This window comes from Homo sapiens, chromosome 2 (assembly GCF_000001405.40).
Source record: "Homo sapiens chromosome 2, GRCh38.p14 Primary Assembly".
Classification (NCBI taxonomy): Eukaryota; Metazoa; Chordata; class Mammalia; order Primates; family Hominidae; genus Homo; species Homo sapiens.
The window spans coordinates 112,855,675-112,926,865 of NC_000002.12; the positions used below are offsets into that span (position 1 = coordinate 112,855,675).

Consider the following 71,191-nt stretch of genomic DNA (forward strand, 5'->3'; position numbering starts at 1 on the left):
GCTAGTATTTTAAACATCTGTCAGCTTATGTAGGTAAAAGTAGAAGCATGTTTGTACACTGTTGTAGTTATAGTGACAGCTTTCCATGTTGAGGTTCTCATATCACCTTGTATCTTGAAGTTTCATGTGAGTTTTTACCATTAGGATGATTAAGATGTATATAGGACAAAATATTAAGTCTTTCCTTTACCTAAGTTTGCTTTCTTGACTAGTAATAGTAGTAGATATTTCTGTAATAAATGTTCTCTCAAGATCCTTAAAATCTCTTGGAAATTATAAAAATATTGGAAAGAGAAGAACAGTTTTTAAAATATATATATATATATATATTTTTTTTGAGATGGAGTCTTGCTCTGTCGTCCAGGCTGGAGTGCAGTGGCGCAAACTTGGTTCACCACAACCTCTGCCTCCCGGGTTCAAGCGATTCTTCTGCCTCAGCCTCCTGAGTAGCTGGGACTACAGGCGCCCGCCACCACGCCCAGCTAATTTTTGTATTTTTAGTAGACACGAGGTTTTACTATGTTGGCTAGGCTGGTCTCAAACTCCTGACCTTGTGATCTGCCCGCCTTGGCCTCCCAAAGTGCTGGGATTACAGGTGTGAGCCACTGCACCTGGCCAGTTTTTTAAATATATTTTTAAAAACACTTGAATAAGAGTCAGTGTAAACTAGAAGTTTAAAAATGCTTCACAGAACACCCAGGGTTTACATTACAAGATTCTCACAACAAACCTATTGTAAAGGTGAGTAAGGCATGTTATTACAGAGAAAAGTTTGGGAGCAAAACTGTAAAAAATTATATTTTTGTTGTATTTTCTAAGAGAAAGAGTATTGTTATGTTCTCCTAACCTCTGTTGATTACTACTTTAAGTGATGTTCATTTAAAACATTGCAAATTTAAATAAGAGTTTTAAAAATTAAGTAATGACTGCCCTGAAACAAAATCATTCCCAGCATACATTTTTGTTTGGATTTATCAATCAAGCAATTTTATACTTATCCCTGTCAAATACTATAAGGTGTCAAAATTTGGCATAGGGGTTACAAAACTATAAACCCAGCCAAAACAGAATAATCTTTGCTTTTTCAATCTTTGATTAAAAAGACATTACTATTGGTTTAATGAAAATAGCTACATCTTGCATTATTTAGTAAAATTACCATAACTTCTAACTTTGTGGCTTTAGGCAGTCTAGTCCACAGGCAGGAAGGAGGTTTGTTTTGGAAAATGACTGTTATCATCTTTTGTTTCAAAGCTAAACTATAAACTAAGTTCCTCCCAAAGTTAATTCAGCCTATGCCCAGGAATGAACAAGGACAGCTTGGACGTTAGAAGCAAAATGGAGTCAGCTAGGTCAGATCTTTTTCACTGTCTCAGTGATGGCAGTTTCATAACTTTAAATGATGGCTATCACAGTTTTCATAAATAATCTAGATAAACAGTTAAAATAAAATAATTAGGTAAATGTAATGGGATAAATATTTGTAGACAAACTCACCATAATTTAGAATCTAAAGTTAAATTAAATAATAAGTATTTCATTATTTGGGTATTTTCCAAGAAAAACATATTGTAGGAAACCATTCTTTCTAAAAAAAAAAGTGTCCTTTTAAAAAGGTGAATAATTTTTGTCTAATTCAAAGCTTATTGAAAAGTTATGTATAAAACAAGGTAAAAGGAACAAGGAAATAAGGGAAATGTAAAGAAAATTATAGAAATAAAGTGGTATTTTTTGGTAAGAAAGCTTAAAGAGAAATAATTTTAGGTAAGAAAGAATCTTACCTAAAATTTTGTGCTAGAATAAAGTGACTGGCTAAGAAAGGGATGTTCAAAGCTATTTATGACAAACCCACAGCCAATATCATACTGAATGGGCAAAAGCTGGAAACATTCCCTTTGAGAACTGGCACAAGACAAGGATGTCCTCTCTCACCACTCCTATTCAACATAGTATCGGAAGTTCTGGCCAGGGCAATCAAGCAAGAGAAAGAAATAAAGGGTATTCAAATAGGAAGAGAGGAAGTCAAATTTTCTCCGTTTGCAGATGCATGATTGCATATTTAGAAAACCCCATCATTTCAGCCCCAAAACTCCTTAAGCTGATAAGCAACTTCAGCAAAGTCTCAGGATACAAAATCAATGTGCAAAAATCACAGGCATTCCTATACACCAATAATAGACTAACAGAGAGCCAAATCATGAGTGAACTCCCATTCACAATTGCTACAAAGAGAATAAAATACCTGGGAATACAACTTACAATGGACATGAAAGACCTTTTCAGGGTGAACTGCAAACCACTGCTCAAGGAAATAAGAGAGGAAACAAACAAATGGAAAAACATTCCATGCTTATGGATAGGAAGAATCAATATCGTGAAAATGGCCATACTGCCCAAGTAATTTATAGATTCAATGCTATCCCCATCAAGCTACCATTGACTTTCTTCACAGAATTAGAAAAAACTAATAGCCAAGACAATCCTAAGCAAAAAGAACAAAGCTGGAGGCATTGTGCTACCTGACTTCAAACTATACTACAAGGCTGCAGTAACCAAAACAGCATGGTACTGGTACCAAAACAGATATATAGACCAAAAGAACAGAACAGAGGCCTCAGATATAACACCACACATCTACAACCATCTGATCTTTGACAAACCTAACAAAAATAAGCAATGGGGAAAATAATTCCCTATTTAATAAATGATGTTGGGAAAACTGGTTAGCCATATGCTGAAAACTGAAACTGGACCCCTTCCTTACAACTTATACAAAAATCAACTCAAGATGGATTAAAGATTTAAACATGGCTGGGCATGGTGGCTCACGCCTGTAATCCCAGCACTTTGGGAGGCCGAGATGGGTGGATCATGAGGTCAGGAGATGGAGACCATCCTGACTAACACAGTGAAACCCTGTCTCTACTAAAAAATACAAAAAATTAGCTGGGCATGGTGGTGGGCGCCTGTAGTCCCAGCTACTTGGGAGGCTGAGGCAGGAGAATGATGTGAAACCAGGAGGTGGAGCTTGCAGGGAGTGGAGATCACGCCACTGCACTCCAGCCTGGGCAACAGAGTAAGACTCCATCTCAAAAAAAAAAAAAAAAAAAAAGAAGGATTTAAACATAAGACCTAAAACCATAAAAACCATAGAAGAAAACCTAGGCAATACCATTCAGGACATAGGCATGAGCAAAGACTTCATGATTAGAACACCAAAAGCAATTGCAACAAAAGCCAATTGACAAATGGGATCTAATTAAACTGAAGAGCTTCTGCACAGCAAAAGAAACTATTGTCAGAGTGAACAGGCAACCTACAGAATAGGAGAAAATTTTTTCAATCTATCCATCTGACAAAGGGCTAATATCCAGAATCTACAAGGAATTTAAACAAATTTGCAAGAAAAAAAAACCCATCAAAAAGTGGGCAAAAGATATGAACAGACACATCTCAGAAGAAGACATTTATGTGGCCAACAAACATGAAAAAAAGCTCATCATCACTGGTCATTAGAGAAATGCAAATTGAAACCACAATGAGATACCATCTCATGCCAGTTAGAATGGCGATTATTAAAAAGTCAGGAAACAACAGATGCTGGAGAGGATGTGGAGAAATAGGAATGCTTTTACACTGTTGGTGGGAGTGTCAGTTAGTTCAACCATTGTGGAAGACAGTGTGGCAATTCCTCAAGGATCTGGAACCAGAAATACCATTTGACCCAGCAATCCCATTACTGGGTATATACCTAAAGGATTAGAAATCATTCTATTGTAAAGACACATGCACATGTATGTTTATTGCAGCACTATTCACAATAGCAAAGACTTGGAACCAACCCTAATGCCCACCAATGATAGACTGGGTAAAAAAATGTGGCACGTATACACCATGGAATACTATGCAGCCATAAAAAAGAATGAGTTCATGTCTTTTGCAGGGACATGGATGAAGCTGGAAGCCATCATTCTCAGCAAACTAACACAGGAACAGAAAACCAAACACTGCATGTTCTCACTCATAAGTGGGAGTTGAACAATGAGAACACATGGACACAGGGAGGGGAATGTCACACACCAGGGCCTGTCAGGAGGTGGGGGGCAAGGGGAGGGATAACATTAGGAAAAATACCTAATATAGATGACGGGTTAATGGGTGCAGCAAACCACCATGGCACATGTACACCTACGTAATAAACCTCCATGTTCTTCACATGTATCCCAGAACGTAAAGTAAAATTTAAAAAAGAAAGAAAGAAAGAAAAGGATGTTCACGACAAACCAGAAAGTCCAAGCATGTCATGAATAGTCTGTGTAAGTCACAATAAGAGGATTTATTTAAAAAAACTTTTATATGATAAAGTTGTCTATAATTAAAGGGAAATTATAATGGTCTTTCTAGAGATTGGGTTGATGTTAAAAAACTACTTATATATTAAAAAATTGGTTAGAACAATGAAATTTTCTTACGGGGTTGATTCACTCTTAATAAATTATAAGAGACTTAAGAATTTTTTTTTAACCCAAAGTTCAGCTTTTATTGCATCTTGCTGTTTTAGGTTTTCTCTCCCCTTTAAAAGGGTGGGAAATAGTAATGCCCTCCTTCAACTCCCTTCAGCTCATATACGTTTTTTACCCTCAGATTCTGTTTGTTGTGTCCTGATGCTAACAATGTTTTCTTAAAGGTCTAAAGGAAATGTTTTCTTCCAACATAATATTCTGTGCATTGCAGAAGGTCTTTTCTTTTGCCTTTTGGTAACTGGCTTAACAGATTTTATGTTTTATTGAAATAATTTCTATGCCATTATTATTAAGTTTTGGTTTGCTTAGAAAACACTGAGATTAATACAATTTTTTAAAAATTATGATTATTACATCCATATATCTTTATGTATGTGCTTTTAAAGTCCTTGTGACATTGAGTTATAGGGCTTGACTCCTGGGTCTTAAAAGGACAAGTCCTGCTAAATCTTAAATACTGACAGCAATTAAAGGCTCATCTTCAGGACTGGTAGAAAATGCCAATCAAAATAAACTGCATTCTTGAAACACAGAGCCAGAAATTAAAGCTATTCAACTCAAGGCCCAGGAACTATAGTGGAAGAGGTGGGTGTGTGAGATTGTAAGGGCCAATTTTGAGAGATAAAATAAGTTCAATTTCTCTATAAATTAATCATAATCATTGATGTCCAAGCCACACTGATGCAAGATCAGCATATGGGTCCTGTGTCAGATTAACAAGGTTTTCTTGAAGCATTAACCTACTCCTTAATAAAGGTTATAGAGGTTATAAAAGGCTTCTGGAAGTTATAGCTATGGTCAAGATAAAAATTTCATAGATTGTTAATACAATTTTGGAAAACAAATTTAATTGGCTTCATGCTGTTTTTATTAGGGCTTATTGTTTGGAAAATTAAGTCTCGTCTCTCAAAGAATGAAGGCTTTCACCTTTTTTTTTTTTTTTTTTAATCCTTGAGTTATCACTTTGGTCAAATGAATGACTTATTTTACAATGACCTTTCATCAAGTGTTTTAAACCTTTCAAATTTGACAAACTTTCCAAAATCAAACTACAAATTATGTCTTTTTATGACCTAATGAATCCTTTAAGATACTAGGTTCCCTAAAGTCCAAAAAAAAAAAAAAGTAACATAATGTGGCTTATTTGGTATAAAAATTTTACAGGAAGCATTGTCAAATATGAAATAGTGTTTGGTTTTGTTTGGGCTGTATTTGTATAAATATGTTATTGGTATGTGTTCCAAAATTATAGGAAACTCCTATAATTCTGATATGACTTGGTGTACATTATCAGTAATAATTATAATTGTTATGGTAAATTATTGTGTGCCATGGAGGTAACAAATTTCCTCATCAAGTGTGTCTTTGACTATGGTTGCCCTAAAACTTTTTGCCATTCACAGACAATTGTCTTGCTTTGGTCCTCTTTAGAAGGTGGTTTTATAATCAGCTATAAAACTCTAACGGGTGCTCTTGAATGCAGGCTTAAGATAGCTTTGGAGACTGTGACATCAGAATAGAGGAAAAACTTTCAGTATTCATGGAGTGCTGAAATATTCATGAATATCAAGCAAAACAGGAATTAACTTCATAGATGGAACTAAAAGAATGCTGAAGTAATCTTTTTGACTTTTTTTCTTAAAATGTTGATCCTTCGTTTTGTTTTTCAGAGTCAAGGAAATTTTTCTGTTGAGATATTGACAGCTTTTAACAATTAAGTATACTCCAGTGAACACAATTTGGAGCATATTTGTTTCTCTCTATATATATTTGGAAACAATTTTTGAGTATTCTTAACTTATGGCAATATATTTACATAAGTACAATAAGAATCTATTTTCATTTGTAACAGAACACAGTTGGACAAACTGTTTATTTTACCAAGGCTTTGACTGCAATGCTGTCTTTACTTTAAGGAATCAAACTTGACTTATGGAGCCAATAAAAGCCCCTTAGGAAAACTGGCCTAATATCTTGTCTACCCAGTCCCCGTACAGGGTTCCTGACCTGTGGTAATTAAAGAATGTCACTCTGACAGGCCCAGGAGCCCAAAGTTTATCTTGGAATCTCAAGAGGAGAGGAATTCACCCAACTCATAGGTATTTTGATGGTACAAATCCATGGCTGGGCTCAGCTTTACAAAAGTCTTATTTGAGATTCCTTCTATGGAACAAAGTTACATCAAAGCCAATTTAAAAGTCCGTCAAAAACTAGTTATTCTTGCTGCACTGTATACAAATAAACAGCTCAAGTATAATAAAGAAAATCAGTCCTACCATGATTTGTCTAGTAAAAATGGGAAACTGGAGAGAGAAAAATTGTTTCATAAAACTATAGTACACTTGTTGGTAGATTCTAGTCTTGCTTAATGTTTTTCAATTTTTATTATTTTCTACAGTTTGGACTGAATTCTAATTTTTCTTGGCTATAGGTCTTTAAAATAATGTTTTCAATTTTTTTTCTTCTTTTCCACCCCAAGTTTTCCTAATTGAGAGTCACTGAAAACTAAGCTATGCTTTTGTAAAGCCCTCCAAACTGAAGCTAGACAACTTAAACTTCAGAAGAAAACAACAGCAACCTATTTACATACATAAGCCACTTTCGTATGTGCCTACTGATGTATAGACTTCAGAGGAATGTGGCCTATATCAATTTTACAGATTGTTCTTTTGTTTATTGTTGTTTTCCTCCCTTCCTCCCCCTATTTTCTCTTCACAGGACATGAAACTTCACAACCTGCTAAAAATGAACTTTCCTAATAACTCAGAACCTACCTGTCTAGGAATAAACCATCCTAGCCTTGAGCAATCAGATGAAACCTGGGACCAGAGACTCATTTTCTTCTAAAATGCTTTCTCTAAAAGATTTTTAAAAAGAAAAGGGGGGAAATGTGAAAGGAAAATAAATCTTGGGGCCTCCAAATCACAAAGCTAAAGGAAAAAGTCAAGCTGGGAACTTCTTAGGGCAAACCTGCCTGTCTTTCTATTCAAAGTCATCCCTCTGCTCACTGAGATAATTGCACATCTGATTGCCTCCTTTGGAAAGGATAATCAGAAACTCAAAGAATGCAACTGTTTGTCTCTCACCTACCTGTGACATGGAAGCCCCCTCCCTGCTTCAAGTTGTCCTGCCTTTCTAGGCAGAACCAGTGTACATCTTACATATATTGATTGATGACTTACGTCTCCCTAAAATATATAAAACCAAGCTGTGCTCTTACCACCTTGGGCACATGTGGTCAGGACCTCCTGATGCTCTTGTCGTGAGTGGGTGGGTGTTCTCAACCTTGGAAAAATAAACTTTCTAAATTAACTGAGACCTGGGTCAGATTTTTGGGGTTCACAGCAACAATTTAAAAAACTCACCATTGACCTGAAATTTTGACCTTATGCTGTTCCTCACACTCAGCCATGAAAATAGACACCATCCTATGAGCTCCCTCAGCCATGTCCTGCCACACTTCCAACATGTGTCCCCATCCACCATCTGTTTTCTTATTGCTGCATCCTACCCAGGCCCTGATCTCTGGACCCATTGTTGTATAATTAAGAATTTGGGGCTGGGCATGGTGGCTGTGGCTCACTCCTGTAATCTCAGCATTTTGGGAGGCTGTATTAGTCAGGATTCTCAAGAGGGATAGAACCAATAGGATATATATATATGATACATATATATATATATACCTGTATATAATAGGATATTATATATCTGTATATAATAGGATATTATATATCTGTATATAATATACAATAGGATATATATATATGTCTGATACATATATATATATCTGAGTTTATTAAGGAATATTGACTCACATGATCACAAGTTAAAGTCCCACAATTGGCCATCTGCAAGCTGAGGAGCAAGGAAGCCAGTCTGAGTCCCAAAACCTCAAAAACAGGGAAGCCAACACTGCAGTCTTCAATCTGTGGTTGAAGGTCCAAGAGTCCAAAAACTGAAGAACTTGGAGGCTGATGTTCGAGGGTAGGAAGCATTCAGCATGAGAGAAAGATGTAGGCTGGAAGACTAAGCCAGTCTAGTGTTTCCCTGTTCTTCTGCCTCCTTTTATTCTGACCACACTGGCAGCTGATTAGATTGTGTTTACCTGGATTGAGGGTGGGTCTCCCAGTCCACTGGGAAAGGGTGGACTTTCCCAGTCCACTGACTCAAATGTAATCTCCTTTGGCAACACCCTCACAGACACACCCAAAAATAATACTTTGTATCCTTCAATCCAATCAAGTTGACACTCAGTATTAACCATCACAGAGGCCAGGGCAGAATGATTGCTTGAACCCAGGAGTTTGAGACCAACCTTGGCAACACAGGGCGATCCCATCCCTACAAAAAAAAAAAGTTTAAAAATCAGCCAGGATAATTAGCCATTTTCTGTGGTCCCAGATACTTGGAAGGTTAAGGTGGAAAGGTCACTTAAGCCTGGGAAGTTGAAGCTGCATTGAGCTGTGATCTGTCGTTGCACTCTAGCCTGGGCAACACAGCAAGACCCTGTCTCCAAAAAAAAAAAAAAAAAAAAGAATTTGATCTATGTCCCAGGTTCCTGACATGGAGCTTCTAAAACTGTTGGAATTTTCTGAGTAATATAAGTGTCTTTGTTATGTTAATGAGCTAACTCATGGCAGGGCCTGTAGATAGCTTCAGGATGGGGTCTAGTCCCTGAAAAGACCAAAAAGGTAATTAGAGTTGGGGCTTTGAGCCACATGATATTAGCCAACCCTTCAGACCTCTAGGGAGAAGAGGGACACTGGAGATTGAGTTCAAGTACATGGCCAATGATTTAATCAATGATACCTATGTAATGAATCCTCCCTAAAATCTCTGGACATTGGAGCTCAGAGGAACTTCCTGGTTGATGAGCACTTGATGTGCTGGGAGGGTGGTGCATCCTGATTCCTTGAAGGTAGGACGCAGAAGCTCTGTTTTTTACTAGTCCTCTCTCTATGTGTCTCCTCATTTGGCTAGTCCTTCTGATTTGTATCCTTTATAATAAAATTGTAATAATAATGATAGCATTTTCTTGAGTTCTATGAGTTGTTATACCCAGTTATTGAATCTGAGAGAATTGTGGGAATTTTTGAACTTATGGCAGTCATTCAAAAAACATGAGTGGCTTGGGGACCCCTGAAGTGTGCCTGGCATCTGACGTAGAAGCAGTCTTGTTGGGGACCATGCTCTTTAACTTGTAGAGTCTACACAAACTCTGGGTGGTTAGTACTGGAATTGAATTGCAATACATCTGGCTGGGGTTTAAACAGAAGGCCCGTGTTCTCAGGGACCTTGCTCTTTTGTGCTCTGTCTCTGTCTCTCTCTCTGTCCCTATCTCTATCTCTGTCTGTCTCTCCTTTAACTTTGTACTCTACTTGTTTCTCCTCACCAGACCCACTCAAGTCTTGCTTATCTAAAGCAAAACAAAATAGTGAAGGCCGTAACTCCTTCATTAGTATTCTCCTCACCTTCTGCTTTGTTTCTCTTGAAAGAGTGCCTTCACTTACTTCTCCTCCCACTCATCAGCCCTCAACAATTTTGCTTCTTCCTACTACTTAAGCAAAACTTCTTTCATAAAAGTTATTCTTATTCACATAGTCAATGAATAATTCTAAGCTTAAAAAAAAAATCCGTGAGTTTCTCTGCAGCATTTCATACTATTTGACAATTTTCTTTCCTTCTTGAACTACAACCCCCTCCCACCCCAGTTTCTGTAATACTGCACCGGGATTCCTTTGTCTATTCCTCTCTCAGTCTCCTGTATAATCTTCTTTTGTCTACCCCTTCTAAACTGCACGTATTGTCCATTCCCCACCCTCCTCCTCGATTCCTAGTCCATGAATGTCTTACCATCCACCCAGATACCTGGGCGTGTCACCTTGAGTATGTCTTCTCACTCACCACTCTAACCCCACATCTGATCACTCATTGTATTTGATTCCTTCTGCCTCCCACATGCCTTGTGTCTCTGTGCATTTATATCCTCTGCCTCTGTGATTGCCACAGTCCACACAAAAACAGCTTACTTCCTCAACAGTCTCTCTGCTTCAAGTTTTGTGACCCTCCTACCTGTTCTTCATCTCACAGCCAGGGTGATATTTCCAAAACAGACGCAATCATGTAGAGCCCGAGTCCTGGCCCATGGCAGGTGCCAGTGACCTTTTACTGCATGCTTGAATGAATATTATATCCCTGCTTAAAACCCCCAATAGTCTCCCACGGCTCTTTGCATCCAAGCTCTTTGACACAATTTCAGGTTCTCCTGACTTGGCCGTTGCACGCTTCTTTCACTGGCCTTGAATAGGTCATGCTTATCCTTCCTCTATCTGAAACACCCTCCTTCCCTTCAGCTGGGTAACTGGAACTTATCCCTTTGATGTCAGCTTTCATAGGCTTTTTCCTGCCCTATCTGCTATATGGTTGCAGGTCACTTCCTGCTCCACCTATTGTATATTTATTACATTTTATTGCAATTGTTTGTAGTACAGATTTACACACCCACCATCAGTATCTCAGCAGCCACGTCAGTGCACACGTCTGGTAACACTTGGTGAGGTCAGACTTGCAAAGTGTTGACACTGTATTTGGTATAAAATCGTATCTTATTGTGGCTTAATTTTCACTTCTATAATTTTTAATGAGGTTGGGCATTTAAAAAAATGTTTCCTAGCCATTTGTATTTACTCTTAAAAAATATATGTTAGAAAACTGAGAGAATGTATTTATTCTTTTATGAAATGTATATACTTTTTCCTGCTGGGCTATTTTTTTCTTATTTATTTGTAGGAGTTTTTGTTTTTGTTTTCGTTTTTTTGACAGTCTTACTCTGTCACCGAGGCTTACAGTGATGTGAGCTCAGCTCACTGCAACTTCTGTTTTCTGGGCTCAAGTGATTCTCCTGCCTCAGTTTCCTGAGTAGCTGGGATTACAGGCACCCGCCACCATGCCTGGCTAATTTTTGTATTTTTAGTAGAGACGGAGTTTTGCCATGTTGGCCAGGCTGGTCTTGAACTCCTGACCTCATGTGATCCGCTGGCCTCCCAAAGTGCTGAGATTCCAGCGTGCGCGGCCATACCCGGCCGGGAGTTCTTTATATATTCTGAAAACTAATCCTTTGTGAGACATAAGTGTTGTAAATATTGTATCCCAGTTTGTGGCATGTATTTTTAATTTTTAATGGTGTCTCTCAATGAAAAAAGCTTAACACTTAAATGAGGTCAAATTGATCACCTTTTTATTTATGGTTGATTCCTTTGGTGTCATGTGTAAGGAATGTTGTTCCTTCCTGTCCCAAAGTTGCAAAGATTTCTTGTGTATTTTGTCCTAAAAGTTTTAAAGTTTTGCTTTTCCCATCTGTGCACATTTCACATTTGCTACATCTCACTGACTGCTTCCTCTGCTGCAGAGCAAGCTCCATGAGAGCAGGAGGCATGGGTCCTGCTTCTTGTTGGTCCCCAGAGCCCTATGTCATGACTAGGACCTGGCAGGGGACTAGTGAGTAGCTCCTGACTAACTGACTCAATGAATGAATGATTGGATGATTGAACAAAGTGGTATGGGAGTTCACAGCGAGTAAGAGATGCCTTAGAAGAGATGAAGAAGGAGATGGTATAGGGTAGTGGTTCTCAATTCTGGGTCCATGGTGGACTCACCTGGGGACCCTTAAAATGTACCGTGGAGGATCCCAGCCCAAGAGATTCTGTATGACTGGTCTAAGATGTGGTCTGGGCACCAGGTGATCCCAGTGTGCAGCCAGGCCTGAGGCCACTGGATTTGGTGGTAAATGAGGTAGCTATCAAGGGTACAGACGTTGGTTGCCAACAGGCTTGGGCTTGAATTTAAGCTTTGTCACTGACTTGCTGTGTCCTCCTGCACTCGTTGAGCCTGTTTTCTCACCTGAGAGATGGGTGTGATAACACCTACCTGCTGTAGTTGTTGTGAGAGTTAGAGGAGATAAGCATGTTCCTGGAATGAAGTGTGTTCTTAATCCATCATAGGTTTTTTGCTTGTTTGTTTGTTTGTTTGTTTGTTTTTTCCTTTTCAAGAATGAGGTTGAGCCAGACTTTGACAGCTGGGTGGGAAGTGAACATGTGGTGATTGGGAGAGAAGGGCAGTTTATGTGAAGGGAATGTAATAATTAGAGAGTGGGCGTGGGAAGACATGCTGGGGAGAGTGAGCAGGCCGGTTAGCCCTGGTAGAGGGTGCAAGAGAGCAGTGCGGAATCTGCCAGGGAGACAGGTGGGTGACCAGGGTGCCAAGGGTGTGGCTTTTCCCAGGTTCCCATGGACACAGCCATCCTCCCAGATGCCCAGCCTAGCTGTGAGTGAGCAAGAGTTCTGGATTGTCTCTCTCACTCTGTCTTTTTCTCTCATTCCAGAAACAAAGCAGTGACTGGTACTTAGGAGGAGAATCAGGTCAAGTTGGGAGAAACTTGCTTCTGCTCAGGGGAGCAGAAGCAAGAATGGAGGCCCCACCCATGCTGGAAGATGATGAGGGTTTTGGTTCAGGGAGGAGGAATATTGGGGATCTAAAGGGGCCTGGGAGTGGGGCAGGACCCTGCCTTAGGACAGGTAGAAACATTTTCTATAAAAAATGGGGTGGAGGTTGATGGTAGGACCAGGCATCTTTAGTTGGCTCCCTGGAGTGTCAAGCCCTTGAGATGGTCTTTAAAAGCCATGCAGTGGGGTTTGAATCTGGTGTTCAAGCTCATAGGTTATTAACATAATGACACTTGGAAACTATTTGGGAGAGCTCAAGTGAGTGGCCTGGAAGTTCTGTGTTGGTGCAGGAGGTGACTTAGGATGTGCTGCTCCAGACTCATATCTTTGACTGCACACCTGATGCTTCATCTGGCTATCCTGTAAGCACCTTCAACTTAACATGTCCTACACAGAACTCTTGATATTCCTGTTCCTCCCCCAGTTCCTCAGTTCTTACCAAATGTTCTTCCAGTTACCCAATTGCTCAAGTAAAAAATCTAAGTCCTTCTCTTGGATTTCTGCCTGTTCCCTCAACATCCCACCTATCCATGAGTGTTCTGTGGGCCCTGCCTCTGAAATAAATCCTGCCTTTGTCTCCCAGTTCACTCCAGCCACCCATCCTGGGGCTGCACCCTCCTCCTTCCAAGCCCTCTCCCTTTCCTTCCTGGTGCTGCCTGTCATGTCAAGCATATGCATCAGTGCGACCAGGACATTTGAAATGCAACCAGTACAATTGGGCGCGGTTATGCCTACCAGTTTTTCTTCCTTAAACATTTTATATTTATGTTTGAAAGCATGCCACCTTTCTTCACTTGCCAACTTGACAGATTTATTAGTTGACAACATCCGCTGATAGCATCAGTAATAAGTTAATTGTTTTTGCACATGTAGCTTTAATTATTCTCATTATCATTTATAGGAGTTATTCTTTGTAAAGGGTAACTGAGTTTTCCAAAACAAACAGAAATTTGGGGTGTGCCCATGGAGCGTGACTCATGAAATCAGATTCTTAGAAGGACCTCGGCAAGTCTCTGGGTTGCTGTTAATGAGCCTGGCTGGCTGCCAGGGGTGTGTCTGCCCTTTATGAGGCCACGACTGTTCAAATGCTTGCCTGCAGCATTACTTGCCTAGGTAGTGCTTGTTTCTACTGAACTGTCAGGGATCCAATTCTTTGTGGTCTAAGTAACAATACTCAGATTCACAAGGAATTGATTAATAAGCCAGAATGCCAATGTATTACATTTTTGATGAAGACCATATTTACAGTGATTGTATCTGCTCAAGCTCAAATTAGGATTAGAGTTCTGACAAATACATATGTGAGAAGTATGAGGTTAAATACTTGAAATTTGGACTTTTCTAGAAAATCTGAATGTGATTGCCATTCACATACCTTTCTGGGGATGATGATTCTTGTACTTTTATTTTAAAAGACATAGAAAACTAACTTAAGAATCAGATTGCTTGGCTGGGCACAGTGGCTCATGCCTGTAATGCCAGCACTTTGGGAGGCCAAGGTGAGTGGATTGCTCGAGCTCAGGAGTTTGAGATCAGCCTGGGCAACATGGTGAAATCCCATCTCTACCAAAAATACAAAAAAAAAAAAAAAAACAACCAAAAAGAATAAATTAGCTAGGTGTGATGGTGCGTGCTTGTAGTTCCAGCTACTTGGGAGGATGAGGTGGAAGAATTGCTTGAGCCCAGGAGGCGGAGGTTTCAGTGAGCTGGGGTTGCAACAGTGTACTCCAGCCTGGGCGATAGAGTGAGACTCCGTCTCAAAAAAAAAAAAATCAGATTGCTTTATTGCTGGTTTTCTTTCTAAAACTGAGATTGGGTCCCATCATCCCCTGGCCCCCATTGGTTAATGGTTCCTCCTTTGTCTATTGAATAAAATACAGATGTCTGCTTTTGGCAACATGGTTGAATGTAGACACTGCAGGGTCTTCCTTACTCAAAATGAGTAAGGCTTAGATAAAACACATTTTGAAATGCATTTCTGGATGAACAGCAAGGAAAGGAGATCTCTTAAAATCCTCTTTCTGTCCCCCTCTCCCTACCCCCTCCAAGTGGGCTTAAGTAGGAAGGGTGGTGAGCGGCAGGTAAACACACGTCAAAGGCAGTCTTCCTCTCTGAGGGAAAACACTTGTATAAGCATTGCAATCAATGGGCCTCTTTAATTATGTGCCAGTGGCAAGAGCGGGTGCTGAACCCAGGGGCCTGCCTCAATCCGGGGCCTTTGAGGCAGAATAAAGTGGTCTCAGGTTGTTGGCATTTCCTTGCCCTTCCACCCGAAGCAGACACAAATCCTCTCTGGAGGCAAGTTCCCCAATTCAGCCAGTACAACTCCCACAGACTAAGATCAATCATGTACAAGCTCACAGACAAAGGTCACCAAACACACAGAGCAATAAACAAATTCATGAGTGACGTGAATGAGAATAAACAGAAACAATAACCACCAGCTGGGATGCTCTAAGTCTTCAGCTGTTAGAATTCCTGAATATAGAATAAAACTGCCACAATGGCAAACATGCATCTAGTACTTACTGTGTGCTGGGTTCTAAGAATTTTGCACATTGTGCCAGATACCGACTCAGCTTCACACTCACCCTCCTACTGTGCCCTCTTAATTTGCACTAGATTAAAAGGTAGAAAGGAAGAGGCAGCTATTCTGTTCTTGGCTGTGCCTCTGGCAGCACATGCAAAATGGGCAGTAACAGTGGCAGTCACAGGTAAGTAGCCTTCTCACAGTGTGGAGTTAAAGGCATGGGACTGAGACGAGCAAGGTTCCTAAAGGGACAGTGGCCAGTAGATGACCAGGGGCTACTGGAGTGGCTGCATGGCTCTGTGGAAGCTCAGAGGAGCCTTGGGTCCTGCAGGTGCAGTAGCAGCTTTCTGTAGTTCCTGATCTCTGGGTCCCACAATCTTCCCCGTTTTTGCTCCTCCACTTCTAATTTTGTAACTGACTTCCCTGTGTGTACTTCTCTCTCTGATTGAAATAGCCAGACTGGTTTCTGTTTCCTGATAAGACATTGTCTGGTACGAACACAGTAACTCATTTAATCCGATATCTCTATGAAGGAGGTACAATAATTATTCCTATTTTACAGATGAGGAAACACAGCAGAGAAATAAAGTCAATTGTCTAAGGTTGCACATTTAGTCAAGGGAAGGGTTGATATAACATATAATTATTTAGAAAACATCTAAGGAAATAAAAGGCATAATTTAAAAATAAAACTAGGCAGGTTTAAAAAAATGAAGTAATCTATAAGTAAAAAAGTATAATTGTTGAAATACATATCTTAGTGGATGGGTTAAATAGCTGAAGAAATGATTAATGAACTGGAAGGTAGTTCTGAGGAAATCAGAATTCAGCATAGATAGAAAAAATGGGAATTTACAAAAGTACACAGGAATTATAAAAGAGGTTAAATTATAGGGAGGGTAGAATGAGAATTAACATTGGTCTAACTGGAATTTTGGAAGAAGAGAATAGAGAGAATGAACAAGGCAATATTTAAAGAGGTGGCTGAGAATTTTTCAGAACCAACACAAACTATGACTTTACCAGTAGAGAAAACAATGTACACTGAGGAGGATAAATAAATATACTATGAACAAATTGTAATAATAATACTCAACAAAGACAAAGAGAAGATCTTAAAATCAGCAAAAAAAGAAAGTCAGACTTAGAAAGAAATGACAATGGCAGACTACTCAACAACAACAATGGAAACCAAATTCAGTGAAACAGTATTTTCAAAATGCGTATTTAATCTATCTTTGAAGAATAAGGGTGAAAAGGGTGAAAATTGCTGCCTTATACAAAATATCAACATTAACAAAAAGTAATGAAGGTAATATAAAAATGTTTTCAAATAAACAAAACTGAGAGAGTTTACCACCAACAAGCATTCATTAAATGGACTTTTAAATGCAGTTTTTAGGAAGAAGGAAAACAATTCCTAAGGAAGGTCTGAGATGCAAAAAGGAATTATGAACAAAGAAATTGTTAAAATTATAGGTGAATTAAAAAAACTGCCTGCATAAATGATAATAATGACAATGATGCTATTAATAATGAGTTGATAAGGATAAAGAAAAGGACAGAATTAAAATACTAGAAAACAAGCATGCTGGAAAGGATTCAGGAATTACTTGAAGGTTAAAGTTCTAGGGTCCTTCTATCCTTCTAGAGGGGAGTCAATATATTAATTTTTGACCGTCACTTACACAGTGAAAAACTTTAAGGATAACCATAAAAAAATAGAAATAGAGAGTATAACTTCTGAAACAGTCAAGGGAAAAATATGGAATAAGAAAACTGACCAAAAAACATCTCAGTCAATCAAAAAAAAAAAAAAAGAAAGAAAAGGTTCGGAAGGAGAAAATCAAAGCATAGAAAAAGCGGGACAAATAGAAGTGGAAAAGAAAAAGGTAGAAGAAACAGGTCCAGAAATATCACTGATGCACTAAATCACCATTAAAAGATGAAAACAAATGAACAACATCAAAAAATTCTAGTGACTGTAGTAGTGCTGATCAGAATAGGCTCTAAGATAAGATGCATTATTGTGAGTCAACTTGTGATGATGAAAGGTTTAATTCACCAGAAAGACACAATTATAAACTTGTAATCAAATAGTTTTATTTTATTTACTTTATTTATTTATTTTTTTTGAGACAGGATCTTGTTCTGTTGCTCAGGCTGGAGTGCAGTGGCTTGATCTCAGCTCACTGCAGCCTCCACCTCTTGAGGCTCAAGCTTTCTTCCTGCCTTAGCCTCATGAGTAGCTGGGTCCACAGGCACACACCACCAAGCCCTGCTAATTTTTGTATTTTTTGTAGAGATGGGGTTTCACCATGTTACCAGGCTGGTCTCAAACTCCTGGGCTCAAGCGATCTGCCCCCCTCGGCTTCCCAAAGTGTTGGGATTATAGGCGTGAGCCACGGTGCCTGGCCTCAAATAACTATTTAAGTGAAACAAAACTAGTATGGCACTAATGAAAAATGTATAAATCCATAATCGCAGAGGGATTTCAACTTACTTCTTTCGATTATGTAAAGGTCAAACAGACAAAAGACAATGACAAAACTTAATGCAATGAACACTTTTGATTTAATGAACATATATTGGATATGTACCCAAGAATTAGAGAATACATACTAGTTTTGAGTTTATGCAGAACATTTACAAAAATTTAGTGGAAGCCTAAATTATAAAAAGTTGCTGTCACGTAGAATAACACACAAACCCCTGAGTCCGGAATTCAAAGCCCTCCACACTCTCCTCTACCTTTGCATCTTTATCCTCCACCACACTGCAGTGCATACTCTGGGCTACTACTCACTGTTCTTGATTCAAATTCCATGTTCTGTCAGCTCAAATCATTCTCTCTGCCTGGAATAACTACTTCATACATATTCTGCTATTGAATTCTTGTCTTAGCACCCCATCTACTCCAAGACGATGTCCAGTTGGGGTTACTCCCTGTCCCATTTTCTTTGATTACACTTTTTTTTTCTACTTCCATTATATTATTGATCACATCTGTGCCACAGTTTTTGACTTTGTGTCTGCTTTTACTCTTTTCTAGACCCTGAGAGCTCCTGAAGGGTTGGGTCATTTCTTTTTTATTTGCTCATTCCTCATGGCACAGTGAGTGCTTAATAAATGGCTATTGACTGAAATTAAACTGTATCTAAATGGACATATTCCACTTCTGGGCCATTCATTCTTTCTTTCTATTGGAACCAGGAGATGGGGAACCATAACAAAGGTAAGGTTGTGCCATGTGAAAGAACATGGAACCTTCCCCTGAGGGCCAAAAAAGAGCAGGGAAAGGTGCAAAGACAAAATCTTCCATTTTTAAACAATGTAAGAATGTGGTCCACCTCATGCTCAGGTGGGACTTTATCATGACGTTATTTTTGGGGACTTATAGCTGCATCATTTACCCCATATACATTTACCTTTAGTGTAGGGAACTGAGGACAGGAATTTTGTTGATGCAGACTCTTGCTAATGAGGCTAACACTTGGAGAATTTTTATCATGCATTCAAGAAGCTTGTTTTACATTTCTTCATTAATACTTTAGTTGGTGGTTTAGCTTTAGTTGTAGGCTTATCAGATATTTGGAGATATCTTCATAAACGATGGCTTTGGTTTTAGAAGAGTTATTCTGAAGCTACTATTTCTGGCAATAATCAAACAGCATGGCCATTTGTTTTGTAAGGCCTTTCCTAGAATATGACGGTAAAATCTACGTGTGGAAAAATGCTTATTCTTCTGTCCTCTATAAATGTGAATCTAGTTTGTCTTCAAAATGAAATCAAGTGATTAAAATGTAGTTTTCTAAGAAGATAAATGGAGCAAAGCACTCTGTGTTTCACAGTGTTGGAAATCACTCATCCCTCATAAAACTGTCCCAACTGATCCTGACTCACATGAATGAATTAAAATAAGAGTTAATAACATCAATTTACATTTTTAAAGACACTTTCCCATGTTTTAGACTATTGGTTGGAAAAGCTGGTAGGTGTACAATTTGTGGAGAGTTGGCTGTTTTTGTCTGTCGTTGTTTGACGTATTTCAAAGCCATATCTAATTTTGTTGCAGAATGGTCTGAATTCTACAAAAATGTTGAGTTGTGTAGTGTGGAGAAGTACGGAGCCATTTACTGAAAGGCTGGGGGGAAATGACGAGACCCTGAGATAAGGCAGTAGTGGTGCGAACAGAGTGGAAGGGAGGTAGTTGAGATATGTTCAGAGTAGAATCAGAATGGACATAGTGAACAACTGGATGCAGGTGGGGGCTGAGGAAGCAAAGTTGAGGATAATTCTGAGACTTCTAGGTTGATCCACTGAAGTTACATTATTCAACACCACAAGGAAACTAGGGGAATGAGAAGGCATACTGGTTTGCTTTGGAGTGGAAGGGCAGTGATGTAAGAGGAGTTAATGAGTTAAAGTTTGGATATGCCTGAACTTCAATTTGATATGTGCATCTGATATACCCTTGGGGTGACCCTCCAGGCAATGGTTGAACATGTGTATTTCTTAGTAACTGATAGGCATCACAGACTCACATCAGTAAGGAAGCAACAGCAAACTTGATTGGACGATATACCTGGAACTCAGTACCCTATGACTGGAGCAAGTCTCTGTCAGTGAAATGAGGATAAGAAGAATCTTGACCTTGTGGAATATGTTGTTAGGAATATATGTGATGAACAACATAGGATACTTCCTACAGGGCTCCACATGTAGTAAGGGCTTTATAAATGCTTGATAAATATTATTGTTGTAATTTATTTCCAAAGTAAGATGCCACTGGAGGAATCTTTGGAACCCAAATTAATAACAAATAGGACTGGATGCAATGGCTCACACCTGTAATCCCAGCACTTTGGAAGGCCAAGGCAGGAGGATCTCTTGAGCCCAGAAATTCAAGACCAGCCTGGGTGACACAGGGAGACCTTGTATCTATGAAGAATTAAAAAAAATTAACCAGATGTGGTGGTGCACGCCTATAGTCCCTGCTGCTTGAGAGGCTGAGGTGGGAGGATTGCTTGAGCCCATGAGGTTGAGGCTGCAGTGAGCCATAATTGTGCCACCACACTCCAGACTGGGTGACAGAGTGAGACCCTATCTCAAATAAATAAATAAATAAATAAATAAATAAGTACAAACCAGCAAACACTAATCCTTTCTAGAGATTATTGAACTCTGGAGGGCAGATCTGAATGGAGCCAGCAGAGGGACCTATGGAGATCAGCCTGGCCCTGGACAGCACCAGGCAATGGGGTTGCTAGAGAGGTAATGGGGTTGAACAGGGTTTAAGCCATGAGGTCTCAAGAATCCGTGAAGACTCAGACTAATTTTTTTTTTTTTGCATGAGGATTAGGTGTTCCTAGGAATTTCAATGAGAGCAGGGTTAATGAAGGAATGCAGGGTAGGAGAGCTGAGGGAAGGCATCTGAGAGAGCCTGGCTTATGAATGGCTGCGTCAGTATGGCTCACCTGCTTTCCTTGTATCTACTTAGCAGATGATCCCACCCCAGGCCTCCAGGGCCAAGGTCATTTCCACATAGTCATGGGCCCTTGAGGGCCTGGAGCAGTGTAAGGAAGACAGAGTCTTAAGAAATTGCATTAACAGTCATGGTGCTTGGCAAGTGTCGTCATCCTATGCCAAGCCTGATCTGAAGGGGTGCATGCTCATAGGTAGCTGCTGCCCAAGATTACAGCAGCTTCTTCAATCCCAGATCCATGCTCTCCTATATTCATTTTTCCAGGGGTTCCTGTCCTTCGACAGTGATGAGATGCAGAATGACTTATTGAGTTATTCTCCTGATAGTTGCCAACTTTTCCAAATGACAATGGGGCATGGAGCTTGAGAGTGGAAATGAGGCCCTAGGGATAGCGTGCTTAGGAAAACACTCCCAGCCTGATGTAATTCTGGGGGTACAATGGCATTTTCATCATCAAGACTGATGTAAAGGGTGACTAGCAGTGAGTTGGGGGTGACTCGCACTGGGGCTAGGTTTCTGATTCTGCCTAATCCAGACAGAGCAGAAGCACTAGTGGGCTGGTAGAGGGCCTCCAGGGCCTCACTTAATGTCCTGGAAAAACAGCTCCAGATTGTTGGTTCACGTTCTGAGGACAAGCTTGGGTACTACAGGATAGAGAGAGTGGTGGGAGATGCCGTGGCCTGCCCTGCTGATGCCTGCCCTGCCATTCCTGCGTGTGATGTCTCTGGGGCATCTTGCCTTCCCTGCCCAGACCTGTAGTTCAGCTGAGGGCATGTGGAGGCCAAATGGCTTCTTAGAGTGTTACTTTCCTTGAACAGCTCTGCTGGGAGAACTGGAGGAGCTAGCTAGTCACGGTAACTGCAGCAGTCAAAGGATCGTCCCGGTGGAGGTGGGGTGGAAAGGTAGAGAAAGAGAACATATAGCGTTTTCCTTGGAGATGTGTGGGCATGTCATAGAGGAAATACCCAATTCCTGAGCCTTGAGCCCTCCAGGAAACCTTGGAATATTAGGTTAGTCATCCCCAAGGAAGTCTAAGAATTCTGGTCTCACCCATCTCCTTTAATTCCCACAATGATCCTACATGATATTAAGGAACACGGGCCAGTAACCCTCCAAGCAATGGATGTGGTGGTGAAGTTTGACCTCATGATGGAGCGGAGGTTGGTTTGAAACCTAAGAATTTAATTTATTGTTTCAAACTGTTCTCCACTCAGCGTTATTAAAGCATACATAATTGACACATAAAAATTGTATATGTCTACGGTGTACAATGTGATGTTTCGATCTATGTATACATTGTGAAATGATTACAACAAGCTAAATAACATACCCATTCATCGTGTTTCAAAGGAATTAAACTCAAGCACAAAAGAGAGGTGCTGTTGAAGAGTAGGGCTGCTCTATCTAAGTAGTATGTCTGGGGTTGTCCTGGATCAGGGTCCTTTTGTGCTAGTAATAAACCAGCCCTTCTGGGGCTGCTCCACTTTCCCCACATTTTCTTCTGGAGCCTCCCTAAGAATTAGGACATGGCCACTTTCTCTGCATAGGCTTCCTACTTCAACAAGGACAGGGCTTGTGCTGCCCCATGCCACTTGAGTGTCCCTACAGCACAGAGCTGAGTGCACACTGGCTGAGTGAGGAAATCCCCCAGATTAATCTTGGTTCTAAGCATCATGGCTGTATTTCACACGTATATGAATTACAAATTACAGCATAGTCGAATAAGGATTTTTGTGCTACAACTGGAATCCCAGATTATGCAAATTGGATAGTATAATATTGAAATTCCTAGGACTTTTTATTAGTTTTAAAAAATTATACAAGCTTAGAGTAAGAAATTAAACAGTGCAAAAGAATTCACTGTGAAAAGTAAAATGCTCTGTCTCTGCTGAGAGACAGATATTGCAGCCCAGATACTACTGGGGTCAATAGTTTCCTTTAAGCATGCCATTTTGATGGTTTATGGGACTTACAGCTCAAGAAGCTTGACACTAGGGTTGATCTCAGAAAATCATTGTTGCAGGTATTAGATATGACCGTCTCATAAAGATACACACACAGACACAGCGATTGGAGATATTCACTGGGGCTTATGGGCTGCTTGTCCTTTCTGCTCTGTGCCTAAGTTGGGCTCAGAGTAGCCTGGCATCGGCTGTGGGGAGAATGCTGGCATGGGGTTAGCAGGAGCCCACTTAACATGTCCTAAGCCACCTGGAAGAGTCCTTCAAGGAGACCAGACTCCAGAGGCCCTAAGGAAGGAAGGACTTTTGCCCGTTTTTAGGTATTCTAGTCCCAGAGTTTAGGGAGGAATGGTTTGGCTTTGGGTCGTGTGCCCCTTTACCGAGTGGGATGGGATGTGCCCATGAGCTGTTGAGCTGGCTCTTGGAGAAGACAGCAAAAGCGGGAATAAGAGGTCAGGAAGCTGTGTGGTTGTAGGAAATCCCAGCAGAGGGCCTGGGGGTCAAAAGTGGTCATGGTAGTGACGGTGGAGGCTGAGGTGGTAGAAAATCAGAGGACAAACCCCATGGGCTGCTGGTGATCTGACCGAGCTCCTATGCTCTCCTGGTTCATTTTAGGCTCTGTAGCAGCAGATGATTGGCTGGTGTGAGAGCAGTGCACCTGCCATATCAGGCAATCCAAGACAAGTCCAAGCTACGCTGGGAGGAAACCTGAAGGCAGCAGCAGGTAGACTGGCTGAAGACAGACAGGCAGGCAACTTGTCAATCAGATTTGTGTTTTTAAGGACTTTTAACTGGGGAGCCCTCCATGACAGATCAGATGAGAGAGGAATCTGGGTCCGCCCATGTGTCAAGCTACCAGAGGGTCCCATCGGTGCTTGGATCTTCTTTGAAGCTGGGTCTGAGGTTTGCAGGTAGAGGGTGAGCTGGTCAGAGGGACCTATTGCAGAGCTAACCAACACCTTCCCAGGAATGCAAGCACAAGCACCCCACCGCGGGCAGGCGGGCAGGCACTTCTCCTTTTGCCACCAGGACCTCACAGAGGCTGATCTGGCTCTGTGAGGTGGGAAAATGGGTTGTACTTAGTACATAGAGATAAAAGGCTTAGGAGGCCCCTCCATCCTGTGACCCTGTCCCCAGACCACAGGTGCCGGCAGGTGCTGCTATTTCAAGGCTGGGCCTCAGTGCAAGCTTGTGGTTTCTTGCCCACCTGTGATGTCCTCCCACTAATGAAGGGGCTCTCCATCCTCTGTCTGCCTCTAGCAAGTGGAGGCTCTGGGCCCTGGGCAAGACACAGGGGGAAATGCCATCTGTTATCCAAATATATTTCAATGGGACAGGAAAGGGCTCTTTATGTCATCTGACCCCCTTCCCCATTTACTGGCCTTGTACCCAAAGCTGGACGTGCTGTGGTGATGGGGAGTCAAGAGGGGGAAGATTCAGGGGAGAGCCCTGCCAAGGGGGCCCAAACAACAGGCTGACCAGAGCAATGCCTGGCCTTGACTCATGGCCCATGTGTTATATCCTGGGTGTGTTGAATCATCTCTGTTTAATCTTATAAAAAAAAACCCTTTCCTGTGACAGAAAGAGCCCTGGGTTTGTTATTTTCAGTTTATGCAAAGTGGATAAGAGGGGTGAGGAGTTCATGTTGATTGTCCAGGAGGAAAAACCGAGGCAGACACCAGAGCTGGGGCTCATTCCCACAGTTGAGGGCGCATCACCCTAGTCTTTAGGCAGAGAGTGCTTCCCATCATGGCCTGGGCCCCAGCTCCCCTCACATGCTCGGTGCTGCTGGGGAGGCTTGGGAAGGGGCGTGGAGGCATACCGTCTGATTTGGGGAGCTTGTGTCCTGTTGAGAGAGAGGACATGCACACACCCGCCTGCACAGCAAGAACTTCCAAACCTGGCTGCTTAACGTACTCCAGGGATATTTCAAGTGAGAAGTGCAGGAATATGGAAGCAGGGACTCAAGCAGGAACCATGGATGTTGGGGCGTCCATGAAGGGGTAGCCCTGACTAAAGGAAGATTTAAGGAAAAGCACCACTCTTTGTATCCAAAATAAGGCCAGTGCCTGTTGTTTCTTATGTTATTACTGGAGAAAAGGTCAGGGCTGGGCTCTCGGGCTCCCCACGTGTGAGGTTCTTGGGACTGAAGCCTTTGCCTCCAACAGTCTCTTGGGGTCAGAGGCTGTTTTGTTCTTGTTTCCTCAGTTAAGCTGCAGTGGTAACAGGCCGACACACAGGAAATCATAAGTCAGGAGGGCCACTGCCACGCAGGAAAGACCCATCTGAACTGCTGCAAAAGGCGAGTTGGAAATCATTTACTTAATCGTGACTTAAATGGCCAGACAGGAAGGCTCGTTTATCCAAGGAAAGATGAAGGCTTATGGGTTCTGTGTGTGTGTGTGTGTGTTGCTAAAATAGAAGTTTCAGCAATCAAAACATACACAATAAATATTTTATTTGTTTGATTCATTTAGATGTTTCTGGGGCTAGTTTTGAACATTAGGAAATGGAATCATTGGATCATTTGAATTTACCAAAAATGTGGATATTTCTAAAGTAGCAGAAATAAAGGACTTCAGTATTGGAAGGGGCCTCAGTTGCTCCCTCTCTATAGATGGGGAAGGGCATCAAGACAGATGGCGTGACTTGCCCAGAACCACTCAGCCAGGCACAGAGGGAAGCTGGGTCTGACTCACCACCACCCACAGCTGGTCTCTGCATTTTGTAATGCTTTGCTACTGACAAAGTCTTTTGTGTGCCTTATCTCTTTTGATCCATGCATGTTACAGCTGTGGATAACTAGTCCTTGATTCCTCCTCAAAACACCACAAGCATCCTATTGTGTTTAGATGAGCCTGGTCTTTCCCTTCACCCATGTCCAACATGTGAATGTACTGCACCATGCACATTAAAGGCCTCCCTGGACCATTACTAGTGAAGTGAGGCAGACAATAGCAGCTACTGTGGATCACACATCTTCTGTGTGACAAGGACACTGTCAGCCATTTCATATTTATTATTTTATTTTCTCCTTACGACATCACTAAGTACTGGTGATTATTATCCTTCTCTCTTTGCAGGGATATAAACCAGGCTTAGAGGAATTAAGTAACTTGCCCAGGTTCCTGTAAACAGGAAGGACAGCAAGTCCTCACTAAATGTCACTGATAGGTTCTTGGACACTGACTTTAAGTGAAACAACATGCAGCAGGTCCTCGAATAATGTCATTTTGTTCAATGTTATTCGTTTTCTTATATGTCATTTTGTTTAAAATTGTGGTTCCCAAGAACCTATTGACGACATTAATAGGCTCTTAGACGCCAGTGCTATTTCTAAGTCAGAAGTACAAAAATGTGAAGTAGAGACTTGATAAGGGACTGTGGGTGTTGGGGCATCATCCATGTATTTAATCCAATATATTCAAAATGTTACTTACACAGTCAATATAAAAATTGTTAATGAGATATTTTACATTTTTTATTATGTGCCATGTCTTTGAAATTTGGTATGTGTTTTACACTTTACACTGCAATTCTGACAAGCCAATTTCAAGTGTTCAACAGCCACATGTGGCAAGTGGTCACCATATAGGGCAGTGCCACTCTATAACAAAAGAAAGGGGAAAATATTTCTGGAAGGATGGTTGTTGGGAGTTGATGCCATAGTCAGCTCTTAAGGAGCTGAGCTTTCAATATTCCTGGCATGGGATATTGAAATATCAGCAAGAAATTAAATGACATAGTAGTCATTATGCCTAAATTATTGTTATTTTTTGATTGAAAAAAGTTGAATATTTCAAATATCAAGGTAGTAGTGAGATATAATAAAGAGAGAGTCAGTTCTAAGTATAGAATTGCTGATTCAGTTAAGCTCTGTTCTCCAACATTTGGGCCACATTGAAGAGACCATGTAGCTGCTTTCAGCCTCGGTTTCCTCCTTTGCAAAATGGGGATTACACTACCTGCCTCACAGAGATGTAAACTTATGACATGTTATCATGATTGCCAGGGCCCACCTGTTTTCTTTTAAACATTGAAATCACTGTGCCTGAAACAGGGATTTCCCTGCCCTTTGTGCAAGCTCCAGAAACAGGAGTCAGCCTGAGTCCCGCAGCTAAGAACGTGGATTCTGGTCATTTTCTCATAGCGAACACACTTCACAGGTCCTTCAAGGGAGTACATTTTCCTATAACTCACCTTAATCTCAGTTGAAGCCTCGTTTCTTATTTTGCACTGTGGCCAAAAACTAAATCTCATTTCTTTCACGTAAACTTCAGCAATTCAATAATAGTACAGTCATTTTATGTTTCAACTGAACCAAGTCAGGGTTCCACTCCTGCCTCCCCTTTCTGCTCTGAGGACATCCATGAAGTGGAGGGGGTCTATGTAGCCTGGAGCTATTGGTGAGGGGCGATGGGTCCGTGGTGGTCTTGGGGAACTGCGGGGCTGTGTCTGGCTGGTCTGGTGTCTGGTGATTGGCCTTGTTCCACGCGGTTCACGCTGCAGGACAGTTCGTGTCCTTCTTGTCCTAATGATCAGCTTTTAGGCTCACGGGCCTGTCTCTGCTGAGATATGGAATAGGACAGCCTCTGGATCTTCTTTAAACTCTCCTGGGGCCACAGGGGACTCTGTTTGTGTCTGTGCCCACATAGGATGATTCTGCCCAGACCTTTGCTGCCATTTCTTGCTGTTCTGCTGTTTTTAGTCTCTGGAGGGCTTGCAGTTTCCTTGGGGTCCCTGTGGAAGCAAAGCAAAGTCCTCTCCACGCTCAGATGTCTAAACGTATCTGGGTTTTATCGTCCACCCATCCCAGAGCTCAGTCTAGAGGAGGGGGCAGCCTTCGGGTTCTCTCCTTCCTCCCAGAGCCTCTTCCTTTGCACCAGGGCAGCCTCTTCCTATCTGTTGGAAAGGGCTGTCTGGTTCTTGAATATAGAGTTGCAGGTTTGAGGGGTGTAGGCTGAGGTAAGGCAAACTATCACATGGAATAAAAATTACCCTGTGTCAAGGAACAACCAGAGCTGGACAGTTTTTAAATGTGAAAACCAATTTTATTCAGGACTATGGCGAGAGGTGAAGTAAGACCTCAGTATAGAACTGGGCTCAATTCCAAATGCAGCATGGGCAAATGGGAATGTATAGCCTAGGAGCAGGGTGGGAACCTGTGGATGAAGAATTACTAAAAGGGCATATCAGGGGTGAGGGGGCGTCCTGGCTACACCCACTAACTACTGTTGCTGAAGAAAGGCCTGGTGACATCACTGGGGAATGGTGGGGGATGAAGAATCCAATCAGATGGATATTGAGGATAAGGGGATCTTGATAAACTGGCTTAGGAGGGTTTTTGCTAAAACTGGTTTTCATAGGTAAGTCCACAGATAGGTCTTGGAGAAAGTTCAGGGACCTACGGTTTGTTCGGGCAGATGCTTTGTCATCTGTCACACTGGCACTGTCACCTGGCTTTCCTTTAGTCCCTCCCCCCCTTTTTTTTTTCTGGAGTAGTTTTGGGAGACCAGAGGAGCAGGGAGTTAGGGAGAGTAGTCAGAAAAGGCCAGAGAAAATAAGGAGGTGTCTGTAGGGAAAATCCTTAAATCCTCTAATTAAATTAATTTAATTTATTTATCTGGGACAAGGTCTCACTCTGTTGCCCAGGCTGAAGTGCAGTGGTGTGATCTCGGCTCACTGCAGCCTCGACCTCAGGGCTCAAGCAGTCTTGCCACCTCAGCCTCCTGAGTAGCTGGGGCTCACAGGTGTGCACTACCATGCCCGGCTAATTTTTGGGTTTTTTTTTTTTTTTTTTTTTTTTTTTGTAGAGATGAGGTTTCGCCATGTTGCCCAGGCTTGGTCTCGAACTCCTAAGTGATCCATCCACGTCGACCTCCCAAAGTGCTGAGATTACAGGCATGAGCCACTGTGCCCGGCCTAAATTCTCCAATTTTTAAATGCTTCCCTGTTCCCTGTTCCAGATTTGGGATATTGACTGCTGTTAAATCAGCGATTTCTCCCTGTGGAGAGGTAGCCAATAGGAAGCAACAAGAGTGAGGAGTCCTTATATCGAAATAGAGGGTAAGAGAAGAGACAGATGTTATCTTGGCAGTGATTTAAGAACAGCGAGTCTGTAAGCAAAGCAAAGCAAGGCTCCCAGGTGCTGAGAAACAATGGCTTTCTGGGGAAGCGTCTGTGTTCAGAACCTTAAGTTGGAAACATCTCTGAAGATGTTTGCCATGAAGGTTTTCTTCTGAAGTTGAGTCTTTCATCACTAGGTAGGCGTGTTTTGGAGGCTCTATCAAACAGATCCTGTGTTTATTAGGAAGCTGTGGTTCATAAAGCCCCATGCTAATTTTGCAGGTAGCAGGGTGGCCCTGGCCTGACCCGGGGACAGAGTGGCTGTCCTCCCTCCAGGCAGGAAACTCTCTCCTGCCACCTAGTGGCTGCATACCCACATTTCAAGGGAGCTTCTGGGTGGTGAGTTTACCAGACTATGGTCTGAGGTAGAGTTAAGCAAAACAAAACTAAACTGCATAAAGAAACAGAAAGAAAATCAGGTGTTATAAAAACAATTTGGCATTTGTTTGTGTTTCAGCTCCGTGTCGATTTATTGCTTCCACAAATAGTGCCGATATGCACCAGGCACTGTTGTAAAACTGAAAATATGTTTTTGGATGTGCCCAGTCTGTGAGTATTAAACGATGGTTGATTTGAAATTTGCTATGATTCATATTTCTGGGGGTAAGATGCAGGATTTCTTTGGGGGGCCTAGGATGTGGCATTCCAGAATTCTCAAAGAATCAACCCTGGTGGGACCAGGAAGAGCTGAGCTGAGGCCTCTCTGCTCATGTGTACTTACTGGAGATCATGGAGACAGGTGAGCCTGAGTGCACGTCTCACCAAAGCCACAGCAGAGGGGGAGGAGGCGGAAAGAGAGCTCTCTCCATTTCTGAGAAGTTAATGGTAACAATGGCATACATACCTACTTTACAGTTGAAATTGGAAACCACAGCATTAAGTGTTTCCAATGAAATTTGGCAATTTGGGAGTTTTCTGAGCTGCATTGGATGTGGTTTTGCATGCTGTTAGGATGAGCAAGAGATGATGGAGAACATCTTCCTTTTGAGCTTCCTCTTGGACGTGGGTCACTCCCACTCATGGAATTAGAAAGCTTAGACCTAGACTTGAATCTCACCTTCTCAAGGTGCTCCCGGGCAAATCACTTAAGATCCATCTTCTTCTCCTCCTGCTCCTTCTCCTCCTTCTGAGTTTTTTTTTTTCTTTCCAAAATTCAAATGACACGGTACTGGTAGAAGAAAAGGTCCAAGTCTGCTTTTACAGCTCCCCTCATCCCCAAATGTACTCCGACCCCAAGATGACCATGTTATTATTTGATTGGCATCCTTCTAGTTTCAACTCATTTCTTTGCATGTATATGCACGTACATATACACTATTTTATTTTGCCAGGGGTCACGGTTAGCTGCATTAATTTCTTTTAAAATAATCTTTATTTAGTTATAGTTTACATTTAACAACATACTCATTTAAGTGTATAGCTTGATAAGTCTTCACTGTAAACCAAAAATAAAATTCTAAGCCCCCCCAACCATCTGAATGGACCCCTCTTCTTGGCCAAGAGCATTCCAAAGTTAACCTGAAAAAACTAGTTCAGGTCATGATGGAAGGGAAGGTTGGACATGCCCCAGTATACCCTTCTCCCTTTTGGAATTCAGGAAAAGCTGACCAGCATTAACATCAACACAGACCTTATGTCTGATAGGAAACTTTGACAATCTATTCCCTCTGAAGCTTGCTACCCGGAGGCTTCATCTACAAGATAAAACCTTGGTCTCCACAACCGCTTATCATAACCCAGACATTCCTTTCTGTTGAGAATAATCTACCTTGTAACCTGGAAGCTCCCTGCTTCAAGTTCCCTCACCTTTCCAGATTGAACCAATGTAAACCTTACATGCATTGATTGATGTATTATGTCTCCCTAAGATGAATAAAAGCAAGCTGTATGTTGACTGCCTTCAGCACAGGTTGTCAGGACCTCCTGAGGCTGGGTCACGGATGCATCCTTAACCTTGGCAAAATAAACTGTCTAGATTGACTGAGACCTATCTCAGATACTGTTGGGTTCAAATATATAACTTATGAAACTAATACACAAATCAAGTCATAGAATATTTCCATCACTCCTCATCTACCCCCAAATTTCCTTATGCGTCTTTGCAGTCAACCTCCCACCCCATCCCCAGGCAACTGCAGATCTACTTTTTGTCTCTGCACCTTCAACTGACCCTTTCTGTGATTTCATATGAATGGAATCATGCGCTGAGCAGTCTTTTGTGTCTGGCTTCTTTTGCTCAGCATAATGTTTTTGAGGTTTGTCCATGTTTTTGTGTTTGTCAATGGTTAATTTCTCTCCATTGCAGAGTAGTTTTCTATTGTACATGTGTACCACAATTTGTATATCCATTCCATTGCTGATGGACATTTGATTTGTTTCCAGATTTTGGCAATTATGAATAGAGCTACCATGAACACCCAGGTACAAGTCTTTGTGTGGACTTATGTTTTCATTTCTCTTGGAATGGAACTGTCATATCAATAAGTATATGTTTAACTTTGTAAGAAACTGACAACAAATTATCTGCGATGGTTATGCCATTTTGTTTTTCTACCAGCAATACACGAGCATTTCAGTTGCTCCACAACTTTGCCAAAACTTGTTTTCTTTAATTTGGACATTTAAGTGGTGTACAGAGGCATCTCATTGTGGTTCTAGTTTTCTTTGCCCTGATGACCAATGGTGTTGAACATCTTTTCATGTGCTTTTTGACCATTTACATATCCTCTTTTGTGAAGTATCTGTTCAAATATTTTTGCCCATTTAAAACATTTGGGGGTTTGTCTTATTATTGTGTTGGGAGAGTTCCATATTTATTTATTTATTGAGATGGAGTCTCACTCTGTTGCCCAGGCTAGAGTGCAGTGGCGTGATCTTGGCTCACTGCAACCTCCACTTCCTGGGTTCAAGCAATTCTCCTGCCTTAGCCTCCTGAGTAGCTGGGATTACAGGCATGTGCCACCACACTGGCTAAGTTTTTGTATTTTTAGTAGAGATGGGGTTTCATCATGTTGGCCAGACTGGTCGCAAATTCCTGACCTCAAGCAATCCACCTGCCTCGGCCCTACAAAGTGCTGGGATTACAAGCATGAGCCACTGTGCCTGGCCCATATTTATTTTTTATTCTTTATTTTGTATACAAGTTCTTGGTCAGATACAATAATACCTGGTCAGATGAGATAATGAGTTGGAAAATGCTTTGCAAATGGGGGAGAATAATTTAAATGTTATTTATTTATTAAGAGCAGAGGCCCTTCCTGTTGCGGTCACAGAAGCCGTTTGCTTCTTCTGCCTTTTATAAACCAGCAGAGTTGAGCTACACAGGCTGTCTGTGTTGGCTGCTATTAGTTAATCAGAGAGTTTTTTTTTTCTTGCCTTGTCATTCTAATTTGTGACACATAATTAGCCACAATATGTGTTTTCAGTTGTGACACTGGCCTGGGAAACCAAGGGATGTTTAGAGTGGATTTCCTTGATTTTGCAATAATTGTGTGTTTTTCTGCATCTTCTGTTAAACACAAATTCATGGAAGCAAAACATGGAAGCAAAGTACCCTGGACATCCCCCCTTCTTTATGAAATTGATTTCTCTTAAATGTAATGTTTGCTTGTTCCCTTACTTTAAAAGCAATTTAAGAGTTTATTGAGAAAGTGAGCCCTGGAAACATAGATGCATAGAGAGAAAATTCTACCACCCTCAGGTCCCTATTGTCTTCTCTCATAAAGTGTAGTTTCAGGGCCTTTTAGAAGTTTCTTTTCTGCTCTGATTTGCATGTTTGTGAGTGTTGCTATTTTAAGTATTTGGATTTGGTCTGCAAATCCTATGAGAGATGGCAACAGAGTAGGGATCTCAAAGCCTGCAGGTTGTATTAAGTCCAGCAGGGCCTTGTATTTACAACAGAGGGTCCTTGAAGACATTCCATATATTATGCTAGGGGAGTGGCCAAGCAAACTTTAATGTGTCCCTATGGTGGGATATTTGGGGTTAATACCTGCCCTTCTCTTAATTTCTTTTTCTTTTCTTTTTTTCTTTTTCTTTCTTTTTTTTTTTGAAATGTAGTCTTGCTTTGTCACCCAGGCTGGATTGGAGTGCAGTGGTATGATCTCAGCTCACTGCAACCTCCACCTCCTGGGTTCAAGCAATTCTCCTGCCTCAGCCTCCCAAGTAGCTGGGACTATAGGCACACACCACCATGCCTGGCTAGTTTTTTTTTTTTTTTTTTTTTTTTTTTTTTGAGACGGAGTCTCGCTCTGTCGCCCAGGCGGGACTGCGGACTGCAGTGGCGCAATCTCGGCTCACTGCAAGCTCCGCTTCCCGGGTTCACGCCATTCTCCTGCCTCAGCCTCCCGAGTAGCTGGGACTACAGGCGCCCGCCACCGCGCCCGGCTAATTTTTTTTGTATTTTTAGTAGAGACGGGGTTTCACCTTGTTAGCCAGGATGGTCTCGATCTCCTGACCTCATGATCCACCCGCCTCGGCCTCCCAAAGTGCTGGGATTACAGACGTGAGCCACCGCGCCCGGCCTAGTTTTTTGTATTTTAGTAGAAACAGGGTTTCACCGTGTTGCCCAGGCTGGTCTGAAACTCCTGAGCTCAGGCAATCCACCTGCCTTGGCCTCCCAAAGTGCTGGGATTATAGGCATGAGCTGCTGCATGCAGCTCTCTTAATTTCTTTATTTGATTTTTATTTTTCACTTCAACAGTCTGATAAAAAATGATAATCTAATGATCTTAGTCCATTTCGTGCTTCTAGAACAGAATACCTGAGACTGGGTAATTTATAATAAACAGAAATTTGTTTGGCTTACAGTTCTGGAGGCTGGAAAGTCCAAGATCAAGGAGCTGCATCTGGTGAGGGCCTTCTTGCTGTGTCATCCCATAGCAGAAGGTGGAAAGGCAGGAAAGCATGCACAAGAGGGCTGTGGGGAGGAGGCAGAGATCATCCTTTTATCAGGAATCTACTCTCATGATAACAGTATTAATTCATTTATGAGGGCAGAACCCTTATGACCTAATCACCTTTTAAAGGTCCCATCTCTCAACTCTGTTGCATTGGGGATCAAGTTTCCAACACATCACATTTTGGGGGACACATTTAAGCCATAACACAAGTGAACTTAATATGACAGCTAATTATTTCTAAGTAAGCACACCTAGCAAATTTTTGTTTGTTTTACATTTTTATGATTGCAGCCAGTGTTGGACTCTCTACTCTAATTCCACATTCCTCCCAGGTTTGTTCTAATTCCATTTCTGTCTTGTATTGTTTTCCGCCTACTCTTTTGTCTTGGAGCAGATGGCTTATTCCAGTTTATATGTAATAAAAGATCTTTACCAGCTGCCTTGATTCTACCTACTTAAAACCTCAGGAAGCCATCTGCTTCTCTCTGGGCCCTGCACCTGCCCCAGTGTTCAGGTGTTCCTCATTTTCCTTGGCTCACATCTTAGTCTCCTAACTGGTCTCACAGCCCTGCCCTTCTCTGCAAGGACCCATCTTCCACATTGTCATGAATGGCAACATTACAAAAGGAAAAACTCAAAGCAATGCTGCCATGCCTAAGGACCCTAACCTCAAGGGACTATGTGACATCTGTGTCCAGAATGCTCTGTGACAGCTCCTCAGCCCCATCTCCAGTCCAACCTGGCACTGAGGCCCAGTTAGATGGAACCACTGTGTGTGCTCAGAACAGGCTGGCTTCTCCCTTGCCCTTGGGTATTTTCTCTGCCTAACAAGCTCTCCTCGATCCCTCCCCTTTGCTGGCTTTCCCTAGATGTGAATGTCACAGTAACAAAGCCATGGTAAATGGGTTCCCCGTCATGTCTCCAGCACCCAGCTTAGCACCTGGTATGTACTAAATGAAGACCCTCTGGATGAAGGAACTGTAAGCCATTTGAGGTCCAGGTGGCTGTCCTGTAAATGATCTTAAGCACTTTCCCCTCCCACAGGTAGGGTCTAGAGATAGTTTTCTGTGGGTCTTTGCCCAGTTGTCAAGAGACCCAGAGGCCACAGAACCTCAGCACAATAGTGGTAACTGTGCCATTCAGCTTTCTGCGTCCTCAGACTCCAGCCTTCTTGCTGGATCTCTTGGATCTTGGAGTTTCTCTCTTCTTTCTCTTTCCTCCCACATGCAGGAAGCTCAGGCCTGCACACCCGACAGTTGGCAGTGGGAATTGTGTATTACCTGGTTCCTTTTACCTCACATGAAGCTGACTTTCCCAGCTAAGTCTTTACTCGGTGGGGGCAGGTTATCAGAGGTCCTGGTTATCGAAGTAATATTAAGGCCTTTGTAGAGAATTGGAAAGCATGGAAAAATGGAAGAAAATCATTACCAACTCCGCCTTTCAAAGGCAACCACTCTTCACACATTTCTAGCCTGTCGTCTGACTTCTGTCTGCTAGCCATTTTAACAGGAATCCCCAGATTACAACCATGTCTTTACATTTTAACATTTCTTAGGTAAAAATAGTCTTCACTTAGGTGATCCTCCTAAAGGGAATTATAAAATAATATTTTAAAAGGAAGATTGGAAGATGACAAAATAATCATTTTTATTCATATTGGAATTGGGCCTTGAGGCAATCTACTGTGTGGAGGTGAGATCACACCTAAGGGATTAAGAAAATGAGGAGGCTGATGCTTGGAAAGAGGCCAGCTGGTGGTAGGTTTTCCAAGTGAAACCAAGGGATGAGTCAGCAGACAAGCAGCCGGCAAGTGTCCTCCACACCTGGACGCCTGGGTGGAGGTGAGAGAGTGGAACACTTTGAGAGCTCCCTGGCTAGGAAGAAAAGAGAAAGCTTTTCCCAACAGCCAGTGGAGCAGGAAGGGTTGGCCTGCACAGTGCTATGATGAAATAGCAACCTGTAGAAACTTCTAGATTTCCCACAGTGACTTTCTGCACTGTCACTAGAGTGCAGTGCGGGACTCTTCTGGCCACACGGTCCACTTTGGGTCTCCCTAACCAAGCGTGTGGTCTCCCCACCCCTGGGATCTTAGATTGTGTCACCATCCTACCTGTATTCAATCTATCGGTCAATAGTTATTGAGCACCTACCACATGCTACCCACTGTATGTAGTGCAGGGTGCTCAGCAGAGGATTTGCAGGTTAAATCCTACTACATATCTCTTCTCCCCTCTTGGGTTCCCTACAGAGGAAGATGTACGTAGCTAACTCTATATAACAAAGGGCTAACTTTGTACATGACTGGACAAGCATCCAATAGCATCCCAGTACAGGGCTCCTCTGGTATCTGGGTTGGGTGGGGCCCACAGTAGGGCTCAAGGCTGGAGAAGAGTGTCACGCTACTGTCCTCCCATCCAATACTAGATGGTTGGGTGTGTGAAACAGACTCTGCGTTTACCTGCACAGCCAGCCATGTGGATGACGGTTGGAACTGGGAATGTGTGGTGGATGTTTGGGTCTCCTTCTAGAAGGCTCTGACCAGGCACCTTTATTACTCGGGGGCAGGAGAAAGAAAGAGGGCAAGAGGATGGCTGGGCCTTCTCTCACGAGGGAGAGGTTGGCCAGATCTGTCCTAAGAAGCACGTCCTTCCTCTGAGTGCTGCAATAAGGGAAAGGGAGCCTACTCCACTGGGGCTCAGGAAGTGAGCATGGACCTGGGCACAGCCACGGGCTATCAGCACACCACCAGCCTGCTCCCTGGCCCAAGGCACCCCAGCACATGTCAACACAGCAGATTAGCAACTTCTCCACCTCTGCAGGGTTGGAAAGCAGGCATGGAGGCATAGAGGAGGCATGGAGAGCACTGAGGGGCAGAAAGAGGATAGCCTTCCTTGGAGAAGAGACATTTAAGCTGGGCCCTGAAGGATGCGTTAAGGATGAGACCGCAGAAGGGCGGTGCTGAGGTCTCAGCGTAGGCCTGTCTGGTTGGAAGCTAGGTCTTAGCCATTTGGTGGAGGTTTAGGGACTGGGATTCAGCCTCTGGGGGAGGACACTAAGAGTAAGCATGTAGGTTAGGATTCTAGTCCAGCAAATCAGGACCATAGAACAGGAGTCACAGTGGGAGAGCTGTAGGTTCTTAGGAAACCACAACAGACATACTTACACAGACAAGGAAACACAGTTGGACTACCAGCACTTCATTCATCAAACATCATTGAGCATCTAATGTGTATCAGGTTATGTCACAGCCACTGGGGTGACAAGATAGACAAGGCTCCTGTTCACATGCAGCTTATGTTCTTGTGGTGGAGACAGGCAACAGACCAGTCACAAAAAATAAGTTAGGGAAATACTGGGATGGTAACTCGCTCTGTGAAGAAACTGTTACGTGATTGGGGGAGGGTGGCAGGTATGGAACCTGGAGAGGTGGGGCAGGGACAGTCTCTGAGGGGTGCTGATGAGAAGCAGCTAGGCATGAGAAGATCTGGGGAGGAGCCAGGCAGAGACCGTAGCATGTGCAAAGTCCCTGAGCTATCGGTGGAATCTAAGAAGGAACCTGGGGAAGCCCTTGAGTGTGGCAGGGTGAGTGCAAGACTGAGAGTGGAGGGCATGAGGTCAGAGGCGTAGATGGGGCCTTGTCAGGGTGAGGAATTTTAACTAAGATGGGGGCCATTGAATTGTTTAGGCTGGGGAATGACAAGATCTAATTGACACTGTAGAAGGGCCATTTTATTCTGGGCAGGGTTGAGGCAGGGACTCTGTTAGGTCCACAGGAGAAGAGATGGTGGCTTGGAGCTGGGTGGTAGCAGAGGGCAAGGAGGGAAGTGAACAGATTTGGAATATTCTTGGGGGTGGGGCCAACAGGACTGGTTAATGGCTCCCGAGAAGGAAGACTAGAAAGGAAACAGGTTTGGGCAGGAGAAAGGCAAAAGTTTGGCTTTGGCCATTTGAGGAAGAGATGCTAAGTGACAGTGTCAACTCGGCAGTTAGGTAAGTCTCAATTCCATGGGAGAGGTAAGGACTAAAGAGGCAAATGTAGAAGGCATTAGTTAATAGGCGGTTTGAAGCCATAGGACTGGATGAGATGTCCTGAGTATGCCAGTGCCTGGGCCTCAGCTGAGGGCAGTTAAGACCACTCCCAAATCCTACTGGCTGGTGGGGAGTGGAGAGGGCAGGGCAGTGTTCAGCTTACAGGCTGTCAGTCTTTCATAACCATGTGTGGGTGTAGCTGGCTCGGGCTGAGACTGGCACTGCCCCCATGTCTTCTGCATTCCTCCCTGCTTATCTCCACTCAACATGGTTCCTGGAAGGCCCCATTTTCTTCATACCCCACCAACTGGCCACACCAGTTGGGCTGCAAAGGCCAGAGCATAAGTCTAAATGGTCTTTGTTTACACATGGCCTCCTTGGTTACCATGTCTTGGTGTCTGCCCTCTGTCTTGGCTGGCTGATGGAGTAAAAACCCATATTTACATTACATGGCATCCTCTTCAGTTCCTTTAGGACCCTTCATCTCAAGAATTGCAAGAGATTTTAATAGTCATTCAATCTTCATTTTGAAGATGAAAAATTGAGGACCAGAGAAGAGAAGCGACTTGGCCAAGGTTTCAAAGAAAAGTCAGTAGGAATTGTGAATTCCTGGAGGCCAGGGGCCATTAGTGCTGTTCTTGATCAGTATATGGAGATGTGAGTTTCAACAGTAACAGGGACATTTTAAAATTAAAATGATTTAACCTTTAGAAAATGTCCTATTTTGTAATAATGATGGATTCACAGGAAGGTACAAAGAAATGTCCAGAGAGTTCCTGAGCCCCCTTCAGCCAGCTTCTTCCAATGTTAACATCTTGCATTATTATAGTACAACATCAAAACTGGGAAATCGATATTGGTACTGTCCAGATAGCTTACTCAGATTTTGCCAGTTATACTTCCACTCATTTGTGTGTGTGTGTGTGTGTGTGTGTGTGTGTGTGTGTGTGTGTGTGTAGCTCTATGCAATTTTATGTGTGTAGCTTCATGTAACCACCACAATCACAATACTTAACTATGCCCTCATCACAAGACTCTCTCTTGCTATGCTTTACAGCTGTATCCTCTTCATCTCCAAACCCTAAGCCCACCTCACCGCCTCCACCATCTCTAAACCCTGGCAACCACTATTCTGTTCTCCATCTCTGTAATTAATTGTGTTAATTAATGTTATACAAATGGAATCATGAAGTATGTGTCCTTTGAGATTGGCTTGTTAATTTTTCACTCAGCACAATTTCCTTGAGTTTAATCCAACTTGTGTGTAGCAGTAATTCTTTCCTTATTATTGCTGAGTAGTATTCCATGGTATGGATGTATCACAGTGTGTTTAATCCTTTGCCCATTGAAGGACATTTGGATAGTTTCCAGGTTTTGGCTATTATGAATAAAGTGACCATAAAACATTTGTGTACAGATTTTTGTGTGATCATAAATCTTCATTTCTCTGGGATATATGCCCTGTAATGAAATTGCTGGGTTGTGTGGTAGATTGATTTTTAGTTTTAAAAGGAACTGCCAAATAATTTTCCACAGTGGCTATGCCATTTTACATTTCTACCAGCAATGTATGAGTGTTTCTCCACATCTTCACTAACAGTTGGTGTCATCACTATTTTTTCATAAACCATTCTTATATGTGTGTAGCGATACATTATTGTGGTTTTAATATGCATTTTTCTAATGGCTAGTGATGCTGAGTATCTTTTCAAGTGTTTTATTTGCTAATCTATAAGGCCCCTTTCGTAAAATGTTCACTCATTTTCTAATTAGATATTTTTTTTAATGTTGAGTTTTGAGAGTTCTTTAGATATTTTAGATACAAGTCCATTGTCAAATATGTGATTTACAAATATTTTCTCTCAATCTGTAATTTAGTTTTCATCCTCTTAACAGGGTCTTTTGGAGAGCAAATAATTTGATTTTCATAAGGTTCAAATTATTAATTTTTTCTTGTATAGTTCACACTTCTAGTGTTAAGTCTAAAAACTGTGCCTTGTCATAGGTACCAAAGGTTTTCTCCAGTTTTTTTTCTAGAAGTTTAGAGTTTCATGTTTTACATTGGAGTCCATGATCCATTGTTAATTAATTTTTGTATATAGGTAGATGTTTAGGTTTAGGGTTTTTTAAAAAAAAATTACATATGTTTAATTGCTCCAGTTCCCTTTCATTGAAAAGGGTATCCTTCCTCCATTGAATTGCCTTTGTCAGAAATTAATTGGACATATTTGTGTGAGTCTATTTCTGGGCTCTTTATCATGTTACTTTTAAAAAATGCATCAGTTCCTCCACCAATACCTCATTGTCTTGATTATTGCAGTTATATAGTAAGCCTTAGCATTAGGAAAAGTGTTTTTCCTGCTTTATTCTTTTTCAAAAAATTTTTGGATATTCTAGGGCCTTTACATATAAATTTTAAAATAACTTTGTCTATGTCTAACCGAAAGCCTTATGAAGATTTTGATAAGAATTGCATTATGCCTATACATTAATTTAAAAAGAACTGATGTCTTTATTCAGTTGATTCTTCTAATCTATGAACATAGCATCTCTCTCAAAGCATTTAGTCCTTCTTTAATTTCTGTCATTAATTTTTTAAAATTTTCATCCTAAAGATTCTGTATATGTTTTGTTGAATTTATGCTTAAGCATTTCACTTTCTTGGTAACAATTATAAATGATTTTGTGTTTTTTATTCCACTAGTTCATTTTCAGTGTGTAGAAAAGCAATGAATTTTTGTGTGTTGATCTTTGTTCCTACATCTTGCAACATTATTGAACTCATTTATTAGTTCTAGGAGGTTTTTTCATTTTTCTTGTAGATACCTTGAGATTTTCTATATAGACAGTCATGTTGTCTGCAAACAGGCACAGTTTTATTTCTTCCTTTTCAATCTATATGCCTTTTTTTTTTTTTGCCTTATTGCAGTGGCTAGAACTTCTAGCACTATGTCAAATAGCATTGGTGAAAGCAGACATCCTTGTTCCTTGTCTTAGAGGAACATTTGGTCTTTAATCTTGATTTAAAAAATTCCTTGCACTAAGTTACCGTGTTTTGCGGGAGGGAGAGGTGGGGTGAGGTGGGGGATTCCCCCTTATGTTTACAAGCTGGGATTTTTTTTTTCCTGTGTCTAATTATTTTCCTCATTGGCTTGAAAAATCTGATAAAACATTTTAGGACTGTGTATAAAATAGAATTAGCCAAGTGCAATGTCTTTATTCAGAAGAAATTTCATGGACGTTGTGCCTACTCTCTTGGCTTCCTGGCTTCATGGCTTTCCAGATCCCACAGTAAGCTCTGGATAGTAGAAGTTATAGTAAGACTGACTTCTAAATAAATGAAGTGACTTTAACCTTACTGATATGGCTTAAAGAAAAGGAGTGGCCTTTAAGATCCATGAACTTCTCAAACAAAAGTGATAACGTTATCTCCATGCATATATAATACTAAATATAATGCAACTGAGAGAAGTAGGCTGTGGTAAGAAAGGAGACCCAAGTGCCATCTGAAGGCAGCACTTACCACTCTGCTTCATCCCACCGAGGAAACAAAGCATGAGTATTGCCAGATTTTCTTCTGTTTCAAGAAAAGCCAGAAATCCAGGTTTTTGCGTGAAATGTCCTGATTTTAATGTTGGGAACTAATTTATATTTTGAAATAACATTGTGTGGGACAAGTGAACTTGTATGTGGAACTGCTTTCTCCCAGTGGCGACCAGTTTGGACCGTTGATACTCAGCAAGTTCAGCCAAGTGCGCCTTGTCATTGTCAGTCATCAAGGTGATGTGTGATTGGTCAAGCAATTAGTTTTGCTCAGCATCTCGTGTGTTTTCAAAGGACCTGAGGGTTCATTTGCCCATGCAGATCTTGTAGTCCTGTTTATTCTATTAATTTATCTTGCAAATCTATAATGTTTTATTTTAAGCAGCGAGAGCCGTGGCAGCCTTTGGTCTGGACCCTTTCTAATGATCATTTAGTATCAGGCTATGTGGGAGTTGATTGTTTTGCATTGCCTGAAAGCCAACAGTATCACTCCTCCTCTAGGTGTGGCAGAGATGTGAGAGAGGGAGACTGACAGTCTGTGGGTGTGTATGCAGTGTTGGGGGAAGCGAGGCACAGGGGACAATACTGTGGTGTAGAAAACTAGTCTAAGGTAGCATCAGGAAGTTCATGAAGCCAAAATGATTTTCATAACAGCACAAGACATTATTTGTTTTTGCCTCCCTCTCATTTTTTTTTTTTTTTGAGACAGAGTCTTGCTCTGTCATCCATGCTCGTGTGCAGTGGTGCAATCTCGGCTCACTGCAACCTCCACCTCCAGGGTTCAAGCAATTCTCATGCCTCAGCCTCCTGAGTAGCTGATTACAGGTCTGCACCACCCCGCCGGCTAGTTTTTGTATTTTTAGTAGAGATGGGGTTTTGTAATGTTGGCCAGGCTGCCCTGTCATTTTTTTTTTACTAGTGTCCAGTGGAGTTTTTTAGGGGCTACATAACATGATACTGTCATTAATCTAATGGCTAATGAAAGGGATATGTATATGTTTTTGTGTTTAAAACAAACTTCTTTGGGGTCCTCAATAATTTTTAAGAGTATAAAGGGGTCCTGAGATCAAAGAGTTTGAGTTCTGCTGGACTGGGACAGTGGTTGTCAACCCAGATTGTACATTAGGGTCATCTGGGAAGCTTTAAAATAGTACTGATGCCCAACCTTACCGCAAACCAATTAAGCCAGAATCTCTGTGGATGAGAAGTCTTCATTGTCATCATCACCATGACCATCATCATTGTCACCGTCACTACACCATTATCATCATCATCATATCATCTTCATTATCATTGTTAGTATCTCCATCACCATCATCAGCATCACCATTATTATCATCATCATCATCCCCACCATCATCCTCATCGGAACTTCACCTGCATGGAGGACAATCCACTATGCATTAGGTGCTATGCTATTTGCTATACTCCTTATTCTCACAACTGCCCAGAGAGGCTGATATTATCTCACTTTATAACAGGAGGAATCTGGATCGGAAAAGTTAAGGTAAGCTAATTCACAGAGCGAGAAGAGATAGAGCCAGGATTCGAAACCAGTTCTCTGCTACATCAATGTTCCCAGTCCTTGCACTATTGAGAACCTCTTTAGTTATGCTTTCACCCCTCCAACACCACAGTAAATTTTTTCTTTTTTTAAAAAAATTATACTTTAAGTTATAGGGTATATGTGCATAATGTGCAGGTTTGTTACATATGTATACATGTGCCATGTTGGTGTGCTGCACTCATTAACTCGTCATTTACATTAGGTATATCTTCTAATGCTATCCCTCCCCGCTCTCCCCACCCCATGACAGGCCCTGGTGTGTGATGTTCCCCACCCTGTGTCCAAGTGTTCTCATTGTTCAGTTCCCACCTATGAGTGAGAACATGTGGTGTTTGGTTTTCTGTCCTTGTGATAGTTTGCTCAGAATGATGGTTTCCAGCTTCATCCACGTCCCTACAAAGGATATGAACTCATCCTTTTTTATGGCTGCATAGTATTCCATGGTGTATGTGTGCCACATTTTCTTAATCCAGTCTATCATTGCTGGACATTTGGGTTGGTTCCAAGTCTTTGCTATTGTGAATAGTGCCACAGTGAACATTCATGTGCATGTGTCTTTATAGCAGCATGATTTATAATCCTTTGGGTATATACCCAGTAATGGGATGGCTGGGTCAAATGGTATTTCTAGTTCTAGATCCTTGAGGAATTGCCACACTGTCTACCACAATGGTTGAATTAGTTTATAGCCCCACCAACAGTGTAAAAGCATTCCTATTTCTCCACATCCTCTCCAGCACCTGTTGTTTCGTGACTTTTTAGTGATTGCCATTCTAACTGGCACCACAGTAAATTTTTATAGATTTTATAAGCAAATTGTATTTACTGTGCAAGAATTGGTTTATTTTTTAAACCATGTGTTGCAAACATACAATGGTTAATTGTGATATTTGCTCAGTACAAGATCATCAGATCACTACACAGACTTGAGGTAATTCCACCTAAAAGCAAAGAGAACTGACCCCACATTAACTGAGAAGTCTTTACTTATTTATTCCCTATAAACGAGCCAATATGAAGAGAAGGCCTTAATGTGGTTAACTATGTAATTTTTTTCTGACTTTTTGAAATACTGAGAAGAGCTCATGACTCTCCCATCTCCTAATTCTACCTTGGTGGATTTTAGACTGACCACAACTCATGGGTAAATGAGGGAAGACGAATAAGAAACCTTGCTTTTTTTTCCTCCTTGTTTTTGGCTGGCTGCAGTGGCTCACACCTGTAATCTCATCACTTTGGGAGGCCAAGGTGGGAAGATCACTTGAGCTCAGGATTTCAAAACTGGCCTGGGCAACATAGTGAGACCCCATCTCTAAAAAAAAAAAAAAAAAAAAAAAAAGGCGACAGGCGGTGCGTGCCTGTAATCCTACCTACTCAAGAAGCCGAGGTGGAAAGATCACTTGAGCATGGGAGGTCAAAGCTGCAGTGAACCTTGATTGCACCACTTCATTCCAGCCTGGGTGACAAAGCAGGACGCTGCCTCAAGAAAACAAAAACAAAACCTTAATTTTTTGGCTATTCTTTTCTGGTAAGAATGGTATAGAGATGGGGATGAGGATGGCTATTGTATGAGAGAGCAAACAGGGTCCAAGCAGTGCTCTGGGCTGTCTAAGGACCAGTAGTCAGCTTAACTTCTCAAATTTCCAGGGAAGGAGTTTGGAGTGGTAGAATATCCTGGGTATGCCCAAAGCATCACCTTGCAAATAGCCTGTCATGAATAATTTGTTTCATTTGTTATGACTGGAAACTGGCTTTGTGTATGCCAGAGAATGGGGGCAGGAAAGAGAGATTGGTGTCTTGAGCTCTCTGTGCCTCTGGGGCAGTGATGCTTTTCCTCTCATGTGGAAGGAGAGCATGACTGAAAAGGTGCACAAATAAGGTGTCTGTGAGAGAAATTAACCTTCCAGATACAGAGACACAACCTTCCCCAAGAGGTCCTCATTGCTCTGCCTTTTTTCCTTTTTTTTGCTTGTTCTACCATTAATAACAGAAACTGATTATGACCTCAAAAGAGAGGAGAAAGCGACTCTCCCCACCCTAGAGCTAGTTAACCACCATATCTTCCTAGATCTCAGTTCAAGAGTCACTTCCATCCCCAATAAAAGCCCTTGAGTGCTGAGCACCTCTCCGTCATAGCATTTGTCCTAGGGGTTTTTGTACATTTTCTTGTGTGAAACTTGGGTTGACATCTGTATTTCCGACTAGATTACAGTTTCCTCAAGGGTAGGGATGTCTTGCTTGCCATTTTCAGTTCCAGCATCTAGACAGTACCTCAAGCAAACAAGGCCGAGGGGGGTGCGGATCACGAGGTCAGGAGTTCGAGACCAGCCTGATGAACATGGTGAAACCCCGTCTCTACTAAAAATATAAAAATTAGCCAGGCGTGGTGGCAGGTGCCTGTAATTCCAGCTACTCAGGAGTCTGAGGTAGGAGAATCGCTTGAACCCGGGAGGTGGAGGTTGCAGTGACCTGAGATCCACTGCACTCCAGCTTGGGTGACAGAGCAAGACTTCGTCTCAAAAAAAAAAAAAAAAAAAGAAAGAAAAAAGAAAATAAAATGAATGAATGAGTGAGATGAATGAGTTAGCAGTGTTGGATTTAAGTGTCAGATTCTTCCCAGCTTGACTTTTTTCTTTGGCTTAGTGATTTTGAGGTCCCAAGATTTATTTTCCTTTCACAAAGGTGATCACTACCATAAGATCTTCAGAAAAGGAAATGTGGCAGGCCAGGTCTCACTAATGCAGATCTCTATAACAACTGTTTCAGTACTGACTAAATGGTTAAGTTAAATATTAAAAACCAGTGTTCTTATACAAAGGCTGGAATGTAACAAAAGCCCATCAAGAGTTTTGCCCAGGCCTTTTCTGGGCCTTAAAATATGACAAAATAAAGAAGGAATTCTTAACAGGACCCATTTAGGATTAAACAAGTTTTATTGTGGGTCTGAAGAAACTCCCCAGGCCTCCACAAACAAGTTTATTGGTGCTCTAAAGGAACTCCCCAAACCTCCATGATTTAGCAGGGGACAAGATAAGGGTAATTACCCCAGCACCTGGACCCATTTAGATTAAGTAAATTTACTGAGGCTCCAGGGGAAGATCTTCCGGACTCAGACCTTAGTTACAGATTAAAAGAAGTTAATCACTTACGTCTTCAGGTGAATGCACACTTACACGTAGACATATAGCTTAGAAGGTATATAAGCTCTGGAAAATGTCATAATTTTGAGTTGGCCTGGTGATGATTTCCAGGCCTTCTCCCTGTAACTGGTTGCAGAAATAAAAACTCTCTTCCTCCCCAGCTCATCTGCATCTTGTTATTGGGCCATGAGAAATAGCAGCCCAACCCTCAGTTTGGTCCTGGAACAGAAACTCTGGATGAACACTATCAATAGAGCTCTTTGCCATGATGGAAATGTTCTATATGTTTGCTGTACAGTAGTCATTAGTCACATGTGGCTGCTGAGCACTTGAAATGTGGCTAGTGAGATGAAGGAACTGAGTTTTTAATATTACTCAATTTTACTTAGTTTAAACTTCAATAGCTACACATGGCTAGTGGCTACTGTATTGAATAGTGCAGTTCTAAACTATGTACTTCAAGTAGAAGGAAAATGATCCCAGAGGGGAGTCATAAATAGAAGAAGAAACGAAGAGCAAAGAAAATTCTAAATATATGCAAAAATGTAAATGAACACTCATGCTATAAAATAATGCTATTTTAGAAAGTTTTAAAAGTATACGGTATTAACATATATGACATTAAAAGCATGTAAGTTGGGAGAGGATTGAGGTAAGTGAAGGTGTTCTGTGGGCCTTAAATTAGATGGGAGGAAAATAAAGCTACTCATTAACATTAGTTTTTTAAATAAATTAAGGATCCATGGATTACAGAGTAATTTTAGGTAAGTGCTAAAAAATAGAAAATAAATGCATAAGTTTCAAACTAGTAGGAAGAAAAATGAAATGATAGAAAATATTCAAACTAAAAGAAAGCAAGGGGGAGAAGAAACAGAATGAGAATAATGAATAGAAAACACTATAACTGTCGTAGATTTTCAGTCCAAATGCTCTATTTCATTGATTTAAGGGAAAACATTTATTCCTATTTTTACATCTCTGAAATGGCGAGGCATATGCCAAGCTGTGTGTATTACAAGCTCTGTCAGCCAGCTTGTGTCAACTTGGCTGGAACTCTTCATTTGGTCATCAGTTGAGTTTTGTGTGTCATTGTCATTACATGTTTTGAGTTTAATTGCTGTTTAGAATGTCTTCAAAAAGATGCCCTCTGACTTGTCATAGAAACAGAGCAGCAGAATGAAAATTTAGTATTAGTGAAGCAATTCCAATCTTTTTTGCAAACACCAAGAGCTATAAAAAAGAAGCTACTCATGACTTGAAGAAGCTGTGTACTTTTTCTTTGCTTCTGGGAATGTAAAACCAGAGAAATTGCCATATCTCTGAGAATTGAGGAAAGAAATTTTGAGGTGCAGAGAAACTGATGTGATTGATTTATGCACATCACAGAGATATTGTTAAGGTGTGTGTCTCAGGAACTAATTGGTGGTGTTTTTTTTTTTAATTCATACATAAAATATGGCTGTGTTTTACAGTCCATGGTGTATTAGATGTTTGATGTAAATGATTTACATTATAAAGCTGAATAAGGAAAGCAAACAGAACCCATGCTGTTTTTGAGATACAGCTAAAATCAGCTGGGCATGGTGGCTCGCGCCTGTAATACCAACACTTTGGGAGGCCGAGGTGGGTGGATGACCTGAGGTCAGGAGTTCGAGACCAGCCTGGCCAACATGGCGAAACCTCATCTCTTCTAAAAATACAACAAATTAGCTGGGCTTGGTGGTGGGCTCCTGTAATCCCAGCTACTTGGGAGGCTGAGGCAGGAGAATTGCTTGAACCCAGGAGGTGGAGGTTGCAGTGAGCTAAGATCGCGCCATTGCACTACTCCAGCCTGGGCGAGAGAGTGAGACTCTCTCTCAAAAAAAAAAGAAAAAAGAAATATATCTAAAATGTAAGAATGGAGAAGGCTGAAAGAAAAAGGATGGAAAGAGATATACCACACAAAAACTAATTAAAAGAAAGCAGCTGTATCTGACAAAGTGGACTTTAAGGCAATAAGCATTGGTAGACATAAAGAGTGTGTCTCCTTAAAGATAAAAGCTTCAGTTCACCAGGGAGATATAACGATTCTAAATTGGAATTGGCTCTGGAATTAGTCAGATTTGGGTGCAAATTTTTTTTTTTTTTTTTTTTTTTGAGACGAAGTCTTGCGCTCTGTCCCCCAGGCTGGAGTGCAGTGGCGCGATCTCGGCTCACTGAAAGCTCCGCCTTCCGGGTTCACGCCATTCTCCCGCCTCAGCCTCCTGAGTAGCTGGGACTACAGGTGCCTGCCACCATGCCCGGTTAATTTTTTTTTGTATTTTTAGTAGAGACGGGGTTTCACTGTGTTAGCCAGGGTGGTCTCGATCTCCTGACCTCGTGATCCGCCTGCCTCGGCCTCCCAAAGTGCTGGGATTACAGGCGTGAGCCACTGCTCCCGGCCTTGGGTGCAAATTTGAGCTTTCTCACTTATTAGTGTAAGACATACAGCTAATTTCTAAATCTTCCAAACCTCAGATTTTTCATCCATGAAGTGAGGATTATTATAGAGCTCACTAATAACATGGCTTCAAAAATATATAATGCCAAAATTGAGATCAAAATAATAAATCTATATTACATGGGAGATCTTAATGTACCTCTTATATTATTGATAGACTAAGATGATCAAAAAAATAGAAAGAGAGCAGTAAGGAGAGCAAGCATTTAATCAATAGGACCAATACATTTTAATCAATAGGATCCTCAGGAATATATACAGAATACCAAACCTAACAACTGCAGAAAACATGCCAAACATTTAGGTACAGACATTGTTGGAAAATGCAATCTTGAAACGAGTGGACTGACATTCAGAAGATATTAATAAGAGCACTAATGATGGGGATTGCAACCATGTCTTTACTGACTTCCAGAAGCTTCTTACAGTAAACATGAAATCACATAATTTCTTCCACTTTCCTACTGTTTCTTGTTCTGGGCTCTGTCCTGCTTACTGTCTAATATCTTGGCCCCTTAAAAGTTGCTAATCTTCCAAACCTCATTCCTGTGACTGGGCCGCTGGTCCTTGTTCATGGGCCTTGAAGATACTGACTGTACACTTATCTGGAGCATCCAGTGCCTACCACCTGACCCAGATTCCTCATTGCGCTCCTCCCTCCTCCACCTAATGGGATTTGCTCATACCCGTGTGGGACCCCTCCCATTTTCCCCAACTGAATACTTATCAAGACAACGCATTGCCATACTCCCTCGTACCCTGCTCTGGGCATCAGACTGAATGTTTGTTTCCATTGAGGATCTGCAGCTGCATCAGTTTCCCCAGCACCGTCCAACCCCTTGAGCATGGCTAGTCCTAAAGCAGAGAATTAGCCTTTCTATCCCTGCTGCTATACATGCTGGGACAAATAATAAGAAATGACAGCATTTTATGATAATGCAGGCTGCAGGAGGCAGGAGGCAGGAATCAAATTCGTGCTTATCAAATAGTGCTCCAATTCTTTGAATATTGGACTATAGAATATGTCATGGATCTATGCTCAGGTGGGTTCCCTATTACTCACTCCACTGAGGCCAGGTTGTGGGATTAGCTGTCCAAGAGGGAGTTTCAGTCTCACAGCATAGGGTCATTCTGAGAATTACTGGCCCACACTTGTGTGGAGACCTCCAGAGAACAGAATCTGGGTTGGTGCCATGTACTTCCAGGAGGAGAGAAGTGGCAGGATGCCCAGCCCCACAATCAGAGGGGAAGGGGCAGAGCCACATGTATGAAGATCCTCTCCCCAGTACGTGCCAATCACAGGGCTTCCTAGCTTTTGGGCCAAGGAAACAATGTGGGAAGCAAAAAAGGACAATTTTCTCCTCCCTTTGCATGAAGACTGAGCAGTTTTACCAGATTCCCAGGGAAACACCCTTCCACTCTGGGTTGAATGTGAGTGAGAGACATTCAGCTGGAACACTAGAAAAACTATTTCCTGAGCCACTCACCTTTAGCCCTAGAAAGTGTTGGATTTGTCCTTCATCTTTGCCACAGTAGAGACTGCTGATAGCATCAGAACTTGGGCTCTGGAATTAGACAGATATGGGTACAAATCTGAGCTCTCTCACTTATTAGTGTGGGATGTAGAGCAACTTTTAAAATCCTTCCAAACCTCAGACTTCTCATGCATGATGTGAGGATTGTAATAGGGCCCACCTAATAGGGGTTTTTGAGAATTAAAAAAGTTATTCAATGAACAGCATTTAGCAAGATGCCTGACCATTGAGAAAATAACAAATTGTTTATTATTATTGTTATTATTAAACATCTTTCCTGCACCTTCTGACTGGGGGCATCATATCATCAGAAATACTTAGGATGGGATGGATTCCTGCATGGGCTGAGTCAAGGGTGCAATAATGGAGGAGTGAAGAAGGAAGAAATGGAGGCAGAAATCCCCAGGAGCCCAGCATGGTACAAGGCTGAGCTAGTGCTGCAGAGCCTCCTTGGAACAGCCACAGAGCTTGCATCTGGCCCTGGAGGAACCTCTTCTAGCTGGCAGGACCAGCCACAACAGTGGCCAGGGGATTTCCCAGGGCGTGGGCTCCTAGGAGTTCATTTGGACCAAGCCTGCCTGGAGAGGGGTTATAACAGGGATCCTTCCCTACTGGCAGGTGATTTACCCCTCGGTGAGAAGCTCAGGCATTTGTTTGATGGAAGGTGGAAGGCCCTGTGCTGGGCCAGTGACTATCAGGGATGGGCGGGTGGCTGGAAAATAGCAAATAAGACAATATGATAACACAGTTAACCACCACACTATGTGAAGCTACAATATGGGTATCTGTAATAGACAATTCCAATGTAGAGAATAATTCTAAGGTGTCATTCTCCCCCCCAATGCCATAAGCACACGGCCTCTGCCTGGGTTTCTCACTGTGGAATGTCCTCCTGGTCTCCTCATGCCCAGAGAGTGGGAAGTACTCCTACTTTAACACCGGCTTTCCTGTCATCTCCCTGCAGCCCTCCTCAGCCCCCTCTGCACAGGGAGGTTTCCTCCCTGCTGCTGCAGTGCTTTGTACTTGTTAGTGGTACCTGCACACAGGTATTGGTGTCCTTGTCTCACCACCCTACATCACTGTAAGCTCCCCAGGAGCAGGCTTCCTGTTTGACTCACCTGTGATCCTCCACCTCCCACCCTGTAGTGCCTCAAGCATTGAGGACAATCACTGGCTGCCCCTTAACCCAGAAATGCTGCCGAGACAGGAGGCCATGGCCCAAGTTCCTGGAATGGGGTATTACTATGTCAGCACAAAGGCCTTTGCACAAATGAAGGCTTTAAAAATGCAGTCCTAGTCAGGTGGAGGAGGGCTTATAGGATTCCCAGGAATCTGGATCATTCTCTTGAGAGCTTTCCCTTGTCTCTGTTAAAACTCACATCCTACGGCCCAAATAACAACAAAAAATGGATGTAAATTCTTGAAATAACTTGTGGATGGGGGAACAAGGCCCACCCCCCAGATCTGCCAGAAGCTTCAGGTGAGGGTCCCAAATGCCAAAAAGTCTGGTATCAGAGAGGATGGCCAGTGACCTGGGGACACATGCCCTTTGCTGTGTCACTCAAGGAGCAGCAGCCTCGGCCCCGCACAGTGACCAGGACCCTGGCTTCCCACGCTGGGCAGGAGCTGGTGTCTGATGAAGGGAATGCCTGGCAGCACGTGCTGTCTGTCTCCTCGTGTCAGCTTACCTGGCTTTGCTGCGAAGAGGCCACTTGCATTTCTTTATTTTTTATATTTTTTTAATTTTTTAAATTTTTTTATTTTATTTTTATTTTTATTTATTTATTTATTTTTAATTTTTTTTTAATTTTTTAAATTATGCTTTAAGTTTTAGGGTACATGTGCACATTGTGCAGGTTAGTTACATACGCATACATGCGCCATGCTGGTGCGCTGCACCCACTAACTCGTCATCTAGCATTAGGTATATCTCCCAGTGCTATCCCTCCCCCCTCCCCCCACCCCACAACAGTCCCCAGAATGTGATGTTCCCCTTCCTGTGTCCATGTGATCTCATTGAATTTCTTTAAAGGTGGAATCTCTCAGTGGGGTCTAATCTGTTCAGAAATATCAAAAGAGTATCCTTGGGAATGACTGGAATTCCAGAGTCATCTGGTAATCCTCATAAAACAACTCCTGGATGTCTCTCAGCACATCTCCCACCTTGAATGCAGGAGGCTGGTTCAAATGGAGGAGCATCGCTCTACTGCACTTTTTTTTTTTTTTGGCCTAAAGTGCAAAAGGGGATACGTTTCATGTAAATAAATCAACTGCAAATCGCTAGTTATGCTGAGCCCTGTCCCGTGCTGTGGACACAAAGGAACCAAAGGCTTTTCTCCCCGCCCAACACACACATAACACACACACAAAATCATAAAAACATACATACCCCCAACACATAACAACACACAACACACACACAAAATATATACACACAACACACACCAAACATGCCCACAAACCTGTGTCCAGAGATAGATCCTACTGGTGGGTTTGTGGTCTCGCTGACTTCAAGAATGAAGCCGTGGACCTTCGCAGTGAGTGTTACAGCTCTTAAAGATGGCATGGATCCAAAGAGTGAGCAGTAGCAACGTTTACTGTGAAGAGCAAAAGGACAAAGCTTCCACAACCCAGAAGGGGACCCCAGCAGGGTTGCTGGTTGGGGTGGCCAGCTTTTACTTCCTTTTGGCCCCTCCCATGTTCTGTTTCCATCCTATCAGAGTGCCCTTTTTTCAATCCTCCCTGTGATTGGCTACTTTTAGAATCCTGCTGATTGGTGCATTTTACAGAGTGCTGATTGGTGCGTTTTACAATCCCCTTGTAAGACAGAAAAGTTCCTGATTGGTGTGTTTTACAATCCTCTTGTAAGACAGAAAAGTTCCCCAAGTCCCCACTGGACCCAGGAAGTCCACCTGGCCTCACCTTTCAACTCCATAATGGCATGAAAATACATATGTTGTACAAAACATACATACACAAAGTATACATGCATCTCCCCAAATATACACATACCACAGAAACATACACACAGGAACTCAGCTACCTGTCAAAAGTCTGCATGGTGATTGCCTCTGCAGTGAGTAGTTAGAAAAGTGAATTTGTTTTTCAATAAATTGGAGTCCTTAAAAATCGTTGTAAGATAGAAAATTTTTAAAAGTATATAAAATAAAATATGTATGTCCTTTGGTCTAGCATTTACACATGTAGGAATTTATCCTAGTGGAGTAATCAATGATATATGCAAAGATTTGGACAAGCATATTAAGCACAGAATTATGTATGCATATGTGTGTGTATATATATATATATCTCATACATATAATAATGTAAAAGTGAAAATAACTCAGATGTTCAAAATTGAGGATTAGTTAGACTATGATCTGTCCATATGTGACATACAAGTTAGCTGCCCCTTATTCTCTCGAGCTTCAACCTCCTATAAACAGTGTCCCTTGTATATCAGTATTGGTACAGATAATCGAACTTATTGAGGTTTTACATGGGGCAATAAAGGCAAGAGTTTATGAATACTCCATACTACACTAGGTAGCACCCCCTATTAAAGACAAACTCTTCTCTCTCATTTCCCTTCCTTTCCGGAACCACTTGGTTGAATCTCTACAAGTCTCTATTGCAACTGCCTCAACATGGCACCCTCCCTGCATCTCCATCTTCCCTGTCCTGAGAGCAATGGCCTGCTGCCCCCACACTCACATCCTCATTCATTCCAGAAGTGAGCACCACAGAAGTGCCTACAGTTACCCCAACCACCTTCTTAGAAGATAAGTTAGTGTTTGTTTTGACTTTTTAAAATTTTTACTTCCTCTTTTCCTTCACAATCTCATCCCATCCCAAGAGGTTTATCAAGAAGTTCTCTAAAGATATGTGTCTCCTTATGGAATTTAACAGAAATCAGGGATTTGTATTCTAGCCATCAAGGGAATAACATTTTTCCAGGTCTTTAGACAAATAATGGAATACCTTGCAGTAATTAGATACACTATTGTAGAAAAGTATTGATGAAATGGAACGATGTTTGAGATATCATATTGAGTAGAAAAGGCAAGATACATTAAGTAGGAAATGTATCTTACAAAATAATTTGTCAGACACACTCCTATATTTGTATGTTATATAAATGCGTATGTGAAGAAAGGCTAGAGGATGAGACCACAGTCTTCGGTGAAGTTTAAGAGATGAGGCTGCAGCATGCTCAGAAAGGCCTGGGTTATAGTTCTTCCAGTAATTAAGGATGTGATCTTGGGTAAATTGTCCATCCTCTCTAAACTGCACCACCTTTTGTCTGTAAAACAGGAAGGATGGTATTTACCCCCAGGGTCATCAAAGGATTTGGTTGGAGAAAAATAAATAAATGGGCTGAGCCCAGACCTGGCACAGTGAGAGCACAGTGGTTGACTATTGTGCTGGCCTGTTGTTCCTGTGTTATTGACATGCTGCTGGTGGTGGTCCAGAAGCTATTACCTTAATTGGTTATGTGGATTTCCCCTCATACTGAGCAGCTGTGTGTGGTGTTGTAAAACATAGCCATACACAGTAACTGACAAGGGCAAATGTGATGGAAAAATGCAAGGAAGTGCAGATAAATAGCTAATGGGCTGTAGAAGGAAGCTAGTCCTTGGAGGGCTTGATCAAGGAAGGTCCTTTTGCATGTCACCTTTGAAGAAGAGGGGACATAGAAGAGGTATAGTGCATCCCGGAGTGTACCTGGAAGGGAACATGAAAAGAGGACATTTTTCTCTGGGACATGGGGACTCCACTTGCATGAACTCTGGAATTGGGGCAAAGAACCATCATGAGAACAAGGGCTTCCTTGAACCTCCCAGGCTCATTGGCTGATCTAAACCCTGTGTCCCCTCTTTCCTTCACTCTCCTCTGTTTTCTATACCTGTATTATTGGACTGGACTGGAAGCCACCTGATCTATCACAAGTACCTTGAAATGTGTTGAATAGGTGTGGCACAGTCCTTAGCAGAGTGGCACTACCCCCACAGGAATTTGTTTATACCGTTGGCATGGAAAATAGCAGGAAATGAGTGATCACTGATAACTGAGGATGCTATTTATTATTGGCCAAAGGAATACTTGTGTTGTATTTGCATAACCACTCACAAACTGTTGATTACAAATGAGTACCAGACCTAGCTCCTTCAAGTAAAGGATCCTGAGAACTGAAGGCAAACAGAGCTCCAGGAGTCCAAGACAGAGCCACAGACCACGAGGATCCCTGGCCCAGGTAGGTGGTCCTCCTGCACTGGCTTTCAAGGCCAACAGGATGGATGGGGAAGTAGAGTAGCATCTGGCCATCTAGACCCTTGCTTTTTATCCCCACTGGAAGCACATCTGAATTTCTAAATATGATCTCTGAGACCTGCCCAGAACACCTTGCTCTCAGCCCCAGTAGCAGCCTGCTCTCTCCCAGGAGGGCTTCCACTAACAAGTAGGGCATTGCTGGAGGGCCAGGCAGACACTAGCTTAGGAAATCCACCAACCCTGGAAATGCTAGTCCCTTCTCTGAAGGCTCAGAAGACTGACTTTAGAGTCTAGAAAATATTGGTCCTTGGGAACAGATTTTGAGTGCAAAGAGATGGACTTCAGATGGCCAGATGCACTGCTTCTTTAGGGAATTCTGTGAAAGCTCCCTGCATTTATCTTAATACAGGCAGCAGATTTCATGAGTACCCCCGAGGGATGGCCCCAGGTCCTCCAGCCTGTGAGCATCCTTCTGTCCTTCAGCAGCACCACAGTATCTTTATATGTCTTTGGATACCTACGTTTCTGCCAGACATCTCTTGCTCTGATGTTCTGGCTGCCAAATTCTCTGTCAAGCGCCTCCAATTTTTTGTGTCCTTTGATTTACCCCAACATGACAAAGGCAGTTGTGCTTCATGTATTCAGGGATACTGCCAAACCACAAACAGGTTAAAATCAAATAGCAGATATCCCTGTTCCTAAAGACCCATCAGCTCTACCCACCTGCTCCTGCTCACCGTCCTTATTGTTGAGTCCTGAAGCCCTTCCTTGTCATTTTTATTTTTTGCATGAACAATTTAGTTCCCTTTGTCTCACTCCTAAACCTTTCTCAAAGGATTGGATTTGTACACAAACTGCCTATCTCTGCAATCTTAGAAGTGATATGATTCTGAACAAATCACTTAACTTTTGATTTTTTATCGGTAAGATGGGAATACCAATTTTTGCTCCACTTCTGTCCTATGTTGGCCTGGGCTGATGTTGAAAGCTCTCGGTCAACTGAGATAGGGTGTGCAGAATTTATATATATAAATATATCTCCTCCAACCCCTCCCAATGAAGCAAGTCACGTGAGTCAATCCTACCCTAAGATATTAGGGATTGAGCCTCCTGGGACATTTGGTGGCTTAGGTTTTCATGAAAAGAGGTTGCAGAGCAACTGCTTTTTGTTAGGCAAAGATTAGGCTACTGCAGAGACTCAGCAAACTTCTATAGAAGGTGTCAGATGGTAAGTATTTTAGGCTTTGCTTGCCAGATGATCTCTCAACTAGTTAACCATGCTATTGTAGCCTCGAAGCAGCCAGAGACAATATGTAAACAAGAGCATGGCTGTGTTTCAATAAAACTTTATTTAAAAAAACAGTCAGGGACCGGATTTGGCCAAAGGCCATAGTGTGCCAGCCCCAAGACTAGAGCAATGCACTTTTAACTTTTTTATTTTATTTTTGTAAAATGCCAAGATCCACAAAAATGCTATTGCACCCCGTGTGTTAGCACTGTGACTCAAGGTTTGGGAAATTCTGCTTTGAAGGCGTGATAGACAGGAGAGCATGGTCTGGCCCCTTGGTGCCTTTCTGGTTGCAGCGAGCATTTCAAACTACAGAGCAAGGCCAGTGGTCTGTTCAGCACTAGAGACATGCAGCAAGGTGTCCTGGGGTGAGAAGATGCCATAACTGGTCCCCTTTCTATCTCCTTAGGTCTTGGACTTCATTCCATTTTCTGTTGAGTAATAAACTCAACGTTGAAAATGTCCTTTGTGGGGGAGAACTCAGGAGTGAAAATGGGCTCTGAGGACTGGGAAAAAGATGAACCCCAGTGCTGCTTAGAAGGTAAGGTTCTTGTAGAAATCTACCTCAGGGCCAAAGTGTAATTCCTAGAGCAGAACTTTGCTAGGTGCTGTGCACAGACCCAGTTGTTTCCTGCTGACTTGCACAGTAAGTGAGCTTTCAAATTTCCCTGGACAAATAACTAGACAAGAGAAATTCTGGAAGGGAAAAGGAAGCTTTGCTTCAGTGTCCAGGCACATCAGGTAGTAGATAAAAGGATCGTCCTCACCTACAGATTTGGGGCTTTAGCATCCTGTTTGCCAACTGGATGGTTGCATATGCTTCAAAATGCACCTCTTCCCTCCCAACATTCCCAAGTGGAAGAGAAGCCTCCGATGAGAAGCAGCTCTCTAAGGCTGGGCTGAACAAATGACCCAGGCACAGGGCATCTGAGTATTCCATGAGGAACACATTTGGGTGTTGCCCATGGGGGACAATAGGAGGAGGCTTTTGACCCAAATGATTGTCTACTGAGGTGTGACGGGAGAGGCCTGTGACATGCCAGAGGCCAAACCCGTGATCCAGTTCATCTCTATTCTATGTTTCTGAAGAGGGAAGCTATGATTTAATGTCATTACTATCATGCTGCTCTAGTATTTCTCAGCACATACACAGAAGAGGGAATTAAATGGTCTTTGATACCCCTAAATCCTTGGAAAATCCGAATTGCATATGCTAACCTCACTGCGTCTGACTGCAGACCCGGCTGGAAGCCCCCTGGAACCAGGCCCAAGCCTCCCCACCATGAATTTTGTTCACACAAGTAAGGCCTCGGGGTGAGGTGATGGGGGTGGCTGAGGTGCGAGGGTGGGGATGGGGGATGGAGCCATTGGGTCCTCTTACAGGGTGGGAGAATTGTAGAATGGGGACACCTAAGGGTGCTGGATGGGGCTGAAGTCTTTCCTTTGTGGAAGCAAATCCCATTAGGAGATAACTCTGGGAAAGATGAGCCCGGGGAGGGGCAGGTGATGCTCACCTGCTAAGAGGCACAGGGCAAGGAAGAGTTTGTGCCTGGGAACCTTCCAGGTGCCTCTTCTGACCATAGCCAAGAGACTGGAGACACAGACCTCCTCCCAGCACTGAGGACAAACAGCCATGGGGCCAGTGGGGGTGCAGGGACACCCACACCACTAAGGGCTCAGGGCGGCGCCTTCAGAGCCTGAACCTTCCTCTCATGCTGCCATTTGAACACCACAACACCCTAATAGGAAACTGTTAACATTGCCACTGTTCAGGTGTGGAAACCGAGACAGACAGTGGAGATTCCCTGCCCTAGGTGACACAGGTAATAAGTGACAGATGTGGAAATTTAAAGGTACTATAACGTCTGTCTGCCTGACTCAGGCTTAAGGCTCCCATCACCTCCTCTTCTCAGGACAGAGTCAGGAGGCCTCAGCCTGAGCCCCAGCTCTAGTGCAGGTTCATGTGGGAATACTGAGCCTCACTAGTACAATGGCAGAGAGGACCAAATGGGACCAGGTGTGTAAGGGTGCCTGGCACAGTTGGGGGAGGCTGCTGTCACTTCTCCACCGCTGCTGCTGCAGTTACCTTTGATGTTTTAGTTTTGTTGTAGTTACACCATTGCTGGCTTTGGATCTGCACTGTGTCCACTCCAGGTGGAACCACGCACACAAGCCTCTCTGTCGGGCCTGTCCTGACTTCTCCTTGTCAGGGCTGGGATCTCCTTCAAATCTGGCGGAAGTGGTTCTCCAAGTCTGGTCCTCAAACGTCAGCAGCATCAGCGCCTAGAAGTGTTAGGAATACACATTCCCAGGCCCCACCACAGACCTCCTGCCTCAGAAACTCAGGGCGCTGAGGCTCTAGGGGCTGCTTTAACAAGACTTCCAGGTTATCGTGACGCACCTTGAAAGTCTGAGAGCTACTGCCCTACAGAAAGTTACTAGTGCCCTAAAGCTGGCGCTGGCACTGATGTTACTGCTGCTGTTGGAGTACAACTTCCCTATAGAAAACAACTGCCAGCACCTTAAGACCACTCACACCTTCAGAGTGGCCTTGAGAAAGATTTGGGGTCAAGGATCATGAGCGAGAACACCACTTAAGAGGATAGTGAACTAGTCTGCATGTGAGACGCTGAGATCCTATGTCAGGCTGTGATAGGAGGGAAACAGAAACCAAAGGAAAGAACAGCTTTAAGAAGCGCTTAAGAGGTACAAAGTAAAATGATGGTGCTAGAAAAGTAGCTTCTTAAAAAGAGCATTTTCCAGTCTCACCCTGGACTAACTGAATGAGAATCTCAGGAGTGTGAGGCCCAGGTATCCATGGTCTTAAAATGCCACCCACCAGGTGATTCCCAGTGTGCACCAGGGGTGAGAGTCACAGCCTTAGGCCATGCCACTCAAAGGGTGTCTTCAGACCAGCAGCACCCACAGCTCTGGGAGTGCATCAGAAAGACAGAGGCTTGGCACCACCCACACCTACTGAACCATAGTTTGCAGGTGATTTCTTGCACATTAAAGTGTGGGAAATGGAAAAGCTTAGAGTTCAGCTAGCTCGGTGACTCTCAGTCAACCTGCACCTGCTCCATGAACTCAGACTGCCTGGGATGGGCCCAGAAAAGCTCCTGAGGAGATTCTGATGTAAGGCAGGGCTGATAACCATGGATCTCATCTGACCCCATATCACTGGGGAGTTACTTAGGATCTTGCCTGGGGCCAGTCATCTCTTCCATAGACACTGAGAGTGTCCACGATGCTTGGGGCACTACAGGGTGGGAGGTGGAGGATCACGGGTGAGTCAGATAGGAAGCCTGCTCCTGGGGAGCTTACAGTGCTATAGGGCAGCGAGCCAAGGATGCCAATACCTGTGTGCAGGTACCACTGACGAGTGCAGAGCGCTGCAGCACCAGAGAGGAAGCTACCCTGTGCAGAGGGGGCTGAGGAGGGCTGCAGGGAGATGACAGGAAAGCCGGTGTTACAGGAGGAGTCCTCCCCACTCTTTGGGCATGAGGAGACCAGGAGGACATTCTACAGTGAGAAACCCAGGCAGAGGCCATGTGCTTATGGCATGGGAAAAGAATGACACCTTAGACTTATTCTCTACATTAGAATTGCCTACCACAGATACCCATATTATAGCTTCACATAGTGTGGTGGTTACTGTGTTTTCATATTGTCACATTTGCCATTTTCCAGCCACCCACCCATTCTTGACAGTCACTGGCCCAGCCTGGGGGCCCCTGTTCTTTATCAAACAAGTGCCTGAGCTCTTTGCAGAGGTGAGGGTCACCTGTCCAATCAGAGGCCAGGAGGGAACGTTCCCTTTTAAGACCCTACTCTAGGCAGGCCTGGCCCAAATGAGTTGCTAGGAGCCCACGCCCTAAGAACCCTCTGAGCACTGTTGTGGCTGGTCCTGCTGCTAGAAGTTGTTCCTCCAGGGCCAGGTGCAAGATTTGTGGCTTTTCAAAGGAGCCACTAAAGCTCCAGCTCAGCCTTGCACCGTGCTGGGCTCCTGGGGGCTTCCTGCCTCCAACCCTCCCAACTCTTCCATCACCGCTCCCTTAGCCTGGCCAGTGCAGGGATCTGTTCCACTCTAGGCACTGCTGAGGGAATGATGCCTCCAGTCAGAGGGTGCAAAAAAGAGAGTTAAGAAAAACAATGATTATAAAAAGTCCTTTTTATACGCCAGACATTTTCTTTGCTCAGGCTAAGTGCTACTTATTTGAGTAAGCATTTTAGTTCTCATAACTCCTCTCTCAAGTAGGTGCTGCTATTACTTTCATTTCACAGATGAGGACATTGAGGTTTGGAGAGACTTAGTAACTTGTCCTCTGTCCTACAGCAGAGCTGGGATTTGAATCTATCTGTCCAAATCTGGAACCCATTTGCTTGCACAGAAAGCTTAATTGCTTGTCCCAGCAAGATAGAAAGCCTGGGAGTGGAAGAAATATTCAGTGGCTGTGATGTCTGAGCCCACAGGCAGGGTGGAGAGCTAGGGCTGGGGCCCTTGGACGTGGGGAAGAAAGGGCTGAGTCTTCCATTTTCAATGTGAAGTGTTGATATCTGGTGATATTGATCTAGGTCCAAAGGTGAAGAACTTAAACCCGAAGAAATTCAGCATTCATGACCAGGATCACAAAGTACTGGTCCTGGACTCTGGGAATCTCATAGCAGTTCCAGATAAAAACTACATACGCCCAGGTGACTCTCAGTTTTGGCTGTGTTTTCTGCCTCCACCTAGCAGGGGTAAGGCCTCCTGCTAGGTGGGCTCAACTCCATGCTATACCATGCCCCATCTCCAGCAGGTGGTGGAAGCGAGGAGGAGAGGCCCCAGGGACTAGGGCATCAGATGAAGGGTCTCTAGCAATGACCAGATCTGAAAGTAGTCTTTCTGGAAGGGCTGGAGAAAAAGAAGGAGGCAGACACTTAGACTGGAAGAAGAGGAGGCTTAAACCAGTGTGATGGAGGGAGAAGTGGACCACAGAGTCAAGGGAGAGGGACTGTGCATCAGGCCTGAAACCCCAGCAGACAGGAGAGACCTTTCCCTGCTCTCAGAACCCACACATGTTCTGACTGTCTTTTTCCAGAGATCTTCTTTGCATTAGCCTCATCCTTGAGCTCAGCCTCTGCGGAGAAAGGAAGTCCGATTCTCCTGGGGGTCTCTAAAGGGGAGTTTTGTCTCTACTGTGACAAGGATAAAGGACAAAGTCATCCATCCCTTCAGCTGAAGGTGAGAGTTCTAGCTCAGTTTCCTGGGCCTTTGGCTACCCCAAAGTAAAAGGCCAAGATCCTCAATGCCTCTCGCTTTCCTGCAAATTCTTATCTTGGCCAATATAACAGGGACATCCACCTTTCTGGAAGCACCAGGCAGAAGAGCCCCATAACTTCTTCTCTGGTTCCTTGCCCCTTCTAGGGAAGGAGGAGAGACTCCTCACAGCGGGGAGACAGCAAGGAGCTGAGCACCTGTTCTCCTCTCCTGGGCTCACTGGTCCTGGCCCTGGGCGGGTGGCGGTCCCCTCCTGCTGTGGCCCTCCATGTGGCAAGCAACACAATTGGGCCAGGACCCTGGCGTGCTGCTGTAGGGTAGGAGGGTGTGAGGGAGCACTCGGAGGGCAGTGTGTCTGCCCTGCAAATTTAGTCCTGGATGGAGCACCTTTCACTTGAGGGGAGAAATCTTAGGAAGCTGAATTAGATACAGATCTAAGCCATATTCTCTAATTTTAAAAACTATAGAGCTGAGATTTTGGTATCCATCTGACTCTTACGTCTCTCTCTCTCTCTCTCTCTCAGTTTATTTTTAATCTGGGGGACAAGAAGGCCTGGAAAAGAGGGCAGGATTGCTTATCATCCCTTAAATACCAGTACCAAGGCTGACACGTCATCTTTCCCAAGGACCATCTGCCTTCTCTCTTTTCCTCCTCTCCTGTGTAAAGGCCTGGAGGATGAGCACATGTGCTGTGTTTTCCTCCCTCTCAAAGCCTGTGCTATCTAATTAATCCCTTTTACCTCACAGAAGGAGAAACTGATGAAGCTGGCTGCCCAAAAGGAATCAGCACGCCGGCCCTTCATCTTTTATAGGGCTCAGGTGGGCTCCTGGAACATGCTGGAGTCGGCGGCTCACCCCGGATGGTTCATCTGCACCTCCTGCAATTGTAATGAGCCTGTTGGGGTGACAGATAAATTTGAGAACAGGAAACACATTGAATTTTCATTTCAACCAGTTTGCAAAGCTGAAATGAGCCCCAGTGAGGTCAGCGATTAGGAAACTGCCCCATTGAACGCCTTCCTCGCTAATTTGAACTAATTGTATAAAAACACCAAACCTGCTCACTAAACTTTCTGTCATTGGGTTTCATTTCTCATTCATGCTTTAAGGATTTGTGTTTTTAGGATATAGCAAGAAGCTTGTTTAATTACAAAGTTCTGGGTTGGAAAGAGACCGGCTTCTGCTTGTGTACTGCTACCCTGAACCATCAGACATGCATGTGTGTGTCATATGCTATGATGTGGCCAGTCTGAGTGCAATACTTGCAGTGGGAAGGAGCAGCTGGGTGCATGCTGTGCTCTAGAATTAGTCTTTCCTACTGGGGTTTGGTAGATTCTGAGGGCATTGATCCTGGGGCAGAAGTGGCTGAGTCTGTGTCTAGGGTACAGTGTGCAAGAAAGAAATGTAACAGCAAGTCACAATCCAGCCAAGTGATAGTGGAAAAGGGGTAGTTAGGTCCCAGATAAGGAGCAGGGTGACTTGACCTGTGGGAAAGGCACAGAGACAAGGAATCTGGGTCAGATGACAGCCAGGAGACCAGGTGAGGGAGGAGCCAGGTACTGTCTGGGAGGCTTGTCAACAAGGGCATGGTCCTATCACTAAGCAGGGCTCAGATCCTCATAATGGGGGAGTGGAAGGCTGGCCGAACAGAAATCAGGGCCTGGAAACAGAGTGAGGGGGTGGAGACAGGAGACTGAGGCTTGGAAATTAGTTTATTAGTTTTAGCTCTTCAGTTACAAGCAATAATAATAGCTTCTAGCTTATTTAAGCAACAAGTATACTACAAAAGGAGCTTTCTAGAAGGATATTGGGTATATTCATTTCTTACTGCTGCTGTAACAAATTACCACCAACTTAGTGGTTTAAACAATGCAATGTATTATCTTGCAGTTATGGAGGTCAGTCTGGAATGTGTCTCACTGGGCCAAAATCAAAGTATCAGCAGGATAGCATTGCTTTGGGAGGCTCTAGGGGAGAGTCAATTTCCTTGCCTTTTCCAGCTTCCAGAGGCCACCTGCATTCCTTGGCTAGTGGCCCACTCCCATCTTCGCTGCTTGGGTTTTTCTCACACTGCTTTGCTCTGACCCTCCTGCCTTCCTCTTTCACATATAAGAACGCTTGCAATTTACATCGGGCTCACGTCAATATCCAGGATACTCTCCCGTCTCAAAGAGGCTTAACTTTAATCACAGATGCAAAGTCCCTTTTGCTATGTCATGTAACATATACACAGGGTCTGGGGATTAGAATGTGGACATTTTCGGGGTGCCATTATTCTGCCTATCATGTGAAGTAACTTTCAAAATGGAAAGACATGCTGAAGAAAAAGTCAGGGATTTCTGGCAGGCCAGAAATGACAGAAGGCAGAAAACGTTGGTCCCATCACTCAGATGGGTAAGAGCCAATCATGCTTTTTGTCAGTTAGCAAAAGATTGAGATTCCAAGCAAAGCATGCAACTGCCCTAGTTTGGGTCATGTGTCGACTCCTTGGTCAGTGAAGGGCAGCACACCTTGATCAATACTCCCTCCAAGACTGTATCCAACGAGGCCAGTGATGTTCCTCAAAGCAGAGCTAGAGAGCTAATCCCAGGAGAGAGGCGTGTGGGTGGTGGGCAGGAAGACAAAGCTCAGCCGTAAAGGAGTAGTAGGGACAGCACCCCAGGCATGGAGGCTCAAGTGAGATGATACCCATGGGAAAAGCTCTGATAAGGTCAGCTCCTTCTGTTTCTGATCCTGATGGTGATGGTGATCAACACCAGCCCAGTGACAAAAAAGTACATAGTATATTTAGTAGATGTTTCCCACACAGAGAAATGGTAAATATTCAAGGCGAGGAATACTCCAAACATCCTACCTTGATCATTACACATTCCGTGCATGTAATGAGTACTTGCATGTATGCCATAAATATGTGAAATATTATGTATCACTATATAAAAGAAAAAAAAATGTGGCCAGGTGACATCCATATTTTGGAGAGGAAGGCATGTCTTCTTCATAATATCACAAAACTATTTTCACAACAAAGACACAGCTGTTCAAATTAGTCTCTGAGCCGGGGCTGTCTCATGGCAGTGAGGACTCTGGTTCCCTTACAGACTAGCAGAAAGGAGATGGGGCTTACTGACCATGGCCTTGAGGAGGCCGAACATGCAGGCCAAATGGAGACACAGACAGCCTGGGCTTGGTCCTGCTCCATCCCCTTCCAACCTGATGAGATATAGTGAGTCACTATGACATGGGTCACTCATGCTTCCTGTGAGGCTCCACCAAGACAGCAAGTGCATCAACACCTTACGGAAGCACAAGGCCCTGTTTGTTGTTGACTTCATGAAAGGCATGGTTGTGGTGATCGCATTGAGTAGGCTTTTGGGTGAGAGGTGAAAAACCCCAACTATCATGCATTGCAGCCCTCTGGTGGAAACTGTGCTTCAGGCTCTAAATTTCAGGCTCTAGACTGACTCCGGGATGAGTATTTGGAAGCTGAAGTCAATCTGTGGTCTCTTCTCCTGTAGAGCAGGAGTCAGCACTTTTCATAGAGTGCCAGATTCTATATATCCTGCCACATGCTCTGTTGTTACAGAACAAAGAAGGCCATAGACAGCATGGCTGTGTTGGCAAATACACAAAACAGGCAATAAGCTGTATTTGGCCTTTAGGCTGCAGTTTGCCAACCCCTGCACTAACACAGAGCTTAAAGGTGGTGGTGGTGTGCTGGAGCTAGCTTATATCAGCTTGCAATAGCCAATTGCTAACATCTCTTCCAAACTCTGTGTCTGTGCCTTGATGTTGATAGTTTGAAATTGGCTACCCCATTTAATGCTGCAATCTTTTCTCACCCCAGCACTACTGACTCCCCTTTGCCCTGTCTTATTTTTCTCACTCTAACATGCTGTATAGTTTTCTTCTTACATTTATTGTTTGTGTCTTCCACTAGCATGTATGTCCCACAAGTTCTTTGCTCTGTGATGTATCCCAAGAACCCACTGCAGTGCTTGGCACTTGTAGGAACTCCATAAGATTTTTATAAATGAAGAAAGGAAGAAAAAAGAGAGGGAGGGAGAAAGGAAAGGAAGCCTTCTATTTAAATGATGGCCTTCTCCATATTTCTATAGTAATATGACTTCCCTTGCAAAGGAGATGCATTTTGGAAAATGTGTATAAATAAACTCAGGTGGTTTTGAATTTCATTTTCCTAACTGTAATTGTAATCATTGGTCTTTATGTTTAGTGAAAAAGTTTTGGCCCTTATGCCTCACACCTGAGAATCCCAAAGTATTGGTTTGTTAGAGCTCCCATAGAGAACCATAAACTGGGTGGCTTAAAACAACAGAAATGTATCGTCTCCTGGTTCAGGAGGCCAAAGTCTGAACTCCAGGTGTTGGTTCATTCTGAGAGCTCTGAGAGAGAATCTGTTCCAGGCCTCCCTTCAGTTTGTGGTAGCTCCAGGGTTCCTTGGCTGGTGGCAGCAAAACTCCAGTCTCTGCCCCCATCTTCACATGACTGTCTTCTCTCTGTGTTTCTGTGTCCAGATTGTCCTATAAGGACAGAGTCATACTGAATTAGGGCTCACTCGAATGACTTCATCTTAAGTTGAACTGTATCTGTAAAGACCTTATTTCCAAGTAAGGTCACATTCACAGCTACTGGGGGATAGGACCTCAACATATCTTTTTGGGGGACATAATTCAACTCATAATACCCAACATGATAACTGTTCATCCCATGAAATTTAATGTCTCTCAAAAGGTGATCTCAGGGCATTTAATCTGTGACAGAAACTCCCATAGGAAACATTCCAACCAGAAGCTCCTTTCACAGCTGGTCACTCCTCCTACCCCATCCGAGGTCCTGGGGCAGGGTGAGGCAGGTGGGGACAAGAAGAAGGCTGTCTCGGGTGTAGAAAGAGAAGACCCTTATTCACCCGGCACTCTGTTCATGAATGAGCTATCCAGCATAGGATATAATAAATCGCTTTAGGAGTGGTAGACTCCAAACATTTTTTTGGTCCCAGTTATCCTAATCAATTAAACAAACTCTAGAACACATCTTGAAGTGCAGGCATTGGGACATTATGAAACTTACACAGAATTCAAAAATTTACAAGGGCTAAATAAAACAGGGTCTGACATCTAATATTTTCTTCCCACATTCCCATGCACTGTCTGGCTCAACCATCCCCAACCCTCACTCTCATCCTGGTGGACACATGCCTAGTGATGTGATCAGCTGGTTCACAGGGGGCTGGTGATGGTGGATATACAGCTTTTGCCAATTTCCATGGCATAACTACTCCAAATATGGCCAATTTCAAACTACCAACATGAAGGCACAGACACAGAGTTTGGAAGAGATGTTAGCAATTGGCTATTGCAAGCTGATATAAGCTAGCTCCAGCACAGCACCACCGCTACCTTTAAGCTCCTTGTGTTAGTGCAAGGGTTGGCAAACTGCAGCCTAAAGGCCAAATACAGCTTATTGCCTGTTTTGTGTATTTGCCAACACAGCCATGCTGTCTATGGCCTTCTTTGTTCTGTAACAACAGAGCATGTGGCAGGATATATAGAATCTGGCAGTCTTTAATAAGTGCTGACTCCTGCTCTACAGGAGAACACAGATTGTCTTCAGCTTCCAAACATTCATCTCTGAGTCAGTCTAGAGCCTGAAATTTAGACTGAAGCACAGTTTCCACCAGAGGGCTGCAATGCATGATAGTTGGGGTTTTCACCTCTCACCCAAAAGCCTACTCAATTTTTTACTGCAAAAACATGTTATCATCATTATTTTTTACTTAGCCCACCTTTCCTTGGCAATTTTCCATAGGAAAATGCATTCTAAATTTCAACTAATCAGGGGACTTGGAGCCTCTGGACACCCCCTTGTTCCTTGCCCACAGTCCCTTGCAGAAGGTGCCTTATCAGAGCGGCTCCATGCAGGGGCTCAGGACAGGATCAGATGTCAGTTGCACCAAGGGGGCAGGGACAGATCCTCTCTGCTGACCATGCAGAAGGGACTGTTCAGTGCACCGTCATGGTCCTGGTGATTTCTGGCCCATAAGGGAATTTTCACATGCATCGGGTGATTGTCACATCAGCACAACACTGTGAGGAAGGCAGAGTGAGAATTTGTGTGCCCATTTTATAGGTGAGAAAACAGATGCAGAGACATTAAGTAACTTCACCACAGTCATGCGGGTTTTAAGTGGCAGACTTTCAGGTGTTGTGACTCCTAGTCCAGAGTTCTTTGCACTGCCCCTGAGGTGCTAAAACTCTACTGTGCTTTAAGACTCACTTGGGGAGCTTCCTAAAAAGAGAGATTGCACAACCTGAGATTCTTGTTTAACTGTTTTGGGATGTAGCTCAGGGATCTAGCTGCCTTAAAAAAAAAAACTCCCAAGTAATTCTGATGCAAGCGGTTCTTTCTTGTCCACCTTTGAAGAAACACTGCCTCCTCCCTATACATTTCATTAGAAAATGGTAACATGTTTTTCAGCCTGAGAGCCATTTCTGGGTGACCGGACGTCGGCAGCCCGCTGTACTAGCTTTCAGTCTAGGCTTAAACACACATGATAGGAGATGTCCTACTCCAGATGATATGAGTCTGAACCATGGAAAAATTCCATTGTGTGGCACATCTGGTGGGTGTGCACTGTCCCCAGCAGTGAGGCACCCAGTGAAGACAGCAGCTGGGAGAGGCTTAGTTACATGCAGTGGGACAGTGTGGGCTAGACTGCTGAGCCCTCTGCAGTTTACTCTGTGTCAGGCAATGAGGGTGAAAGGCTGATCAGACCCACGTGCAGACCATACCCTCCAGGGAGACAGATATCAGTCAGGACAACCCCAAGTGTAGCTGGAGAAGCAGTGCCCAGGTATGACCGGATGTGTATCCAACCAGGAAATCTGCATATAAATATAAGAGGAGAAAATGAACAGATGTTGCTCTTATATGTAGATATTTATGAAGAGCATATAATTTTGTTTTGTGTGTTTTAAGAAGTTTATAAGTATGCCTTAAAAATGTATGGTATATACTGTAGGTATTTTTTCCATTAGATATTTTGTTTTTCATACTTATCCACATTGACATTGTAGCAACAGTATAATATAACAACCTCCTCTACAAAAGCAGAAGGAAGTGAAGCTTTGGAAGGAAGCACCCAGTGAGCTTGCCCCTTTCAGGTGGGTGCAGTGAGCAGGAGTCAGTGAGGTTGAGATCCTTTGAGAGGAGGCAGTCATTAACCAGGAAATCTGCACTGCATCCTGGCCACACCTAACCCTTGGACAATGGTGCTTGGAGCGCCTTCCAGCTCTTAAGGCTTGCGATTTCTTTCTCTCACTCTTCACCCACGATGATTAAATCTTCTCCTACAGAGTTGGACAACAAAGCCTTGAGTTCCTGCCTCCCCTGGTGTGATCACGAGGCATAGACATGGCCAGGAACATGTAGGTGTCTTTGAAAGCTGAACAAGTTAGTAAATTTCAAACCTCATTTCACCCACCAGTAAAATGGGAATAATAATAAACCTATTTTACATAGGGTTGACAAGAGGAGTAAAGAGGGATTCAATGAAAGTTCGTTATTATCATTTGTAGTAGCAGTGTTGATAATATCAACTGAAAGTTCATTATCATTATTAGTAGCAGTATTGATAACCCTCTTTTCTGTGCCTTCTCACTGGTGGGCCCAGGCCATCAGCAATGCCCAGGGTGTCATGGATCTCTGCTGCATCGGGCACCAGCTGTGTCAATGGTGAGAACAGTACAAGGGTGGGCAGGGCAAGGCAGGAAGCACCCAGGAGCAGCAGCTTCATGGGGTGAAGATGTCAGGAGCTTAGGGACAGTCAGAGCGGGTGTGCCTCCTCTTGTGGAGCCTTTCTGCGTGGGTAGGAACTGCTGCAGCTGTGGCCATGGATTCACCTGAATATGGGTGGAATTAGGCATTCAGCTGGGTTAGCTGTGCCTAGAAGGAGGAACTCTAAACTGAGAACTTGTCCCTATTGCCACCTCTGATAGGCAGATGATCCATCCATCAGTGGCTGAGCTGAGGTGTGCATGGGGATGGGTAAGAGCCCACACACAGGGCTGATGACTGAGTCTATTTAGAACAATAGATGTAAAATCTGATAATGTAAAATGTGATAGATTATTTTGTCAATTAGAAATGGTACCATATAATTATATATATACATAAACATGTATACATATACACACATATACATGTGTGTATAAACACACACAGTATTGTCCCCTACTCATTCCATAAACCTGATGCCTTTAGCTGGGATTCCCAGCTTTCACTCTCCTCTCTGTCATCTGCTGTCTATATCCTCCCCATCCTGTAATTCTGGCTTATATGCCACTTCCTCCCTAAAGCCCTCCCTCAATCCCTTGCTGGAAGTGACATTTTCCTCTTTGAGCTGCCCCTGCTTGTGCTTTGGTGAGGTCAGCTGTATTGCAGTACCTTGTATTGTGGTTGTCACATCATCGTATAGAATTAATTTCTGACACATTCCGTATTTTTCAAAGGGCCTAGTGTGGGGCTTTAACAGTAACTACGCCACCACGCCCAGTTAATTTTTTGTATTTTTGGTGGAGACAAGGTTTCACCATGTTGGCCGGGCTGGTTTCGAACTCCTGACTTCAGGTGATCTGTCTGCCTCAGCCTCCTGGAGTGCTAGGATTGCAGGCATGAGCCACTGCACCCAGCCACCTATCAAAATTTTAAGTGCCATTTTTATTTTTTATTTTTTGTAGAAATGGACAAGCTGATCGCAAAATTCACATGGAATTGCAGGAGGTTCCAAATAGCCAAAACAATCTTGAAAAAGAAGAACAAAGTTGGAGGATTTACACTTTCCAGTTTCAAGACTTAGCTCTTAGCTACAAAGCTACAGTAATCAGAACACTATGGTCCTGGCATAAGTGATGCTGGACAGGTGAGCCCCAAAGTGGGACTTAACCTGTGAAGGTTCTTGGCCTTGCCCAGGAAGGAATTCAAGGGCAAGCCCATGGGACAAGAAAACAGCTTTATTGAAGGGGCAGTATTACAGCTC

The 71,191-nt window shown here is 43.0% G+C and overlaps 1 protein-coding gene and 2 long non-coding RNA genes across 7 annotated transcripts, besides 5 other annotated features; 1 reads left to right on the forward strand and 2 right to left on the reverse strand.

The window, feature by feature from the left end:
- Positions 10,324–10,524: a silencer, noted in NCBI's record as "peak3821 fragment used in MPRA reporter construct". NCBI's record gives its function as "represses an SCP1 promoter by STARR-seq MPRAs in K562 erythroleukemia cells {active_cell/tissue: K562}" and the evidence as "EXISTENCE:reporter gene assay evidence [ECO:0000049][PMID:32103011]".
- Positions 23,939–24,088: an enhancer, noted in NCBI's record as "active region_16405". NCBI's record gives its function as "activates an Ori minimal core promoter by ATAC-STARR-seq in GM12878 lymphoblastoid cells {active_cell/tissue: GM12878}" and the evidence as "EXISTENCE:reporter gene assay evidence [ECO:0000049][PMID:35858748]".
- Positions 24,549–24,628: an enhancer, noted in NCBI's record as "active region_16406". NCBI's record gives its function as "activates an Ori minimal core promoter by ATAC-STARR-seq in GM12878 lymphoblastoid cells {active_cell/tissue: GM12878}" and the evidence as "EXISTENCE:reporter gene assay evidence [ECO:0000049][PMID:35858748]".
- Positions 25,582–25,651: an enhancer, noted in NCBI's record as "active region_16407". NCBI's record gives its function as "activates an Ori minimal core promoter by ATAC-STARR-seq in GM12878 lymphoblastoid cells {active_cell/tissue: GM12878}" and the evidence as "EXISTENCE:reporter gene assay evidence [ECO:0000049][PMID:35858748]".
- On the reverse strand, positions 33,951–42,858 carry LOC105373563 (uncharacterized). Its single transcript, XR_001739645.2, has 3 exons — positions 42,770–42,858; positions 35,308–35,408; positions 33,951–34,044 (listed from the first exon to the last, which is right to left on the reverse strand). It is a non-coding gene; the product is annotated as an uncharacterized LOC105373563 (long non-coding RNA).
- Positions 42,859–42,933: 75 nt separating this feature from the next.
- Positions 42,934–52,872, reverse strand: LOC124906068 (uncharacterized). Its single transcript, XR_007087196.1, has 3 exons — positions 52,783–52,872; positions 50,273–50,350; positions 42,934–42,976 (listed from the first exon to the last, which is right to left on the reverse strand). It is a non-coding gene; the product is annotated as an uncharacterized LOC124906068 (long non-coding RNA).
- IL37 (interleukin 37) lies at positions 55,491–63,208 on the forward strand. 5 transcript variants are annotated; one of them, NM_014439.4, is made up of 6 exons: positions 55,491–55,574; positions 57,289–57,420; positions 58,118–58,180; positions 61,455–61,574; positions 61,961–62,103; positions 62,887–63,208. In NM_014439.4, the coding sequence occupies exons 2-6, from the start codon at positions 57,339–57,341 to the stop codon at positions 63,133–63,135; spliced, it is 657 nt and encodes a 218-aa protein (NP_055254.2). In that variant the 5' UTR covers positions 55,491–55,574; positions 57,289–57,338; the 3' UTR covers positions 63,136–63,208. The 5 variants fall into 5 exon arrangements, with proteins under 5 accessions (NP_055254.2, NP_775296.1, NP_775294.1 ...); NM_173204.2 differs by lacking the exon at positions 61,455–61,574; NM_173202.2 differs by lacking the exon at positions 58,118–58,180.
- Positions 61,362–61,411: an enhancer, noted in NCBI's record as "active region_16408". NCBI's record gives its function as "activates an Ori minimal core promoter by ATAC-STARR-seq in GM12878 lymphoblastoid cells {active_cell/tissue: GM12878}" and the evidence as "EXISTENCE:reporter gene assay evidence [ECO:0000049][PMID:35858748]".

Coding starts and splice junctions, on each gene's coding strand:
- IL37 (NM_014439.4), top strand. CDS start 57,339: ATGTCCTTTGTGGGGGAGAACTCAGGAGTGAAAATGGGCTCTGAGGAC. Junction 58,181..61,454: donor CATGAATTTTGTTCACACAA/GTAAGGCCTCGG, acceptor ATATTGATCTAG/GTCCAAAGGTGAAGAACTTA. Junction 62,104..62,886: donor ATCCATCCCTTCAGCTGAAG/GTGAGAGTTCTA, acceptor TTTACCTCACAG/AAGGAGAAACTGATGAAGCT.